At 36.9% G+C, this 72,089-nt stretch overlaps 1 protein-coding gene across 1 annotated transcript; it reads right to left on the bottom strand.

The window, feature by feature from the left end:
- Positions 1 to 27,851: 27,851 nt before the first annotated feature.
- Positions 27,852 to 38,614, bottom strand: tbx18 (T-box transcription factor 18). The gene is made up of 9 exons (XM_053481990.1): positions 38,583 to 38,614; positions 38,257 to 38,462; positions 36,591 to 36,774; positions 36,237 to 36,338; positions 35,758 to 35,929; positions 35,100 to 35,267; positions 34,220 to 34,284; positions 30,950 to 31,044; positions 27,852 to 29,947 (listed from the first exon to the last, which is right to left on the bottom strand). Exons 2-9 carry the CDS (start codon positions 38,459 to 38,461, stop codon positions 29,286 to 29,288), a joined length of 1,653 nt encoding a protein of 550 aa, XP_053337965.1. The 5' UTR covers position 38,462; positions 38,583 to 38,614; the 3' UTR covers positions 27,852 to 29,285.
- Between the last annotated feature and the right edge of the window lie 33,475 nt (positions 38,615 to 72,089).

Genomic DNA, 72,089 nt, shown 5'->3' on the forward strand with positions numbered 1-72,089 from the left:
AAAACCCGAAGGTAAACAGAGCTGATATTATAAAATGTAATAAGTGGAAATATAAAGAGGTTTACAGGACTGTCCACCACCTCCGTGGTTTATTCTCTTCACCTTTTGGCTACACAGTACCCGTACAATTTACTACTACTTTTACCCCTGTTATTTAAAATAACTGTTGGTCACTAACTGTCAGTCGCCAGTTCCGCCAGTCCTGAAAGGATTAGTGGAGCAAAATAACTGGATAAATAAAGAAACAAATCATAATCGATCAATAATAAATGTTTTCGTGGATCTGGTGTATGAAAGCAATATCACACTTGAGATTTTGCTGTAATTTATTACTTTATTACACTCTTTGAAATTGTTTCAATTATTATAATTAAAGTAATCATAATAATAATCATAATAATAATACTTTTCTGGAGAAAGTGAGGAGTAGGGGCATAATGTTTTGCCACTTTTCCTGTGCAAAACACTGGAAACGGACTCATTTCTAGCCCATACAGTTTAAAGATGTAAATGTTTATTCTGCCCATGATTTCAGAGAGTGTTTGTGTTTGTTGAGAGGGCGTGGCCTGGGCCACTCTGCTGCACCCGCCCCTCCCCACTATACACAAAACTGAGAAGAAAAGAAATGACCCAAAACATCAGCATGGCTATGATATCTTTAGTGGTCATGGCTACGACCACATCACAGCAGTGCTGATATTCATCACAACAGCACTTTGTCTCGAATGATATGGCTTAAAAGAGGATGGGTTCCTTTTTGAGTCTGGTTCTTCTCAAGGTTGTCCTACCTCAAGTTGTCTCAGAGAGCTTTTCCACCATCTTTGTCGCCGTCTTGCTTACAACATTAAGGAGAAGCTGTTAAATCTATAATTAAGATTTTTTTTTTATTATAAAATTTATATTGCTCAAAAAATCATGGGAAAACTTGTATATATAAGGGGTGTTCAGGTCAAACTAAGACTAAGGGGACCTTTTATTTATTTATTTATTTTTTGAACAGTGTTTACACACACACACACACACACACACACACACACGTTTTTCTTTTACATTCCTTTGTGGCAATAAATATTCAGTTAGAAACTGTAATTATTATTATTATTATTATTATTATTATTATTATTATCACTAACTGATCATCCATACTGCTTTATCCTGTTATCCAAGGTAGCTAGGAGACTAGGTGGGGTACACTCTGTGTGGGGTGCCAATCTATCGCAGGGCACACACAGAATCACATGCGCATTCACACACTACAATTTGGGAATGGCAATTAGTGTGATCTGCAATCCTTTTGAGTGTGGGAGAAAAAACCAAAGTACCTGGAGGAAACCCACCAAGCTCGGGGAGAACCCGACCCGCACACAGACCAGAGGCGGTAATCGCCCTGGACCCTGGAGGTGCAAGACGACAGTGCTAACCACTAAGCCACCTATTATTATTATTGTTATTATTATTATTATTATTATTATTATTATTATTAATATTATTGTTATTATTATTATTATTATTATTATTATTATTGCTTGGAAGTGAAATATTAATTTAAATTAATTAAACTTAAATAAAAATTTGTTGAAACACATACACTAAAAGTCAATGTTTATTTGTTTAATTTTATAAATTGTCTTTATTTTTGCACACAGTCTTATTACTGTAAGAAGTACAGTGCACACTTGTGTTATTGCCTATAAATGACAATAAAAAGACACTGATACTGTATGAAAAACATCCAACACCAACAACAGCGCAAATAATTTATCCAGTCTTTCAGGGTAATCCACTGTCAGAAGGAGGTTAGCAGATAGAAATACACGACGTTATCTGTGTTAAGATACACCCAGTGAGTCGTGCAACTGCACCGGATACTCCCTACTGCCCAAAAGATAAAAAACACACACATACACAGACTGTGTTTTACTGTGTTGAACTCGACCCAGTCCTCCTTGCCTAACTGAACAACATAACACTGTTCACAGATTTCTGTATGTGTGTGTGTGTGTGTGTGTGTGTATTTACAAGACACCAACCATTTCTCATGCAAAGATGTCAGCAGGTTCAGCTGATGTGTGAACAGGAGTCACGTTAACACGCAATCCATAAACGTAAAAATAGACGCATGTGCAGACAGAGTAAATACGCAGAATATTACCGCTATTCGCTACGTGCTATTAAGACAGCGTTGCTAAGAGACCGACAAAATAAAGCTGAGTTACTTAAGGTATGTCATGGTGTCTATTTCTTTCATTTGGTGGGTACTGTAATTTAAGAACGTTAATCAGTGTGTGTGTGTGTGTGTGTGTGTGTGTGTGTGTGTGTGTGCGCGCATGTTTAGAGTGCTATAACCAAATCCTAATCTTTCAGTAGTCGATTCGAGCCTGAAGAAGGTGTGACCATGCCTTCAATGGGTTACTAAGGGGCATTTTATGTGTTATATCTAGCTGACTGGCCCAGACATCAATTCTTTAATGTATTATACTGTTATACTCCTAAATAAGTTAAAGAGGTTCTCAAAACTCCCCTAAAGTGTGTGTATTAACCCTCCAGATAAAGGATACATCCAGATACATATTTTTTTCATGAAATGAAACTACTCTGTTTCACTCTACCGCTAAACATGATGTGTCTATATACGAGGGGTGTTCAAGTGAAACCGGGACTTTTGCTTGTGCAGAATGACAGAACACACTTATGAGAGTAAAAACTTCCTTTATTTCTCTTTATAATCCCCTGATATACTAACACACTTATCCCAGCGTTTAGTGCTTGGACACCATCAATGTGAAAAGTTTCCTCAGTACATCAGATTGCCTGCTTCATGTCTGAAACCCTGGCCTCCCAGGAACTCCTTTAATGGTCCAAACATGTGGAGATTGGAGTAAGGTCAAGAGTGCCAATATTTCCCATCTGAGTTCCTGTAATGTGCAAGTAGTCTTTGTGAATGAGTGTACATACAGATGCGTCTCCACCGAGATCGCCATTCACAGACATATGGCCTTCTTTAAAACGTTTGCACCATTCAGAGGCTAAGAGTCTCATCACTGTAAATGTCAACCATTTTTGCGCCTTCATTCTCAAGAAATTTTATCACACGTCCAGGTTTGACATTTACACCCCTCATAAATGATCTAGCGCCATTCATGTTTAAATATCAGGATCTGATCCTATATTATGTCTTGTTTTGCTGAAAAGAAAACAACAATGTCTTAGCAGTACAGAAAACTTTAAACTGATGAAGCATATGTTTATTTATTTTATTCTGTAAACATATTTTCTGGTAACTTGCTATTGCATAAAAGAAATAAAACACTTCAGGTTGTGCAATAGAAAATAAACAGTATCTCTGCTTCGTCATGCTGTCATGGATGATTTTCTTGTGACGGCTACATCCAAGTGTTTTATCACAGTGCACACTTATCTTTAGATAGAGACAGCAGACACAGTACTTTTGTTTAAATACCTGTGGCATAATTATGACAATGGAATTATCACTGCATTGTACCAGAACAGTGGATAAGATCTAGTTTGTTTGTTTTCTCAGAGATGAGAATGGATTCATGCAAACAGACAAAAGCTGTAGCCCTTAAATGCCACAGATTGTACATTATAGAGTGACGCTACATATCCTTTTTTCAGTACAGCCCAGATGATATGATGAATTGAATTTTATTTCACTTTAACCAACTATACAAACATGACTAAGCAAAAAAATAAATAAATAAATAAATAAATCAGACGAATGGCAAAGAAATAACACAGATACATATGGCAATGTATTTTTAGGGTTAGTTTTGTTTTTTTCTATGACCAAAAATGCACAGTTTCATGCCCGAAGCCTCCCACATCAACACACACACCAGCAGGTTTCCTGTAAAATCAGTCACTGACTAATGCTGCGGTGCCGGCATGGATCTGTGCCGCTTGAGTTTAAAGGGTTAATACCAAAAAGAAGCACATGAAGCAAAACTCAAAAACCTTAAACAACCAAAAGTATGATCAGACAATTAGGAAACATTAACAGGTTCAGGGAACAATATCAAAAATGGAAAAGCAATCAGAACAACATGACTTGGTATTGACTGGATAAACACAGGGCGTATACTGTGCAGTGTGAAAGTGACAGTGGAAGTCCTTATACAACAGGCCTGAGGGTGTGAGTGATAGAGTTCAGGTGGACGGTCAGGACTGTATGGAATCAGCTGAACCTGATCATGAATACTTATGCTATATGAATACATATGGATACAGATACTGCTTTCAACATGGACCTGACCTGTTTTAATAAATTTGTATATGGCAGCAGTGTCACTTCTAAACTGTTATGATGAACAACTGAAAAATGTGAGGCCATATTTCTTAACAGATAATTAGAGAAGAATCACATATATTCTGAGCGAACATCTTTACAAAATCATACCAGTTTACGATCTACTGTTGTATAAAGAATTAGAAGGCAAGAAGTGTTCACATTGATATTTGTTTACTATTTTCGTGAGCACTTGTAATGGTGGGTCAATAAAAAAAAATACAAAAACAAACAAACAAACAAACAAACAAACAAACAATAACAACAATAATAACTAGACAGGTAGAATTTCTGGAGAAAATGTAAGTTGTCTGGGCCTTTTATAATGAGAGTCTATGGGATGGGTAGCTACTGTAAGGTGCTCTTAGTGGTTGCTAGGTCGTGGCTTGATAGGTTTACAATGTTCCTGAGAGACTGATTGGTTGAGCCCACCTTCATGTCTCTATGACAATGGGATCCACAATTAGGTTTAGTTTCAGTATGGAATACCGTCACCATAATATGTCAGTGGGGCAAATTTGGGCATCTCTCACACCCCAGTGGTACATTTTTTACTCTTTTTTGGAGTATGGTCTGACACAGCTCAAAAGCCTCTTCAAATGTGGTAAATTTTATATTTCTAAAAAATTATTGCTCTGCACTAAAATCCATCAAAGTTGGTCTCAATGTGAAGTCTAATGGATCTTTTGGCCGATAAATCGCCCCCGGGGGCAATTTACCCCTCTTGTCTTAGAACAGTCATAGCATCCCATTCCTGAATAAGCCGCATGAATTGACACCTCTTTCATGGGTCTACGACAAATGGTACAAGACTTGTTATGCACCAAAGTTAATGGAATAATAATAATAATAATAATAATAATAATAATAATAATAATAAGCCTACAAGATAATATAAGTATTTCTTTGCTTTGCAAATACCACTAATATAATAATAATAATAATAATAATAATAATAATAATAATAATAAAAGAACAGAATATGCACACAATATATACACACACAATTGCATACCAAAACAATATTAATGAATTATACATAAAAACACGCAATCTTAAGTGGTATACAGAAAACATGACACAGAAAACTTGATATCATGCAGCCTTCCTCTCAGCGTTTAACAACAAATATGAGGTCATAATGTCACTGCGTCACCCAATGGGAGCAGCGGGTATGCCCGGTTTATCCTTTTAGATGTCTATGTTCTATGATCCTTCTAAATTTTTTTATATAAGCATACATTATTAACCATCATGCGTTCACTTTTGCCTTTCAGCAGCATCCATCATAAATGCATATACAGTAAGCTAAAGAATAGGAATATTTTCACTTTATCATTCAAGACAAAGCAAAATGAGCGAAATTGCTGCACTACACAATAATACACTAAAAAATAATATTCAATTATTTGTCAAATGTACATTACAGCACAGTGAAATGATTTCTTTCACATGTCCCGGTTAGGTAGTTGAGGTCAGAGGACCGGGTCAGCCAGGAGACATCATTCCTGGTGCAGATGGGGTTAAGGGGCTCGCTCAAGGGCTCAACAGTGGCAGCTTGGTAGTGCTGGGTCTCGAACCCCCCAACTTCTGATCAGTAACCCACAGCCCTAACCGTTACACTACACTCTGGTATGCTACGCTATGCTATATATTCATAAATGCATCCCTATCTCGCTTGGGAAGTTTGCTTGATATTTTAAATCCGTTCGGAGAAAAACTAAACAAACCCTTGAAGAATTTCCCGTTTCCTCTGCTTGTGGTCAGTGCAGTCATAATACAACTATTAGTATGTGATAAGGCCGGCAAACCGGCTCTGAAACACACACAGAGGAATTAAAGTATAATCCCTGCATTTGTTTGACCTCTAAAGGTCACCGCCACATCCGGCTCTCCAGACTAATGAAGCAATTGCTCTCTCTTTCTCTCTCTCTCTCTCTCTCACACACACACACAAACACACACTCTTATACCCGCTTATAAAACACCATTGTATTAGCTATAAGGAAACAGCTTTGTGGTGTTCCTGGTCACTAAGCCTAATGGGACCAACACGGATTGATTGTCATTAAGGACAGGTATTGATCCTCCTGTACAGTGGAGTGAATCTGTACTGTAAACACATACACACACTGTAATGAGTGTGTGTAGCGTGTGTGTGTGTGTGTGTGTGTGTGGGTGTCTTGATAAAGCATTGTCCTATGGGAGTCCCCTTATCCGCTCTCATGTCTTCCTCTTAGTGTGTGCTTTTAGAACAAACTCTTGGATTACAGCTGATTTATATTCAAGCGGTTCTCTCACTCTCACCATCCTGTTTCACACGACAGCTATTACTGTGCAAAAAAGGGAAAAAAAAGCGAAACTTGTAGGAAACTTGCAGTATCACCAGTCGGTCCTTCGTTACAGGATCGGGAATGTTTCTGTGAAGGTTAAATGTATTTCTGTTCTTTCTGTTCCTTATGTGTGTGTTTTTGTATGTGTTTGTATTGTGTGTGTGTGTGTGTGTGTGTGTGTGTGTGTGTCATTCCGGGCACAGTGTGTGATTCTCTGTAAATCTGTCTGTCTTAACAGTCATCCAAGTAATAATAAACACACACACACACACACACACACACACACACACTGTAAGCTATGACACCCTGCATTTATTTTCTTCTCTCCACTAACACAAGTTGTGCAAAGTCATGAAACCTTTTTTGTGTGCCATTGTGCACTGTTTAGAAATATGACTCTGTTTTTGTACTTTTGTGGTCTCCGTGTCTCCTAGTCGTGTCTCCTTATACTCTGTCCTGAATGTTACACTGGGTCATGAATTGTATTTGTTATTTTTGTTATATCGCATACAGTATATAAGCATATGATTACTTTATAGATTCATTTAAGCGCTGTCTCGGCTCGAGTGCGGTTATACCGAAGACATAAAGGCACGGTGGTGATTCTGCCTTTATACCACAGTTTCATGATGAAAAAAATTATATACTGTAGAGGAACAAAAATTTCAGACACAATAAGACCAAATGATTTATTTATATTTGCTCAATAAATGAAAATAGATCCCGAATATGCTAAAAGTAACATTAAGTAAGACAACATATGCCAGGTACTATAGTTCTCCCTGTCCAAAAAAAAAAAATAAAAAAAGAGATGGCGAAGAAGGAGGTAGCAATCAAAAAAACCTCTTCAGGAACAAAATCAAGCAGGCATGGATTGAGCGAGTGACACCAGAGTACTGCAGACATCTTTTCCCATCCAATGCCAGCTGGATCCAACAGGGTTTAAAGAATAAATGACTTCATTTATGGGATTTCTTTGCAGAAAATAACAAATTATATCTTTATTTTCATTATGTAAAAAAACATGAAGAAGATCAAAGCATTGAATTTCATTTTGTCTCAACACGTTTGGCTACCACTTTTGGGACCTTCCAATTAGTTATCCAATGCCTGAGCTACTCAATTGTTGCATTCTAATTGATTTAATTTATTTATAGCACTTTTAACAATGGTCATTGTCACAAAGCAGCTTTACAGAAGCAAATCAATTATAGAAATGAGTTAAATATAAGAAACTATGTAGAACTTAAAATTTTCAGTTTGTCCCTGATGAGCAAGCCAAGGGTGACAAGAAAAAAACTCCCTTGGATGACTATAGGAAGAAAGCTTGAGAGGATCCAGGCTCAACTGGGAACCCATCCTCATTTGGGTGACACCAGATAGCTATAGTAGGGATTGACTTGCAATTATACTGTGTGCTCTGAGACTGAATGTTCAGTCATTTAGTATACAATATCTACAGAGGTTTTATATTTTAAGTCATGTTTATGTTGCGAACAAATTTTAAATCAAATACAGGAAGCATTGCAGTGCGGTTGTAGTAATTATTAAGCACTGACACAGGAGGCTCCTTCCAAAAAAGCAAATGCTGTATCTCTTAAACAAGCTTCATTATATAACCAATTATACTTATTATACTTATCTAATTATACCAATTATAACTTATAAACATGCCATACTGTATATATGGAAGAAACTTGGGGATGATGTCAAAATAGAATTATTTAAGTACTGTTTGGGGGCATTAATATTTGTGTATCATTAAAAATTAATAGGTTTTTATTTAGTTAACTGCATTAAAAAAAAATTTAATCTTGTGTTTTTACTTAGAACTTTAAAGGTCCCATATTTAACAATTTCTTTAACAAGTTAACACAGGTCTCAGAGCTCCCCCCAAAAAACACTTTTGGTCAGATCTAATATCTTAAACACCCTTTATTTCACTTCTCCACCAAATGTACAGTACCTTTTTTTGTAATGTCAGCTGACCTGGGCAACAAGCTGGGGGTGGGGATCTTCTTATATGAGGTCACAAGTAAAGACAAATCTATTTGGCTTGCTTAAGCCCCTATAAAAGGAACAAAACTACTTTTTTGTTGGTTCCCATACACTCATCCGAATGTCTAAACATGACTAAGAAGTAAAGTTTGCACAATTGCTCCCCTGTAAAGTACAGTACTTGCTGCTCAAATAACTCAAAAGGTCTTCTCTTTTCCCATCTGACCAAGGACTATGCCATATACTTGGGATATTTAAAGTGTGGTCTGAGAAACACCAGGGGTCTGTGAAGCATAAACACTGTGTTCATAATGATAAAGAATTATTATATGCCATTACAATCCACAATTCTTGAAATTATTACATTTAGGGGAGACCGGGTATGGTTGTAACATAGGGAGAGTTTTAACACCCCCAATTCCACCAATTAGGGATAGGATAAGAGTCATATTATCATTTCAGTGTTTACCCACTTTCTCCCTAAACCCACATGGTGGATATCAAGGCTGGGAACAAATACATGCAGATTCTATTATTAAAAAACTGATTTTGAGTTAAGAAAGTACTTTTTTTGACCAAGACTATATTTTGTTTAGTATTTATACTATTGCAGATAAAATCATATAACTTATATTTGATTAAATTGTAGTTTCTTAGGTAAAATGTGATTCATTTATCCCTTGCTAATTTCAAACCACTCTCCTACTACAGCTAGCTAAACAATGGCTAAGAGGAGTGGGGTGGGTTGTAACATGTCTTTAAAAAGTGTTACAACCATCCCCTTACATACAACTAAGGACAGTTTCCAGATTTTAATAATTTTACAGAATGCCTAGACAATGGAAAAGAATGACTGAAAGAGGTGTGCCTGCCAGTGTTTTAAAAACAGCATCTGATGAAGTCACAAAGAAGGGCAAGTCAGTCAGGTCAGTTGCGAAGGCACATGGGATCTGCCATGTAACATTGAGCAGATACTGCAAATCACTTCAGAAGCTGAGAGACCAGGGGTCCAGTGATCTTCCAAGTGTAGGTTACCCCAGTAGCAACAAAGTTTTCTCTGAGGTGCAGGAGAAGGTGCTGGCTGGCTATTTGACTCAGGCAGCATACCTGTATTATGGACTGACTCCACGTGAGGTAAGCATATGACAGGTTAGCCATTGGAGGCCAGAGTAGAACTGAATACTAGCGTAAGTGTCAGACAATTGGAAACATTTTTTGTGTCTATGTACTCAGGTTTTCTATTCCAAATTCTGTTAGGTCAAAAAGTTTGCATATCAACTGGCAGTAATATATAACATAAAACATCCTCAATCATGGGATAAGAATCAGATGGCAGGGCCTGACTGGCTCACATTCTTCATGAAGCGGAACCTCAGCCTGTCAGTGAGGATCTTCACTTCACTTCAGTCATATCTTCTGGTTTTAGTGAGGCCTCTCGCTGCTGCATTCTGGACTAGCTGAAGCTTATTAATGCACCTAGTTGAACAACCAGACAGTAAGGCATTACAATAGTCCAACCTAGAGGTGATAAAAGCATGAACTAGTTTTTCTGCATCATTTAGCGACAATAAATTTCTCATCCTGGCAATATTTCTGAGGTGAAAGAATGCTATCCTGGTAATATTATCTACATGAGCTTCAAATGAAAGGCTGGAATCAATAATCACACCAAGGTCTTTTACTGTTGCACTTGATGGAACAGAAAGGCCATCTAAAGTTACGGTGTGATCTAAAATTTTACTCCTAGCTGTATGCGGTCCTATGACTAGAACTTCTGTCTTATCCGGATTAAGCAGAAGGAAGTTAATTAGCATCCAATTTATTATGTCCTGCACACATTGCTCAATTTTAGTAAGCTGTTTTTTCTCATCAGGTTTTGCTGAGACATATTACTGTGTATCGTCAGCATAACAATGAAAACCAATACCATGCTTACAGATTATGTTGCCCAGAGGAAGCATGTAAAGGGAGTGGACCTAAAACTGAACCCTGTGGAACGCCAAACTCCACTAGAGAACATGCAGAATAATCACCATTTAAGTCTACATACTGATAACGATTGGTCAGATAGGATCTGAGCCAGGAGAGGGCTGTACCCTTAATTCCTACTACATTTTCTAATCTGAAAAACTGCCAAAAAAAAGGTTGAAAGCTGTTGCTGAGGATTCTGAGACCAGTGATGATGAAAACGTTTGTGTTGTCTGTATGGAGTCCTTTGGCAAAGTATGGGTAAAATGTGCCCTATATGCAGTCTCTGGGCCCACCAAGCCTGTATGTTTTTTGTTACACAGATTCATTGTAGTAGAGTGTGGTTTAAGCATACATACCATTAAGGAAGTTTGTTCTAGCAGACTCATACACAGCACCTGAGTCAAACTTAAAGTGGATTTGAGTTATGGTCTGTCACAGAGAGAAAGACATTGTTCTGTGGTCTTGTTTTTTATTTCAATAAAACCTCTTTTTGAAGCATACAGCATGGTGTGGTCAATGTTTTTGCTTCTTTTGTCTAACTGTTACAACCCACCCCAGCATGTGTTACAACCTACCCCGGTGGTGGGGTAGGTTGTAACAAAGGAACACCATGTATTTGTCATGAACTCACAAGGTCTGTGATATTCTTGCAGAGATTTGATTTAGTGCCGTTTGTAGCAAACAAATGTGGGTATTTTGTATAAAAGTTTAAAAACCCTAGCTTAAAAATTTTGTGAGTTATAGGTGGTAAAGCAAAAAGTGTTACAACCATTCCCGGTCTCCCCTACTATTTGTTAGTATGTTTAATTTGTATATTTATTTATTCTGCTTTCCAGGAATTTTGAATGGACGGAGTTTCATCCAAACCTCAATAACGCAAGAACATGTACAGCTTTAAATGATTCATAACACTTTCAACGACAGACATTGTCACAAAGCAGCTTTTAATTAATATATAGAAATTCAGATATAAATTTTACATTTTAAAATTGAAAATAATATCAAGTTGAGCCTAGCGCGTTCCGTCAATAAAAATTTCATCGATGTTTCATTGATTTCAACCTGGACACTATTTAGTTCCTTCAAACCTTGCTCTATCCATCAGCTTTATCAATGTACAACACTTACAATAAGAGACGTCTCCAATATAGCTGCAAAAGATCCCCCAGTCTTAAATGCCCCCGAACCACACCCTCTCATTCCTGCACGTGAAAATGTCCTTTGTCCTGATTGGCAGAGATGTGATGACGTGTCTGACAGTGTCTTCTTGTTTCTATTACAAGCTAGGGGCTTGTGATTGGCCTTTCCCTTCTCAGCAGTGTCGGCAAAGCCGTGATTGATTGACAGCTCTGTGGGCTGCAAGGGCTACTTGGGTGGCCATGTTGATTCTGTCCTGTCAGATGTAAACACTGCTCGTTAACCGAGCAGATCACACATATACACACACACACACACACAACTTCTGAGATAGTGTGTGACACAAATATCAGTGCATATCTCAATATATAATACACACAAACTGACATCCCTAATGTGGAATTTGACAGTTTATATTAATGTGAGTGCTGTGGCGCTGAAAAATTTTGGCTTGTATTAGGAATGTGTGTGTGTGTGTGTGTGTGTGTGTGTGTGTGTAAGTCTGCGGCTCGTTGATGTAGCTGTCATGGGAGAGTGGTCTTTAGTCCTGCAACCTTCCGGATGGAACCAGGGGGTGTTGAGCTTTGCTCAAAAAGCTAAATAAACCCAGATTTCCTCACCTACCAGACAGACAGTAAAGAATTCGGCCAGCTTTGGCACAAAAACTGTCATTTGTTAAAAAACGATTTCTGCTGAAATGTTATTATAAAATATGAAATATTTCTTGTAAAGCATGCATGCTTTTATAGAGCTATGACATACACAAATATTAATGAAGTGGAAAATTTGGCCCTTTTTGTTAAGTTAAGGATAAAAGACAGTGAATAAAAGAGATCCATTAGTGCTGCACAGCTTTATTAGTTCAGCTGCTGTGCTCAGTGTGTGTTAGTTTGTGTATGTATGTGTGAGGTGTGGGAGTGACCTTGAGCAAGCTTTAATCTTCCTTCCTTCCTGTGTTTGTGTGTTTATATATATATATATATATATATATATATATATATATATATATATACACATATAAATAATGCCATTGCTGAAGGCATCCAAAATATGCATTTAATATTGAGATGTATCTGCTACTTATGGTCTGTAAATCCTTCATAACGGCTCTAATCGGAGGTCCTGTTTGGTAATTGGTGATTTTTGAGGCTGGTGACTTTAAATGAACCTCTCCTCTGCAGCAGAGGTAAGTTTTGGTCTTGCTTTTCTGGGAAGGTCTTTATGAGAGTCAGTGTTATCATGGTGTTTAATGGGTTTTGCTCAAAAAGTGCACTGGGTAATACTGTTCTAATTCTATACATGTTCTTTCTTTTTTTTTTTTCTTCAATACAGTAGTGTTTTAGAATGTAGAAAATGGATCCAAACTTGTGTCCAAACTTTTCACTGGTACTATATGGAGGACAGAGCGTTGCTAATCGAGACCTGACCAACTGAAGAAACCCCAAATCACAACACTGCCTCCAGTGGCTCATTGGGTTTATTCGCTTTCCTCTTTACCAATCACTCTGTAATAGGGTCAATCTCATCTCATCAGACCACATGACATGGCCTCCAAAGTCCAATCTTCATGCTCCCTTGCAAACTGGAGACTTTTTTGATGATTCTCACTAACAAGTGGTTTTCTTATGCACACGTAGTTGTTTAATCCCAGTTCTTGTCACTTTTTGCATGTAGAAATGCGTGTACTTTCACTATTCAACATGCCCTGATTTTTACTGTCCATTTCTCCAATGCAACTTCACCCAGAGTTTGAGTGATCTCTGGTCATGCTCGTTCATGACTTTTTTTCTTCCAACCACATTTCTTCGGTGAAGTTGACAGTTCAACACTTTACTTCCAGGTTTTAAAAATGTGTTGGACAGTACTTACGCCAATTCCAGTCATTTCAGCAACTTCTTAGTCTTTTTTTTTCTTCGCTTTACACAGGCCAATAACTTGATCCATCTGAAACACAATAACATATTTTCAAGAGCATAGGATATATCTTTCAACATGGTTGTTTTAAGAAATGAGAAGCTACAGTACTCACTGCATCAGTTAGGGTTGGGAGTTGTTGAGAAGAGTTAAGAACTGTTGCCAGCCGAAACATTAATCACTGCAGTCATAATTCTATTAAACACTTATGTTAAACTAATGGAATGGATTTTAAATCCAGTTTGACACTTTTTGGCCGGGCAGTGTACTGTAGGTAGGGGCTCTTTAATAATTAGGCACAAATGTCAGAAGTGTGTTGATTAAAGAAAATGGTTGAATCAGTCATAAGAGCTTTTGGGAAATAGTTATTGAAATCTGTACATTAAAAAGCATTTCAACTTCATCTTTAGACTGAAAAGTTATCAAGGTAAGACACTCGATTCTTTAACTGCCTTGACTTTGGCCCTTTGTTTTGCTCTCTGGTGGTTCGCAGAAGGATTTCACATGGTGCCTGTGACAGCTCAATCGCTCATTACGATCTTGTGGATAATTTTAGTAGTGTTAAATCCCAGCTGGTCAAACGCTCACACACCGACACATGCTTGTGTCGAAACACAGACTGTGAACTGCTGCTCTAGTAATACGAGTCATATAGCAAATGTGAACACTTGATCAACAAACAGGTGTGCGCGCGCACACACACACACACACACACACATATTCTTGTAATTAGGGCACTATGTGGACAGTAGTCCCACCCATCGGTTTTGGGGACACACCTTTCCAGCGATCCTTTGGGTATTATAAAAAAAAATCAGGCATGTACTGTACAATTAAAGTCTCTAAACACAAATATCACTTTTTATACACAAAAATTACAGTTTTATAGTAAAAAAAAAAGTCATGTTAATGATAATGTGGGGACATTACTAAATAGCTAACTTGCATACTTACAACTTTTATAATTTATGCAAAATTACAAACTAAGCATGTCAAACATTTTTAAAAACTGTGTAAAGCACATGGCTCTTATTGGTTTAAGCTCCTCATGACTAAAGTATCGTTGCTTAATTCCAGGTATACAAATGACTAATAGCCAAACTTACATTCATAGCTTTATTTTCATTATTTTCACATATTTTTTTGATTGCATTTTAAGAATGCAATCAAAACCCCCCAAGTAAACTGAAATGTTTATGTCCATTTTGTCGTAGCTTTTTATTACTTTTATAATAGCCATTTAAGAAACCCAAGAACTTTAAATAGAAAAGAAAAGAGTATAAAATATATAAACCATTGATACTCTTTCTACTGTAGTTAAAAATACACAGCAGGCAGTACAGCAGGGTGTCTAAGATGACAATACATGTAAACTAGACAATGTTAGAGAAACTTTTAAGATAATTATACGCTAAATAAAATTTAAGGCAAAACTGCAACAACTTACCAAACAAAGCCTGCACAAAGCCACCTCAAAAATATCGAGAAGATATATTTCTAGGGGAAAGAAAATAATCATTTCTTGAAAGCGATGATTCGGCTGTAGAAATATAATTTTACACTTCCCTGAAATGCAACATGGCATAATGAAGGTCTTCATGTGTCTGTCCATGGCATGGACCTCATTCAAGTCCACCTTTTTTGATTTCATGTCAGGTGCAGAACAAACTTTTAATAACAATTTGTCCAATCAGCTCCGTCATTACTTTCTAGAAGTCAGGAGACCTTTCCATTATGACAGAGGTTAGAGTGGTGTGTGCAAAAATAAAGGGGGGCCACGTATGGGGGGCAATTTAGTGGAACCGTAAGTGCGTTGAATAGGTGGGCGGAGACATCCGGGTCAGATGGGAAATGTAGCTAATTTTTATTTCCTACACGATGTTTCCAAACCAGGTTGTTGGCTTAAGGATTTTATTCCACTGTTTAAAAATAAAACATAATTTAACACAAAATACTCAATTTAAAGACTAATGTTTGAATTTCCATAAAAAATAACTACATAAAACATAATAATTAGCTGTTTTAACTTATCACTCTTTAACTTAATTTAATAATGATTTAATTATCTTTTTTGACAACTTTACTGAACTGTTAAGTGACTTTTTCTGCACATCTACAGTTTCTGTTTATTTTTAACTTAACCTTAAAAATGTTAATATCTAACTAAGCCCACCTTTAATATTAATAGACTTACCACATAAGTAAACGCCCGTAATGTGCATGCACAGTGTCGTAATTTGCATAAATTAGACTTGCAGAGTGTGTGAAGCGTGTTTGTACCCCCACAAAAAAAAAAAAAAAAAAAAAACAGTTCAAGACTAAAGGGGGCGACATGGAGCAAACGTTCACACAAAACACCCATCCAGAGGGTCACTTATATGCCAAAGCTACAAATTGGTGAGGCACTTATTTACACCCCAACACGTTACAATGCTTCACCATTGTGGGGACGTGTTTTTTTGTCCCCATAATAGTTTCGATCCCCATAATGTTGGTGTGAATCCAGACTGATGTCCCCACAATGTGATGACACACACACACACACACACACACACACACACTTCATCTTACAGAACTGTGTGGCATGAAGCTTTCTCTACTTCCGACATCTGATCCAACTGCTGTGATAATTAGCTGATGTTAGCCAGCAGCAGAGACATTTCAAGCTCCCGAACACCATTCTCACCAGGAATGTCGTCTTAAAGGGCACCAAATTATGTTAAAGATCTAACATCATCTCCATGATGTTCATGAGCATCACCTTCTGCCATCTCCTGCAAGTCTTCCCTGCCTTCTATAGACAACTGAAAGCAACATAGATTTACTGCACAACATGCAAGCTCCATGCACACAGACCCAAAGAGTAGGAACCCAGAACCCGGAGGTGCGAGGCGACAGTGCTAACCACTACACCACTGTGCTGCTGCACAACAAATTCATATCATGATATAGACAATCACACATCCTTATTCTCAGCTTGGGACAGTTTAGCATAGCCAGTTCACCTGTAGTCTTGTTTTTGAAGAAGCCTGTGGAAACCCGCATAGAAACTCGAGAACCATTAAGTAACATTAAACCAAAATCAGGATGGAACTGGCAGGCTTGGATGTTTGAGGAAGTAATGCTACCTGCACTTGAAGCTGAGCTACTACTACTACGACTACTACTACTACTAATAATAATAATAATAATAAAAAAAAGTTATAAACTTTAAAAAAAAAATAAAAAAAAGTTTTAAGATTCATCCAGTTTTTCTTGTGAGTTGCATCTGTGTCATGTTGCTTTAGTTGTCAGTACTATATACTAAGCAGATACTGTCCTTTTTCCTACTCCTGTGAGTCTGTTTTAAAGGACTTTTAAAATCTTTATTTTTTTTTTTTACCTCTGCTCTTTTGCGAAAAATACATTTTGGCTACAAAACAAGAGTGAATTGTGAGCATGTGTTTGCATGTGAGTCATTTCTTTCTCTACTTTTATACTCTTTCTCTTTCTCATCTCGTAGACCTATCTGCTAGTCCTAACATAAAACTCTAAAAAGTCGACTAGCACCAACATGGCTATGAGGCACATAAAAAATAATTAAATTTAAAAAAGCCAATGTCTGCTCTTGGGTTATGTTTCCAGACTTTTTTTCATTTGTTCCTGACTCCCACTGAAGGTCTTCTCCCCCTTTCTCAGCTGACATAGTGATCATGGCGGGTGTTTCATCGGCTCTCTGCACTTCTCACTTCTTCCTAGATTGATGTTGTGCTGTGCTATAAATGACAGCGCTAAGTCTGGCCGTAGCATGGGAGGTGGTGGTGGTGGTGGTGGTGGGGAGAGTGGTCGGGTGTCAGGGGGTTCACCCATCTTCTGCCTCATGCTACTAATGGGACTATTGGAGTGTGTGTGTGAGTGTGAGAGAGGACAGGAGTGAAGGCTTGGGGGGCGGGTGAAAAAAGGTGTCACTATTTATGATGCGTGCGAAACACAAATTGCTCTTACTGTCACCTCCCTTCTCCTCCTCTCCCTGTGTGGAAGAACTGCTTCTGAAAGTTAACCGAATGACCACACTGGATAATACTAGTGTGTGTGTGTGTGTGTGTGTGTGTGTGTAAATAAGCGTCTGGGCAGTTGGAATGGGCTGAGCTGGCTCTTACTTAGATTTGTAATCCAGTTTTAATTCAAGATCGTTTAGCAGCCTGGCAGTCATCAGGCAGGACATTTATAGAAGATATCGCTTTCAGCATGAGACACACATTTATGGACAGAGATGGGCTTTGCAACTGCTTGACCATGATTCGTTTTTGTTAACTGTTTATTTATTTATTTATTTATTTATTTCATGCTTCAATTAAACTTATTTAATTCATCTTGCTTTAGGTTGGTAATATAAAAAAATACATTTATTTATTTATTTATTTATTTATTTATTTATTTGTTTGCTTTTAAATAAGGCTCTACTGAAAACTCTAATCTGATTATACAGAAAGTGTTCAGTAGTAGTTATCAACATTATGCATTCAAGTCAAGCCAGAACTTGTGATGAAATTTCTCTTGAATGAAGACATAAAACTGATTGACATTTACAGAAGACTTGTAGAACAGTACGGCGGATGAGACTCTTAGTCGCAGTAAAACATTTGAATGGTCCAAACACTTTAAAAAGGAGGCTGTTCATCCGTGAATGGCATTCCTGGCTGACATGACTTGGAGCTCAATGCAATCGTTCCGATGAACATTCAGCGAATGAAACACCAGATCCCTGGAAATAGACGGATAACTTGTTGCCAACTTTGTGAAAGAGACACTTCTGTCAGAGACAGTACACACAATTATTGTACACACAATCATTCACCAATACCAATTTCATGTTACAGGAACTCAGCTGAGAGTTATTGCCACCCACCGCCCCCATACAGGTTTGATCTCACTCGAAGCCATCAGCACATGTTTGGGCTATTAAAGGAGTTCCTGGGAGGCCAGCGTTTCAGAGATGAAGCAGGCAATCCAATCATGGCTCAGGTGTACTAAGAAAACCTTCTACCTTGATGGTATCCAAGCACTAATAAAACACTGTGCTGAGTGCATTAGTGTTTTAGAAGATTATATTCTGAAATAAAGGTACAGTAATTTATATTCTGTTATTCTACAACACCAAAGTCCCAGTTTGACTTGAACTGAGCTGTAAGATTCTTATTAGTGCTATGTTTTCTATTCCATTGTAAAAACTCATGCTCAGGAACCTGAAGCAATTCATGAAATTGCATTTGTTGACCTTGTGATGTGTTTTTGCTTGTTTGTGAGATGTTTAGTGTTTTCGAACGAAAACTCAACTCAAGAAAGTCTCAACTTTTTCTTTAGGTTTCCTAATAAGGAAAGTCATCAGTACAGGAGAGTTTATGCTTTTTCCATTTTCTCTGTAACATGAAAAGCCCCCACCCCTCCACCCCACACACACATTTTTTTTTAACTTATTATTTTGAAGAAACAGAAAAAAACACTGGTGATGGAATGACAATTTCTAACCAATACAACACTGATAACAGAAACTAACATTTCATGGACGTTACCATTTTTTCTTTGTAAAATGTTCTTACTAAATTAAAACTGCCCATATGACCAGAGCCTTGAACATTTTGCTGCCTTTTGAGGAAGAAAAATGTTTAAATATTCTTTAATCTAGGCAAATCTATGTATAACTTCTAGTCAAATTTTACTACAATTGCAAGTAAAATGTCTTTCTATTGCCAGGTAATTTTGCCCTTTTCAAACAAACAAACAAACAAACAAACAAACAAACAAACAAACAAACAAACAATCAAACAAACAAAAATCTTTAAAAAACAAACCTTGTCTGCCAATAGAATAAGACATTTTTACCTTCAATTTTAGTAAAATTTGACTAGAAATAAGTTTAATAATCTTAAAATTGATTTTTTTCAACTGTTATTTTAACAACATGAAACTTTGAAAAAAAAAAACCATGAAACTTATTTTAAGAAAATCACCATTAATTTAACTAGATTCAAGATTTTTTCACTTGCTTTAAAGTAAAAATAGTGCAGATTTAATTGTAACATTTGGTATTATATTATACCATATATTATTACAGAGCGTAAACCATCTTCATGTAACTCTTTGTGGAAAAACATTTGGAACAGGATTATTCATAAGAACCTGCTTTTTCATGGTATTTTACTTGTTGTTACATAAAGAAAATGAACATAAATTCAACAAATGTATGAATTTATTATGTAATTCATCAGAAGCCATCTGATGCTGGATAATTCAACTGAAGCTGTTTTTGCTCTGTGCTTTTCCTATCAATCAAAATTACAGCCAAGAATAAAACTTACAGTATATTTACACAAAGTTTTCCTAAGTAATTTCTGTCATGGGGATAACCAGAGCATATAATTCATTCTCGAACAGCCGGGAAATTCTTCGGCCTTAGACAGATTAAACCTCAAACAGGAGACCTGTCTGGGAAATGTTTTGTTTGAAACACACACTATAGCCATTGCTAAAAATATATGGCACAATATTGTCTGTTTCTTAAAATTGTAACTCAATGCTCATTAGACACAGGAGGAGAAGCAGAAGAAATGGAGAATTGTACTAGTGAGGAAACAGGAAAGAAAATGAGGATGATGGAGTTATGACGCTCTGTGTTTTTGGTTTATAGAATAGTGTTAGCAGAATGATGGTTTGTAAAAGCCAGGCCACAGATCAGCATTTAGAATGACCAAACAGCTCCATTAATCACTGCAGTGAAAGGGTTTGATGACAAAGATTAAAAGGGTGTAAGAGACACCGGGGAGCCTCAGATTACTGCAACTGTCATCAAATACCCAGCAGGACACACACACACACACTCTGAGTACCCACGCCCAGCACTGCCGACATCAGCCTGGCTCAGTGAAACACAGGTGCTCTGCATGGACACACTCTCACACACACACTGTCCATTTTTCCTTTCACACTGCCATGAATTATTTTTTTGTCAGTGTTAATATGCTTTACAATGCACCTCTGTAATTGCTTTGTAAGACAGTTAAGCTTTACAAAATGTAACACTATTAATCCTTTAGCTTCTGATGGAACTATTGCCAAAGACACATAAATAGCATCATTTTAATGTGTTATCATTGATTATGGTGATGTTTATGACATCCATGGAGTGAAGTCTTTGCTAATGATCCAGTGCGACTCCACTATACCTGGGTGAAGTCAATGTGATAAAGAGAACTTAGTTGTCCCCTGGCTGGGGTGCCAATCTATTCCAGGGCACATGCACTCATTCACACACTACAGGCAATTTGGAAACGCCAAATCAGTCAAATCTGCAGGTCTTTGAACATTGGAAGGAAACTCACCAAGCACAGGGAGAGCGTACAAACTCAAATGGACACAGACCCGACCCTGGAGATACAAGGCAACCGTGCTAACCACTAAATGTGTTTAATGTGTTCTAGAGTGTTGTGTGGCTTAGGGATTAGGATGAAGGTTTAGGCTTATAAAGGGAGTTGGATCAGATTGGGGTTCACCATTTGCCCATAGCAATCTTCTGGCATCATGAAAGATCATTTCCAAACTTTAAAAAGTGTGGTTTCATTGCAAATGTGGGTTATAATGTTTTAATGTCTTTCTAGGCTCTGTTTTCTTCATTTCAGGGTTCACCTCTAGCCAGAATAGAATGGTTCAGATATATATATTTTTCTTTAAGGAGGTAGGTGTCAGTTAAAGATCTTGTGGGGATTAAATTCTTGTCTGTGTTTTCATTGCTTCTGAAATTCACATAGGCCCAGAGCTGAAAAAAAAGCTTCTTTTCAATATAGTGCAATGTATTTTTAACACTGACCATAGTGTGTGGCTCCCAGCATTTCAAACAAAACATTTGTATAAGAATAGTCACATTTTCTGCTAATCTGCCTAAAATTGAATTGACCTAGTTTTTTTCAATGATCAGTGTCCTGTGTAGAGTAAAGCAAACGTAAACCCCAAATTGCTCACCACATGTGCTTGAGCTGTCGGACTTTCAGCACCTCAGTGTGCTTAGTAGAGAATGCTAAGCATTCAGCTCTGCCAAACATGATCAACTGGTTAGAAGTCGACCATCTGGCTCTTACGTCATATAGGGGGTCATAAAGAAGAAGCAAAAACTGCAGCACTTTTTATCTACTAGCTTTTAAATGAAGCAATCAATATGGGATTTTCACCTGTTTAAGTATTACATCTATGTTTTACAGGATAAAGAAATAATTGGCCTATTGATAAGCAGTATGATGGACAGTTGTGGCCAGTTTCTTAGTTATATAAAGACAAATAAATGAGATCAAATGATTACAAGTGATGGATTTGCATTGAGTAGCTGTTTTTGGAAACTTTCAATATATATAGTCCAAAGAGGAGCTATTAGAAACTTTAGAAGTGACAAATTAACAATTTGGTACAGTATATTCTTAGAAAGAAGAAACCCATTGCCGAGCTTTGCAAGACCAAAATGCCCCGAAGGCAACTGAAGCTGATGATCACAAATTTATTTTTCCTGGTGAAAAAAATCTCTTCTTAATGTCTAACCAAGTCATGGTCACTCTGGATGAAGGGGGTGTATTATTGGTAAAGTCAACAATCAAGAGATGCCTTCATGAATTTAAATACACAAGGTGTACATCATACACTCAAGAACAGAAAGGCAAGATTTACTTGAACCAGAATGATTGGAAGAGAAGAATATGGAAAGGGAAAAGAAGTGTCTATGAAACAAAAAAATGCTATTTTGTCCTTTAACCATGGTGCAGGCATCAAGTATGGCTATCAGTGGAACTGGGACACTGGTGTTTATTGATGTGACTGCAGAAAGAAGTAGCAGGATGAATTCTGTAGTGCACAGAGTGAAACTTTTTGTTCAGTTCAGGCAAATGCTGTAAAACTGATCAGCATTTGTCTGTGTACAGATGGACATACCATAAATGGCAAGGAAAGGGAATGTCGTCAAGGGGCTTAACCCAATTGAGCTACTTTCCACTTACAGAAGAACAAACTAAAGACAAAAAGACTCAGAAACAAGTAGTTGTTGAAGCCAGTTGCAGTAAACGTTGGCAAAGAAGCTCAAGAGGGAAAAGTTTTCCATCCAAGTAGTAAAATTAATGAGAATATTTATAAATAAATGAGTTTGTCCAATTAATTTTGAGTGGTCAATTACAGCCGTTGCAAAATATGGCTTTGAGTAAACGCTGAAAGTTTGTAGTTCATTTTAAATCTGTTGAGACAAATTTATGAAAATCGTGTCTGGACTGGACTTTATGTCAACTTACAGTAGCATCTTATCATTAGATTTTTGTTTCTCATTCATCTTGCATCTAAAGGATGTCAAGCTCAACAATACAAACTGTGTGTACTACTCGGTTGAACTATATAGTATTACTGTAGATCCATCCACATTTCTAAAGAAAATATAAATAAAACACACTTAAATTGTTGATGAGAAAACCCCTAAATTTCCCTAAATTGCTTTCCTCAATTTGTTTTCCACAAAATTCATGAAATTACTCCATCACTCCTGGATAGCCAGTGCTCAGGACTTTATGCTCAGTCATGAGTGATTACGCCACAAAATGTAACTACAGGAAGCGTGTAGCAGAAAACACAGGCTTCACTGTAGTATGTTTGTATTAGTCATATGTTAAAGTAGGGGGAAGCAGACGAGCTGCCGGCGCGGACTCCAGCCATGCTCTTTGAGGGCACTTGTGGCTAAATTGTTGATCATTTGCATTATGTAACGTATGAGTGGATACACGGATGAATATTTCTGAATAGACAAGACTATATGATGTGGTTTGTTGTTAATGTTGATGGTAATATGGTATGATTGATATGTGAGGCCCTATTATGGTAAATTATGAATTATTTATTATGAACTGATTTGAACCTTGTATAAAAGGCTGTTATTTCGGCAATACAGCAAACACACACGCCATATAATCTGCAGATGAATAATGAAAAATATTGTACATGGGCTTGAGTTTGTGTCTGGGGTGGACTATATGTAAGAAGGATTATGGTATTGTATGATTAAGGTTTAAATTCCAGAAGTGCAAAGTATTATTTTATTATAGCGCATGTCATAGCAGGTACAGTATAAGCAGTTGCTCCTTTGCCAGGCCTTTAATTTTTCTCTCTCTTGAATAAGACAAACATTGCACTGAAAGACAACCTACTGACTATTACAGATTTCAGACACAGACTCCTTTCACATTGTAGGTTTTTAATGTAAAAAGGTTTGCATTGACCCCCTTATCCAGAGCAACTAGCAATTTTATCTTATTATTCATTTGAGCAGTTGGTGGTTAAGGGTCTTATTTAAGGGCCCAATAGGGGATCTTTGTGGTGGGGTTTGAACCTGGGACCTTCTGAACCGCAGCCCAATGTTTAACTGAGCTACTCCTGCCACTTTCTGACCAGTCAAAATTCAGCATTTGGAGCTGTAGAATAATTGATACTTATATGTTCTATGAAAATGTTTCATATACATAAACACATCTGCATGCATATTGTGAGCTCTGCAGTGCACCTGCTAACCTTACAGTGTTAATGTTCTCAAATGGACTGATAATGAGTTAGACATTGAGACTGTATGTGTGTGCGTGTGTGTGTGCGTGTGTGTGTGTATGTGTGGTCAGGCTGTCACCTGTTATTCAGATTCATACGAGCCGATCATTCCTCTGTTCTAAAATAAAATACCCTCCTCGTCCTGTTGAAACCCTTTTCACCTTCAAGAAGCACCTCGCTAGCTGTCAGGAGTCCGACTCTTCCTCACATTGCAAACTGACAAACCTGACTCGTGCAAGTTTAGATATCGCATTATTATACAGTATATTTACACCAGACATTTTAATCTAACAGCTAAATGACTTTATAGTTCAGCATTTACTTCTTATTTAATGTTTTAACAATCTCTTTAGTAATGTCTCTCACACACAAAGACACACATACTGTATACATACACACACACAAACCACTTAAAAAGCATTTTCATGACTCATGTAATTACACTGGTTTACCATTTTCACCCAATCACTGGCACGCTAATGACAGCTACTTACAGGTTTATTAGGGAACGAGTTTAAAAGTGTGAAGTGCTGCGTAGTGGAACAACTTAAAAAAAAAACATCTAATAAAATAAAATAAAATAAAAAATAATTGAATTTATCTCCCAGTCCTTTTTGAACAGCATCAAATAAAGAGCACATTAACCATCATTTTAGTTGCAGATATTTATTGTAGGTCTGGTGATTGTCTAAATGTTTTTTTGTTTGTTTGTTTGTTTGTTTATTTGTTTGTTTTAATAAATCCATGCATGAAATACACCAATATACCAATACACCAGCTTGATCCGATTTATGGTATAGATTAATTAAGCAATATCACAAGAGGAGGGCTCATGTACTGAATATCAGAATGGCTGTAATGCTATTGTTAATAAACAAGTGTGTTATTGCTTACAAACACCATTCCTGATCAACTGGCTCCATAATCATATACATTTAGGCATTTGGCAAACGCTCTTATCCAGAGCGACTTACATTTTTATCTCATTACACATCTGAGCAGTTGAGGGTTAAGGGCCTGGCTCAAGGGCCCAACAGTGGCAACTTGGTGGTTGTGGGGTTTGAACCTGGGATCTTCTGAAATGTAGTCTAATGCCTTAACCACTGAGCTACCCCTGGTCCTATATACACTCTTGTAGCTGGTATACCTAGCTTTGTGTTGGCGATTTGTAGTTAATGACCGACAGTTAGTGTAATTAATGATTGAAATAATGAATGAAATGAGATCAAAGGACAACAAGCTAACCTTAACAGTAAAATAAAAAGAAGGGGGTGTCCATGTGCATCATTTAGACTTCAGATCAAAATAATACACCTTTTGCTTAATTATTCTATTAATAAGCTTAATTAAATCACCTACTAGAAAAATAATAAAAAAATTGACATTTGACACGTGCCCTTGCAACTTGATACTCGTTACATATATTTAAAGGTCCCAGTGCTGTTGTACCCTATATCTCAGAGACATACTACTCATGGAATGTCTTTTGTCCAATCAAAATCGTTAACTGTTTTCTGTAACTTCAGTCTGTCTAATTAATGATGTCTTTATTTATAATACATTATCAATTTAATTGTAAACAAAATTAGACTGGGATTTCTATGCTGGATCAACTGATTTCATTAAAGAATGTCTCTGTTTTTTATATGGAGTTTGTAAATGTATTCCTTTATTCATTCACTTTCATTAAGTATCCTGGTCATCATGGACCTGGAGTGTATATTCTGGAGGCGTAACGTGTGAAGTTGGAATTTGTTCTTGATGTACATGTTTGTTGGAGAAACTTGGAGAAAAGTTGAGAACCCAAAGGAAAGCCAAAAAGATTTCAGAATATGTGAAACTCCCCCAATTGCTAAAAATTACATGTTTGTTTCATCTATGCTGGATGATGCTTTTAAAGTTTGGGCTAGAAAGGGTTTGGTCTCATTGTCTGAACTTTATGGAAATTTTGCATTGTTCGAACAGTTGGTACAGAAATACGACATACCCAAATCACAGCCTCGGAATTTTGTGGCATTAAATTCTAATAATTTCCCATCATGCCCTCCACTTTCTTTATTAGATTCAATATTTAAATGTAAATCAGTCCAAAAACAAACTATACGTAGGATCTATGAATTACTCAACATGTATAATTCAACACCCCTAGATTTACTCAGAAATAAATAGGAGACAGATTTAGATGAACCAATTTCAGAGGAAATCTGGCACAAAATAATACAGGGAATTTCCTCATCATCCATTTGCTTTAGACATGCTGTAATACAATTTAAGATTGTGCATCGTCTACACTGATCAAAAGTCAGACTTTCCAAGATTAAAGCTGATATAGACACCACATGTGACAGATGAAGACTGGCTCCTGCAACTCTGCCTCATATGTTCTGGACTTGTCCAAGACTCTACATGTTCTGGACCAATATTTTTGAGATGTTTTCTAGAATATTTGGAGAAAAAGTAGAGCCAACTCCATTTATTGCATTGTTTAGTGTGCCGTTAGAAAACACCAGTTTTAACCCTAGTTTTGGCTAGTAGATTAATTTTGACTAAATGAAAAGACCCTGATCCACCAACATTTACCCGCTGGATAAGGGAAGTGATGTACTGCCTTAAACTGGAGAAAATCAGGTATACAGTTAGAGAATCTACTGACACATTCTATAATATTTGGCAGCCTTTCTTAACTTTTGCTGAGGGCATGAACGCAGAAAATATTGTACTGTAAAGGTACAGTAGGTAAAGTGTGTGGGGAAGATTACTTATTATAATTTTATTTTAAAAAATTTTTTTATGGACATCTGATTGTTTTGGCATCCTTGTGTTTGTCTGGTGTTGGGGGGGTGGTTTGGTTTTGTGTTCTCTTCTGTTGTGTTTTCTTGTGTTTTTTCGGTATACTTTAAAAATAAATTTAAAACTTTGATCAAAAAAAGAATATGTGAAACTCCACACAGACAATAACCTGAGCTTAGGATATGGCAATGCTCCAAACTGCTGATTTCATATTAATTAATTTAAAGTGAAATAACATAATATTAATTTTGTTAAGTTAAAGAGAAAGTTAAAGAGAGATTTACTTCATTACCTTCACATGAACGTACACACACACGTACACAGGGAAAGAGGGGTACACTACCAGTCAAAGGTTTGGACACATCTAATTTCATGGTCTTTTGTGATTTTTATCTTTTTCTACATTGTAAAACAATGCTGAAGGCATCCAAAATATGCAATAATCTCCTCTGAGATGGGTCTGCTACTTATGCTCTGTAACGCCTTGCTCTAATCTGAGGTGCTGTTTGTTAATTGGTGATTTCTGAGGCTGGTGACTCTAAATGAACTTCCCCTCTGCAGCAGAGGTAGGTTTTGGTCTTGCTTTCCTGGGATGGTCTTCATGAGAGCCAGTTTCATTATGGTGCTTGATGGATTTTGCAAATGCACTCGACACAAATGTTATTTCATAGTTTAGAAAAAATCCAATATTGTCCTAAAATGTGGAAAATAAATGCAAACTTGTGTCTGAATTTTTGACTGGTACTGTACTGTACATACCGCATGTTGTCAGTTACATACATTTATTAACACCTCTTAGTCTTGTTGCATTGTACAATATGCATATATTTTATTTGGCTCAATAGGGTTTGTTTGTAATTCCCAGGCCAAAAATATGTCCAAAGTGTCAGTTTTGGCCACTTAACAAACATCAAAGATAAAAAAAAAAATGCCATAAGTGCACGAGTGAAATTGTCCAAGAATAACATTAATATCAATCTTTTTCATTATTTATACATAACTGCTTTAAAAAACAGACATATTAATGCTTATATATTATGTCTGCTAGAGGAAATAATAAACTGTGTTTGAATAACTGAAGCTTTAACTTTTCAGCTTCAGTTCACTGGTACTAAAAGCTGACCCAGGGTGAGCCAAGAAACCTCATGGAGGTTGCCAGAGCATGCATTTGTAACTGTATGTTTGTTGAACAATGTCATGGCCTTTATTTCTACATCAACTCGGTAAAGAAGTGCAGATCAAATTTCCACATTGCAGCTCGGTAAACAAGAGCCAGAGTTTTATTTATTTATTTTTTTTCACTCACTGTTGCTTTACCTTTCCAATTTCAACTTAAGCACCATAAACTATGATGCTAGCTGGAAGTCATTCAGGCCATAAGCAGTGGAGTCGCTAAATCTGGGCATCCGACTCTAAACCCCATACAGACTGCTGCTGATTTCCTGCTTGAAAGCTCTGCTTATACCAAAAAAGTACCAAATACATTGGGAGCCAAAACTCAATGCTCGGTTGCAGTGGGACTATACATTTTAATTTGTTTCCTAACTAAAAGCCCGGTTATGCCATGACGTTGGCCACGTCCTCTTTCTGGTCTCGCAGGCTCCCAGCTGCTCAGTTGGTAAGAAACTAAATCGAATTCTGGGTCAGCTCATACCAGGAGTCTCTCTCGGAAACTCGCTCAGATAAATAGGCACTGTTCACTGTACTAACAGTAAGGAGAAGTCCAATTTTTTTTTTTTTTGCATTTAGTTGTGGGAGTGTATGACTGAAAAGTAAGTGTGTGCAGTAAAGAGAGCGAGAAGTGCTCTCCAAACTTTTAAAGTACTTTTTAAGGCAGATGTGGTGTCCAGTCTTGCTGTGCCTGTGTCCAGGTCTGTCCTAGACGATGGAGGAATTTTTATTTCGCTGTGTAGAAGCCCATGCTTTACCATTTAAAGTACAATCTCATGGCCAGCAATGCATGAGCTCTTAACCATATGCAGAACCTAGTAGGAGTTTTTTAACCACAGGCAACACTCAAGGTCTCACTATAACCTCCGATACCAATAATACTAGACATAACCAATACTCTCCTCCTTTGGTGCTCTCGATCCATAATACAATAATATATGTTACGTTATTCCTTACCTTTGTCAAAAAAAATCTCATTGAACTGTCCAGTAAAGAGAGCTTAAAGGGACCTCCATATCATTTTGTCCACCTGCCTATGTCCATGTCATGGTGGGGGGGTCAAAGTTCATAGTTCAAGCCATGTGGGCTGTGACCTGAGAGGTTGGAGTTGTCAGTCCCAATGTCCGTGAGTCAAACAGAGATTGTTGACTCCCACTGAGCATGTGCAGACCATCCACAGGGGACAGAACCTGCCTGTCTGTCAAAGTACCGCTTGGGGACGAGCCCAGGACCGAACTCTGTGTGGCAGCCATCTTGTCAGGACTAGCAGCCAATCGTGGTGAGGTGGAAAAGTTGTATCCATAAAGGCCATACGGACTATGGAGCCTGAAGCCATTGTACGAGCTCTGTGCACTCTGATTGGTGGAGAAGGCATTGTGAGCATGGCTGGGCATAAAATACTGGAGCTGGGGGGCGTGACCAGGCATACCGGGGAGCTGGATTGGAAGGCCAGTCTGTGTGCAGGAAAACGCCTCTCCGTCTGATCCGCCCACATAAGCAGAGTTTCTGGTTGAGGAAAAGGCATCGGCTGCAGGGCTGGCCAATCGGCTATACGAGTCTGCAGTGAGAGGTGTTGCAAATCGGTGAAGAGCATGGCCGGTTCGACTGCAGGCAGTGTAGTCACACACAGACCCCGCCCCTGCAGCCAGGTGAAATGCTGGTGAGGAGCATGATGATGGAGAGAGTAAGTGAGAGTGCGCTGAAGACCCGACCACTCCATGAGAGCCTGCTGCACCTGCAGGACAAGCAAACACACACATGCACACAACATTATTACTTGTTTTGGAAAGTAATAATAAAATGATACAGAGCAGAAACAGTAGATATTTTTAAATATTGTTTCTACATTTAAACATGATAGAACTGACAAATGACAAGTAATGTGTTCTTCCTGAATCGCGTCACTAAACTGCTTGTCTACTGTCTTGGGGTTTATGCTTTTGGCAGCAAGTTCCACACCAATAAAGACGGAAGGGTTGCGTGGTTCCCATGATCAAATACTATTTACAAAGCTCTTGGCAGCGTTGACCAGGATTGCATCATTTTAAAATTTGCAACACCCGCGCACCAATTTGAATCCACCATAAACAGTGCAACTGTGGGTCGCTCAAATCCACACCGCAAACAAATACTTATAAATTCTTATAAATATTTATTAACCTTTATTAACCCTAACTTCTATGACTTTAGGGATGCACATCCAAAATAATAATAATAATAATGATAATAATAATAATAATAATAATAATAATAATAAAAAACATTTATAAAACTATTTGTTATACATAGCTATTCAAAGTTGATTCAGAACAATACGCGTTAGGAAGACAGGCTATGGTGCTAGAAAGCGGTTTATGATTGTTCGCTATAAAATAGTTTATTTTGACATGATGAAGTCTTGGCTGGTTTCTGGGCAGTGAATGATATGTTAAGATTATAAAAAAATCTAGGAACTTTAACTTTAAAAAAATAAATAAAATAGTGTTTTAGTACTTTTCCCCCACCCAAGAAAAGCAAGCAGCATGTAAAAATGTCAAAATATACACTGTGCATATTTGGAAAATGTCTTGAGCTGTATTTCACCAAGCCCTAATTAGAACAAAGTATTTCCATCCGTACTCTTTTCATTTTATTTTTTTCCAATACACACAAATACAAATGCGCAAACACACATAGATATACATCCGAGCATTTAAAAACAAATCTAAGTAAATTAGCATAATAATCCTTAATGTACCTTGCTTAGTCATTCCTGGTATATCCTCAAACGTCAGGGTTCTGAGTGAAGGCCTCCAGAAAGCGTACGACTCCACCAGAGCCTCCAGTCCCATCCTGCAAAATTACAACTATTAGATTGCATGGTGAAGCGAGTAAGATTTTATTTTATTTTTTATCTGGAATAAACTAGGAATCTAATTTATTAATCTTTAAACTTCATCCTGTAAAAACTGAAAGGGTTTCTTTGAAAACGTTATTTTCATGGAACTGGTATAAAGTTTAAAAATGGCAGAAATGCAAAAATTTAAATACAACAGTAGAAAATAAAGTATGATTCTCAAGAGTACCATTGCTGCTTTATGTTTTACATGATGCTATGATCATAGTTAAACATTAATCTGTAATGACCTATAATTTCGAAAATCGATTAGTCTACTATTCTTTTATTTATATGTTATTGTTTCTATGGCAACAACTTACTTACTTGGCAGATGCTCAACATTGTCTACAGCTAATAATGAATGTATTTATGTTTGGCCGATAACATAATGAGCTTGTTTTATGTCTTATTAATTTCAAAAGTTTATACCCGTCATAATATGAGCTAAAACAGAAACTTGTTTAACTGATGTTCCGAAACATTAAAACTAATGTACCAAAGGTTATATTTCCAATTCTTTGTTTTATGAATAGTATATGAAGCATTTTATAATAATAGTAGTTATAGGACAATTACACTATGTAACAATAGTTTTACTTTAGCTTGTTCCTAGTCAAAAATGATTATTTTCCAATTGCTTATGCCTAAATTTGGTTTTGAGATCAGGGTAGGTAAATATACCCAATTTCCAGAACATTCCCAGTAGAACTTATAAGACTTTTAAAGAATTTTCTACAATGTTGTTGACCCTTTTGGAATTTTCTAGAACTTTCCTGGTCAAAAAAGTTGCACCCAATTTCTCTTAAATAGGCTCAGTTTAAACTCATCGGACCACATAACCTTTTTCCATTGCCCCAGCACCCAATCTTTATGCTCCCTAGCAAAATATTGTTTTTCTTCTAATTAGTCTCATCAACAAGTGGTTTTCTTATAGCTACACAGCTGTTTAGTCCCAATCCTGTGAGACTGGAAATGCTCTTACTTTGACTATGAAACATAGCTGATCTTTTTTCGATGATGCAACCTCACCAAGCATCTAAGTGACCTTCATTCATTATTTTTCTGACCACATTTCTTCCACAAAATTGACAGTTCAGCACTATCCCTCCATGTTTTAATAATAATTTAAAGGGTTCTAGCTGCCTAAGTGAACATAATTATCCCATCTGAATTTATAAGAGATGGCATCAAATAGCTGCAAGCATTCTCCAGTCACATTTCGCTGTATATATGGCCAATTTATTATGACAATGGTAAAATGTACTCTGTGCCCAAATCTGCTAAAAAGTACGAGTTTATTTAGAAGGCATTTATTTATTTATTCATTTATTTATTTATATTTGGATGCTAAAACATGAAAGTAATTAATGTTAAAGTCACAAATAAAAAAACTTTCTTTTAAGCATTTTTGAATAATATTATTTATATTAATGTCATACAAAAATACTTTGTTTTTTATATTTGTAACTATAAATACATGCACATCTTGATTCATACGTTGTTGTTTTTTTAGACCTTATGTAAATTAAATATAGAAAATTGATTTTAAAGTACATAGAAATATAGAAAATAGATTTTAATAACAGACATTTTTTTTTATACTTTTACAACATAAGCAACGACATACTATCCAGGAACAAAATTTGTGTTATGAAGTGTAATCAACTTTGGTAACTTAGCTGCACATTGGGCCGTGTCACAACACCCTTTTGTTGTTTATATTCTCTTGACACTGGGCAACACAATTTCAATGAGATCAATATATAACAAAGATTTTTTTATTCGCTTACGATATTGTTTAATGTAACCTTTACTGTAGCATGTTCTCTTTAAAATAGCTATTTTAAAATGTTGCTATTTAAAAATGTTAAAATCAGCTCAAATAGCCGTAAAACATGCAGATTCCAACACAGCATGCTGTTCGCCAAACCTAATTAAATATAAAGAAGCTGATCTCGACACTGCAGTCACTGGCTGCCATTATTGAGTGTCCGACCCTGGCAGCCATCTTACTCCAGGCCCCTTTGCCTATAACCATACTTCTGAATGTAGGCAGGTAATGAGGACCATAAAGTAAGTGTGTGTGTGTGTGTGTGTGTGTGTGTGAGTGAGAGCAGGTATTTCTGCACGGCTGTAATTATTTTCACACGGTAGGATCAGACACAGAGTGCAGGAAGCCACAGTTAAAGCTTTATGAGGAGAGAGAAAGAGATGGAGAGAGGCGAGGTAATGTCGGCTCTCTGCGCTCCTCGTTAGCATGGCCATTCCTCTACCTCAGTGGCACTCAGGCGATAACTCGCACAAGATGTCTCGACTCGTTTCAACCCCGGATTTTATCAGACATGCTGGTCGAGCTACCCGACGGCTCAGTTTGTTTAGCATGCTCCTATAATCCTGAAAATGAGAGGTGAGAGCTGTCAGAAAGAGAGAGAGAGAGAGAGAGAGAGAGAGAGAGAGAGAGAGAGAGAGAAAGAGGGAGAGGAAAAGGAGCGTGGGGGGGTTTACTCAGTCTGGTGTTATTCAGCAGGGTGTTAAAACCGTTCTCGTTTAAAACTAATGAGCAGAGTAAAAACCCCTGCTGAGACGCCATGCCACAATCGCCTTATTACTGGGCAACTTCCATTTCCTGTTTATGCATTTATTCATTTTTTTTTGCTTTTACGCAAAGACAGAGATTATTTTTATTGTCTAATAGATTTATTCTTTTTGCATTTAGACCTGTTTTTTAATGGGTAATGGACTTTTTTGTGACACTGTTTTTATTTTCTTGTTTTATATATTTATATTTATTTTGTCTGGATCTCATCGGAATGTCGGTGAACTGTTCCGTTTGGCTTCGGACAGACTTTTCTCTTGCAAAAATAATTATCCGATAATCCTGAAATACAGCCTGCCGGATCTCAAATGACTTCAAACTGACGTCAGAACGAGAACGCAAGCAACAAAGACTCCTTATAAACCATGTCTGTTTAAAATATTCCAAAACTTTTTTTCTGGAGCTGTTTCTCCAAGATTTTTTGTAATACCAATTTACCCAACATATAATAATAATAATAATAATAATAATAATAGCTGTTAAACATATCAAGGTCTCTGTGTGAACAGTAGCAAGGGTGTAAATGTCTTTACCTGTTTCGCCCCGAATCTCTGAATCCTTTCGCAAATGGATTTCTGTCTATTTTCAGCCTTGTAATCTGAAAATACCCACACACACACACACACACACACACAGAATCACTTAAACGTTTCTTTATTGACCCGCAGCCTGTTATGTCGAGTCCTCTAACCTGCTGAAAGTGACCCGTGTCCCATAATGCAGTGTGGGAGAGTTCTTTTATAAGCCATGCTTGCAAATATTACAAAAGTTCCACGTGTGAGTGTGCTTAGATTTGTGTAAGTGTGCAGATATGGAAGAAAGGACCACTATTCTTAGAAAAATAATATTTTAACCAATTCACCCAAAATTGACTGTGATGAGAAAAACTTTAATTGCAATATAATATGCAGGAAAAAACATGAAAGTCTGTTTTTACCATCTAATCTACAACAACAACAATTATTAAGCAACTTTTATAGTTAATATACAAGCTCGACCCCACTAAGGCTACAAAGTAAAAATGGACACAATTTCAAGTCAATCAACAGAAAGCCGCGCTAAAATAAAAATGTTGAAGGCTACACATGGAAATATCATGTAGCAAAAACCTCACTGTTGAAGAGAGGAAACTCCACAAGAAATGCTAAATAAATGCTTAAAATACCTTAATATTTATTGGCTAGTTTGTGCTTTATTGGGTGTTTTATATTGTTTGCATTGCTGACAGATCCCAGACGTCTTTGATCTTCGGGCTCATGTAATAAAACTATTGCAATGGGAATTGAACCTGGTCTAAATGTTCAACGTATACAAAACTAACAATGGCATAATAAAGCATCCCCACAAGAACACCCGGTAAACATGGTCGTGGCAGGAAATAAGGTTGAGGTTATAACAGTTAATGTTAGGTACCTGTTGGTTCTGGTAGGCCGTGACGGTGGTAAACACTGTTTCGGGAAAGGAGAAGGCCTTCACACCATCACCCGTCGGCACGGCCTTACTGGGTGAGAGCTCGTCTCCGCACTCTTTACGGATGACGTGGACGCGAGGCTGGTACTTGTGCATAGAGTGTAGAATGATCTGGAAAACATTATCCCGCGCATCCATGTTTAGAGTGGGGGAAACGGAGGAATTACCGAAGCAGTTTTCTACTTCAATAAAAACACACGTGCTCACATTTTCAAAGCCGGAGCAGGCCTTCAACCAGCTCGCCGCAGGAATGCTTTCAATTGAGTTTGTTTACAACCTTCCACATTACAACATGTTTAGGCCTTTAAAATAATACAGCAAAACAAAATGCACACCGGGCGACAATCGCTAGCATGTGTCTTTAACAGGTATATAAAAAGAGTAAGCTGCTCTAATTATAACATTTAACCTCATTAAAGATCAGAGTCCAAATGTTTCAAAAAGGTATGGGTTTGTCTCTACAGCAAAAATAAAAGTAAGCCTTTTCATGAGGCCTTTCCTATTTTAAGGTTCTGACTCAATTACTTACATCCAAGCAAAACCAAGTAAAGAAAAATGTTGCGCTAACATTAAAAATATACATTATAAACAATCCGCTTACATGGCCCTGGTCGTCCAGCTCGTTATTGGTCAGTTTGAGTTTGTCGAAGCTAATGACCTGTCGCATCCACGTCTCACCGGAAGCAGGAGAGTCCGGGTGAATATACACACGTGGAGGTACGGGGGAATCTGCATTTCCCGCCACCATCCACTTCGAACTGTGGTACACGTATCTTTAAAATATATAAAAAAAAAAACATCAGTTAAGTGCAAATTGCACATAAAAACACAGACCTCCATTCAACATTTGACATGTTGTGTGCATTTGTTTCAGCTACATTTGTTGCCTGACCTTCAGATCCTAAAGGTTACACACCCAAAAGGGCAGGTCAGCGTCCTCACAAGCTTAAGCGCCATTTGTACAGTACAGTAAACAACTGGCTGTATTTGCATCAAATTTTAAGCAATTATATATAAGCTTTGTATCTAAAGTGCTAATTTTTTTTATAATCATAAAAATTAAAAAAGGTTTGTTTTTACCTGTAACGTTTATTGTCTACGGGTATAATGTCCATAGCGATGTAGTACTGCTGATGAGGGTCCAGTCCTGTAATTTTTACTCGCATTGCAGGGAACATTCGTCTTCAATAGAAAAAATATGAGTCAAATTATGAACTTACATTTTCACAAAAAAATTAGATGAGACTTTTTTTTTTATTGTTAGAAAATCCCTAGACCCCCCCCCCCCCCTTCCTTTTAGGGAATGACAAGGAGTAAAATCTGACATCACTTGTGAAGTTTGAAATATCACAATATCACAAGTGGCACATGGGTTTAGCTAACATCTATAGCTCACTATTAGTGACAGTGTGTTCCTGAGGTGCATGGACCCACCTGCCTGCTTTGGTGATAATCATCTCCGTGCCGATGTCGTGAAAGCGCTTCCACAGGTCCGAGCCCTGCAGCTCCACGCGCATCTCGTCCGCGGCTCGCGCGCTTGGCGGCGGCGGTGACGCGAGCACTTGGGAGCTCCGGGATGCAGGCCGAGGACTGTCCGCGCTAACGTCCTCACAGTCCGCTAATACACACACACACACAGTTCTTATTATTTTCTTCATTATTGAACGATTATTAATATTAATATTAATATTATTTATCGTGTGCTCACAAAATTAATTTCTTTCCGCCACTCATCTATAATAATAATAATAATAATAATAATAATAATAATAATACGTTTTATATTATAAAAATTATAAGTTTTTTCTTTATTTGCTTATTTTATGGACATTTGCAATTTTTATTACAAAAGTTTATTTATTATTAGATTAGTTTCGGCGTATATAATAATAATAATAATAATAATAAACAGACAAAAGGCTTCATTCCTTTGCATGTCAGAAAAAAGATGATGTCTATTAAACATAAGTTTTGGTAAAGAAAAAGAAGAAGAAAAACGCGTATGCACAACTTAAGGGTGTCCCCAAAGTCTATATTCACTGGAAAAAATAAATACAATTTATTATTTTACTTTTTTTATTTAGATTCTTGTTATTTCTTTGTAACCACACACATTACCGTCTCTCCCACTCATGCTGAATTTCTGTTAAGACATCTGCAATTTATTATTGCTGCTATATTTGCCCCCATGAATGAACACCATGTACTGTCGATTAAACCATTGTGGCACGGCGTTTAGCAGGATAGTGTGTTTTAACAGGATTCACATCATGTGCTGATGAAGGATATGTTCTTCAGTTTTGTCGCTTACTTTCCTCTTTTTTTCTTCTTCAGTTTTCTTTTCTTTGGCTAATTTGAGGCTGTGTGTATGTGGGTGAGCTCGTAAACACACATGATCGTGTAATAGCATCCGTATTAACGATCCCTAACTGTATAATAGTTTAATACTTTTTTTTTTATTTTTTCAATATAACACGTGCAATAACCTCCAGTTTCTACATCTACAATACGACCATAACAACAACAATAATAGTAATGATAAAAAAGCATAAATTTTATAGTCATGCCTTTATTTTTACTTTATTATTGCTCTTTATCATAGCCATGCGGAACACAACTAACTCCAAATATGAATAACAACAATAATAATAGTGACTGGTTTTAAACTACAAAATAATTAAATTAAAATTTTCGTCTTGCACTGAAACTCGGTTCCTGGTGCGTTTGGCGGATTACATAAGAAAGAGCTCTTTAGACAACTTATATTAGACAACGATATTACCATTAAATTCAAACTAAAGTTCTTACCTCGCATTAAGAATTCGCAAAGAAGATTTGCTTGAAAAAATCCGAAATCTAATCTCAGAACAATGCTCACACAGGCCTGGAGTCTAATCAGCGGCTACAGAATCAAAACACAAACTATAATAATAATAATAATAATAATAATTCGAGTTATAAGCTCAATCAACTCGGATTTTTTCTCTTTTCTAACATACTCACTCTTTATTTACATCGCAAATAAGTGCATTAGGTTCCTGTCTTCTACCAGAAAAGTAAATTTGCACAGTTGTACAAAGTTTTACTGCAGGAAACTTACGGGAAGCGTCACAGTCCGTGTCACAGTTCCGACCGCCGCCGCACGCACTCCCGGCGAGGCTCGCGACCTCGTTTACCTCCCCGAAACAGCTCTCGCTATCCTCGTCTTCGAGTTTTCTCCGTTTCTCCGCACCGATCAGCGCCTCCACGGAAAATGCGTGCGCCTTCAGGCTCATGGTGCACGGAGATCGCCGCTTCTCGGCCATGCTTTAAGAACAAAAACAAAGCGAAAAACAATAAAGTACCCAGTGCACATCCACTTCTGCTGCTGCGATCAATCCGAGTCGGGATTTATTCACTTTCTAGGAACTGACAAACCAGACTCACGAGCCAAATGAAGCGGTTTCAAAGCGCTCGCATTTGATCTGTCAGTGCGCGCGCGCGGACACCGGTTAAAGCGCCAATAACCAGGGCCTGAAAAGGGCGGGACTGGCACGTGCCAATCACTGGCACTGGCAACCAATAGGAACGCAGAGCGCAGAGGGTCACCGCCCTCCCCTCGAGGCGCGCGTGCCGCCCTTATGTGGTAAACGGAGCAGCCACCGGGTTGCCAGATTGAATTGAAATACAAGAACAAAAGATTACATTTGTCGTATATTAGAAAAGGTTAGAATTAGAACACGCAGTTAAATCATACGTATTTAGGTAATTATTCACGCAATGTGTTTAACATATGATTAGGACAGTTAAAAGTGTAAAATAACAAAAGGAAATAATTGTCATCTGGCAACCTCCATCACTTCTCAGTCACGGCATTGTGATCATTTTCACAGTGCGGCTGCAACATACTCCACATAATTCCGCATCACCTCCTCCGACAGCCCCTAAGAACCAATCATATATTATAATTACCAAATCTACACCCAGATCAGCACGGGGCGCGCGCGGTTACTCCACATGGTAATAAGACGTGTCAAGCTAATACAGCGTGACACAAGAAGATTGCAACTTCTCAGTGGAAATGTCCCCAAGATGCAGTAATTGATTTTTTTTTTTTACATCATAATAAGCAGTAGTTATTGCCTATATATTTATAGATCATCAGGCATTAAAATTTTTTATTTAATTTTAATTTATTGATTTCATGCTTTGGTGCGTGCATGAACACACCGCCGTCTGAAAGGTGCAAATTAGCGCGCGGCCATATGGAGAATTCGTGTCCGTTAGCACACGCGCATGTGAGGAGGACACATGGAGCAAAACCTATATATAAGCGCAACGTCTCAGGTTTCTCAAGTTTCAGCACCAACACAGGTTAACATATAAGAAGTTGCTTGGTATAAATATAAAGTTTTCAACATACAACTAAAGTGGCATGAACAGTATAAATAACCACCTAGAAATGAATTCTTGTGTGCAACATTGATCATGTTTATTACAAACTACACATAACAAAATATAACTTAGCTTTATTTCTCTAAGAGACCTAACACTGCTGCACAATCAGATTTTTATTCATTTTATTTACTGCATCTGCTCATATCTACTATTTAGTTTAATTACCTTTTTAAACTCTTGTTCATACCTGGGGCAGTTTTTACAGCTGAGATCTGTAAGACACCACAATTTTAATCTATTCTGCATATATATCCTTTATTCATTCGCTTTAAATATTCCGATGTAGGTATATTTTATATTTCACAGCTGTAGAGTAGGCGTGCTTGTTTCTGAGCCCTCGCAACAAACATTTAAGTGCACAGTTGTCGCTGCTATTTTGTGCACTTGGCAAATAAACTTGAAAGTAAAATATTTATTTTTCTCATTTCTTAATATGTCTGGGCTCTTTCAAACTCAAAAACTATAACGCGTGTATGAGATTGCACATAGGTACAGTATGTTGACCATCATACATGACTATATACACCATTGTGTTGATTACCAGTGTTTAAGTGTTAATGTGCACACCGTGAGAATTTACCCGACACAAGGCATTTTGCTATGCATTTCTGTGCGTTAAACAACTAACTAACTAAATAAAATATTATTGGAAACTGCAACGTCTTCATGTGAGTAACAACACTGATCACTTATGGTGTGCAAACAGTAAAATACAAGACATTAAATAAAATTCTCTATCTGTTATTGAGATCAGCAGCCGCGTTTTTTATTTCAAGTTGCTCTGTTTCCTTTTTTCTTCAGAATAAATGTATCAGGCAACAGTAAACACATCTACAGTAGAAGCATTAGAATTAAATGCGGATAAATATATAACGGAGTGATCATCTATAAAATTGCCTTTTCTCAATTTTTAAAAAACAATTAACCCAACAACAACAGCAACAACAACAACAACAATAATAATAATAATAATAATAATAATAATAATAATAACAGTAATACGTATTATTTTAGGCCTATTATTATTATTATTATTATTATTATTATTATTATTATTTAGACTTTTCTTCACTACATTAAAGATTTTGCCAGGAAGCGAGTCACCAAAGCACAGTCGACTGATTATACGACACTCTAATCCTACACTTATTTGACCTTCAAATCCACACAGTGTGTATAACCCACTCTCTCCCTCACTGAAGCGTTTACACGGCTAGGAAATTCGTTTCTTCCAATTAATCATCTGCTAAATCAGAACACAAGGCCCGGTGCATGTGCCTGCTCACTCTGTCGGAGTTTCGCACAACTTTCAGATCGTAAGCCATAATTTCACTATTTCTGATATTGCATTTTGTGTTTATATATGGTTTAAGGTAATAGCTAATAATAAAATAAAAATAATAAAAGTCATAATAGAATAAAAGAATAAACAAAACGAAACTAAATTTTCCGCCCTTTGCGTGTTTTCGTTAACATTTTTAAAATTCCTAAAAGCGCTTAAATTGTAGTAAGAAATAATTAGTAATAACTTTTAATTCATTTTGTCACTGCTCATATACTAATACTATTACTACTACTACTACTACTACTACTACAACTTCTTCTTTTGCATCTTCTTCTTATAATGATTATTATTAACAATAATAATAATTATTATTAACAACAACAACAACAACAACAATATTAATAATTATTATTAGTGACACAGTGGCCTCGATTTTACCCTCGGATAGTTGTAGTTGCAAAAACTGTGTACGCCTCATGTTCTCCCCGTGCTTGGTGGGTTTCCTTCGGCTAATCCGGTTTCCTCCCACAGTCCAAAGGCATGCAGAGTAAGCTAATTGGCATTCCCAAAATGCCCGTAGTGAGTGTGTTTGTATGTGTATATGTGTCTGTATGTGTGTATGCATGTGTGGTGCACTGCGATGGACTGGCCCCATCTCCAGGGTATACCCCACTCCTGGGATAGGCCTCCAGCTTCTATAGAAAATGTATTAATTAAATCTATCATGGCGGTTGTTTAAACTGCTTTAATATTGCCTAAATAAAGCACACTGACTTGCAATATAATAACGAACAGATAATAAAATGCTTGTTTCCTATACTGCTTAAACGAAAAGAATGTACGTTCATATTATAGATATTTATGTGTAATATTTATATCATAAAATTAAACACGTGTCTTTTTTTTTGATACATTTATTATTTCTACTTAAATCGTAAATAAGATTTAAAATAGTGTCTTTTTTATTAAAATATATATTTTTATTTAATCGTGTTTATGTTCTCTTAGTGTAGAGAAGTGTGTTTAAGTTATGATTTTAAAAGCGTTTTGTTGGTTTTAGCAAAGACTGGAATTTATTTCCTCGTCTGTATTCCATTTGAGTCACTGTGCGCATTAATAACGCGCGCGCTTCCGGTGGAGTGTGACGTCATCTGTGCTGTTTATTTAGCGCCTGGCAAAACAACTTACCGAAGCTTTTCAGATAGCACCTCGTTTATTTTCCCAATAGAGAGAATCGATGTTTAATTACGTCGAAAGATTAAAGGTTTAAAATAATGTGCATGGACGCACAAGGCCGTTCTGGTTGTTATTCGCCGACTTACTTACAGTGGAACATTTTTAGGAAATGTTTATTCTGAACAAGTTAACACTTTTCCTTGAGGATCAGATGGGAATAGTGTAAGAGTGTGTGCTGATGCGAGGTCTGGCCAGGTCTCTCTCTCTCTCTCTCGTCTGGGCACCACATTGTTAACGGTTATTTCGCGAGTGCTAATGGGTGTGTGGCACTCAGCCAGCGGCTTTTATAGCGGAAGTGGCAGCGCAAGAAAACGCCGGTATGAAGAAAAAACATCTGTGTGTATGTGTGAAAGACACACAGGGCAGAGAAAGAGAGAGAAAGTGTTGCACTCCCTTCTCGACTGTCAAAAAAAAAAAAAATGAGAAACACCTTCACTGAAATCAGCACAAACAAAATCCCATTTTCCCCAAATTAACAGATGGTGAAAATTGTTTTAGACCATCACTGCCCAGACTGCTGCCCCGACTGCAAAATATGTGTGAGAGACTGAGGGACAGTGAGATACAGTGTGCACACACCCTGAACATCCCTAACCCCAACTAATCAGAATTTATTACTATATAGTTTTTGTTGTTTTTGCTGTTCTTATTGATATCATATTTAATATGCTTCTAATGTTTATATAGGTTTTTAAATGCATATTGATGTTATTTATAATGTAATCATCCTTCTATTGCCTTGTCAACAATGTATTTGTTTAAACATTCATGCCAGTAAAGAACTGCTGAACTGAACTGAGAGGGAAAGTATTTGACAGGAGAAATTCTTAAACTGGAATTGCATTTGATCCGCAAACAAAAACAGTTCTGAGACGTTTGGGCTTGTTTGATTGAACTAGTATTGAACTAGTTTTAAAACTAGAAGCACGTCTACGGATTTCAGGTGAAGACTTTCTCCAATCAAATAGACCCATGGGAATCTCTCTCTCTCTCTCTCTCTCTCTCTCACACACACACACACACACACACACACACACAGTATTTATAAATCCAATCTTAAAAACGTGAAATGTGCGTTAGTTCTCCATGTGCTCTGTAGAAGCTGATGCTGACGGCAGTGTTTACGAGGCGGCGCGGATGCAAACCCAGCGCCCTAGCGACCAGGTCCGGCCTATTTACATTAGATTTCCACGCATGAGCGTAGAAACACAGGGGTAGGGGTTGGAGGTGGGGGCAGGGGTCAGCCTCGATGGGGTGTGAACACTAAAAATTATTAGCGCAAGAATTCTTCTGACGTGAGCTTCCGGGAAAAGCCGTCAGGCCCAGGTGAGAAAATATGCCATATACCTGCAGTGCGACAAAACACCGGCCAGATAATAAATATTACAAAGTCAACTTGTCTTTTGAACAATATTTAAAATTCAATTTGAAAAGCCCAGATTTTGGCACTTGACTGACACGTGATTTAAAAATGATAACCTATTGATATGTATAAAATAAAATTATTCAAATCGCATTTCTATACAATAAAAAAAAACACTAAACACAGAAATACAGTATAGATTTTATTTTAATTTTTTCAATAAAGAAAATGCATCTTAAATAAATTTCACCATTTCATTACAATGAATTCTTTGTTTTGTGAGGTAAGTCATGCCTAGTCCAGACAAAATAAAACAAACAAACAAACAAACAAACAAACAAACAAAACCCACAAACGACTGTATCATGAATCATAATTATATTATTATGTCCAAAGACTACTTTATTTGGGCTACCCAAAAACAAAATGAAAACAAAAATACAAACTCATCTTATCTGAATATTTGTTTTTTAATAGTCTATATATAAATAGCTAGAATACAGCTATACCTACTTCAAGACAATTCAAAAGAACTCTTTATGCTGTTTATGTGAATAGTTAATAATAATATGAAAATGTAAAAATTTTATTTCAGGTTACCGGTTTTTGATCATGACCATATTCCTTCATATTAAAAAAATAACTCCTCAGAAATAACAGTTTTATCTTTATTTGTAAAACTTGTGTGTATTTAGAGACCTGCATTAATACAAATTTAAATGATGAAGCTGAGGATGAACTCAATGTGTGTAATCAGAAAATCAGTTTTAGGTTGTCTTTGCAGGATGAGAATATGGTGAGGTGCTGTTGTGAGCCAGATGCTCTCACAAGGTAAAAAATAACATATGCATGTGTGCATATATTTGGGAAGCTGGTGAATGCATATAATTTTTTTCATTATTAATGAATAATTTAGATGAATGAAAATTAATTCTAAAAGGATTTGGGAATGGAGGAAAAGTAATTTACTTTTAATTTCCAAGGTCGTCTATGTACATTTTAGCTGTCTCCTTACTTGGGGGTTGGGAGGTGGGGGGAACCCAGAGTAATTATTGCTCATTATTCTCTGCTCTGAATCTTGGAAGAAAAACAAAACAAACTAACAAACTCACTAGACAGTGTTAGTGATAATAAAATCGAACTGCCCGCAACTGCCCAAACATGATGAAACTTGAGAAATGTCCTCAAAATCACATGACTGTTGCTTTATGCCTACATACATCAGCAATGTCTTTACATTTTACAACAAATGGAGAGATTGTGTAGAACAAGTGTCCAGTCCGTGGAGAGACGGGTGCTGATCTCTTTAAGCCTCCAGTAAACCATGTTGTTAGACGACTGCTTTCTGTTTTAGCTCTCCTTTACTGCTCCCCCAAGCATTTCTTTTCAGTGGATGTGTGAAAGTGAGCCAGTGGACATTGCAGGCTCCAGTTTGAACACTACTCAAAACACTATTGTTCATTATTGTTTTTCAGTTAAAGCCAAGCTTTTGTTTTTGCCAAAAAGAGATCCTGATTGACTGACTGTCTCCACATTGCTGAAGCGTGCATGCATGCATGATAGTTTTACAGGACGCAATCCATGGCTGTGATTAATCGCACAGCACAAAGTAGACCAAAATTTCATCACTGATCAAAAGCATAAATAACTGTCAAAAGGGCCAACCACTTCTTTTCTTTCTAATCACTTAATCACTGATAACGGGTCCTATGAATAGATCACAGCTGAGAATATAAAGTTGCTAGCTTTGTTCAGAGCTGTAGTTTAACATTCAGCTAATCCTGCTGTTGGATGCTACTCATTGAACCTGATGTTTTGTATTTGCTTGATTTTTTTTTGGTATCTTAGTGGTTAAGATTATAAGCTAATGATTGGAAGGTTGAAATCCCAAGAATTCCAGAGAACCCAGCAGAGATTTTAGGCCCTTAAGCAAAACTTTACTGCGCACCTGTATGCTTGGATTGTATCCTGACTCAGTTGCAGATTTCTTTGGGGGTAAAAGCATCTGCTAAATAAATACACATGGTGTAATGTTTTCTTCACTTTTTATGGTTCAAGAATTAAACATGATGTGGCATGCAGTTAGGGGAAAATAGCCAATTATTAAGTGGTGTGAGGATGGGCCTATGTAATTATCATTATTACTATTACTATTATTACATTACTATTATTATTATTATTATTATTATTATTTCTTTTTATATTAAAATATATATATAAAAATTGTGATTTTCATTTTTCTATGACAGCAATTTTCAGATGATTACAATTTTAACTAATTAATGTTAAACAAACATCTCACATATCACAGAACATCCGTTTTCTTGCCAAACAACACGTTTTAAAATCTGTTTATTACATCTCATATCCACCATACAAGTCCCTGTGCTGAGCTATTACCATAGTAACATGTGATAAGGACAAATATATGATGACATAACTGATATAAATATCATATGGGGTTTTCTTTCTATAAGCAAGAGTTGTTTGATAACATTTTGCCTTCTCTTGATTTGGGTTGTGCTGATACCCTGCAGGTCAGACTTTCCCACCAACCTTTATGGGACAGAATGAAGACTGTGGTCATTTGTAGTGCCTCAGAGATGAGGTCATGCACAAGAGGCCCAACTTGAAGACCGACAACGTGATAATGAGAGACGCAGTAAGACAGTGGATAGTAAGTGAACATGATCTCTAGAGGGCATCACTGTGGTCAATGTAAACGTTTAGCTTGGAGCAATTTGGAGATTATATACATGGTGGCTTATACACATAAAAAAGATTAAAAAGGGGTTAAAGAAGGAATGGAACAATTGGAGGTGGTACATAAAATATATAGCACAAATGAAAAAAATGGCTCGTCGTTTCTAAGCTTAAACGAGTTTTTGATTGTAAGCATTCACACACGTAAGCATTTTTCACATGAGACATGGGGAAATGAGGAAAACAGGAGTGTGAAATGAGTGAAAGAGGGAAGAATAGGGAAAGAGGAAATGTGCAGATTCTTTGGCTGACAAATTCGTTTTGGGCCTTGACTGCCCTCTTTTTTGGAGTCCAGGCTCCAAAATGTCACTCTCAGTATAATAATACTCCAACAGCACAAACAGTTTCACATAGTTCTCTCAAGGTAGTTTTGGTAGTCAGATGAAGTGAATGTGGTATAAGTTAAAAAATAAAAAATAAAACCCTAGATACAAAATTGGATATTAAGGTACTTATTGTCCCCATGAGGACTTTTTCTGTGAATGGTTTTTGGATAGTTGAGGAAAGCTTTCTAAAGGGATTATACTCTAAACCCTCTCTGAAAGAGAAAATCATTTTGTTGGGATTTACGTATATTGAAACATTAAGGATACCAAAGAGGAAACCATAAGCGTGCGAGATTAAATTCTTTCTTTCTTTCTTTCTTTTAAAACAACCAATTACAGCTGTACAGGACATTTTCAACATGCCCCCTTTTCTTTTCAGCAACTAACGCAGTAATATGTTATGGAACACCTGAACCCCTGAAAAGTATTGAACTTAAATGTATTTAAACAAAATTTTTCTCCATCTGTTAAGTTGCATTTATCACGCTTAATTGGACAAAGAATCACATTTGGTAACTTATTAGTAGCCCTATCAGTATCTCAAGGAAAAAAAATATTTGTAAAAAAATAGTATTTTTTAAAATGTAATGTTTTGATAAATGTGCATTTACCTTTGTAGATGTTTTTTTGTTTTGTTTTTATATTTCCACTGCTAGACTGGGGAGAAACCATATAGTAACTTTACAGACTTTGATCCACTAATGTTTTTTTATTACAAAAGCAAAAAGGTATTTCAACGCATGCCCTATAAAGGGTAAATCAGGTCAGTGACTTCCATGACTGACAAAAATAACAGTATCCAAATATCATAAAAGATGATTTCTTTTACACTGTAAAGAATATCTAACGCCATTATTTTTAACAATAAAATACAGTCTGTGCTCAAACAAGAATGCCAGTTCAAATATGTTTAGAGTGTTTGCTGTATTATACTGCATGTTTTTCTGTACAATAAAATGCATCATACTGTAACTGTCCTGTATATATTCACCATAACAACATCATTGACTTTTCTGGGAAGCAGTGTGCCAAAACGTTGTATTTATTCAAAGCAGGGCAGAAACAAGTCTTTTTTTTTTTTTTTTTTTTCCCCTTTGGAGTCTTATGTTATTAAATAAAAAATTAAAAGTTTTCATTTTACTTTTTTTTTTTTTTTTTTATAGTTTTTTCTGTTTGTTTAAGTAACATGAATGTACAAAGAAAAATGCACAATTATAAACTCAGGAAAAAACAAAGAAATTAATTTTTTTTGTTTTTAAAGAAAAATAAAAAACATGGAACGAGTATTGAAATTTTGTTATTCCAGGTATTTCAGTGAGTGAGGGTTAAATAATTATTTGATATTTGTATCTTTAATAGCTAGATAGTCTTCTTTTAAAACAAGCCTGGGATGACATGATGCCCCATTTTCTAAATGCTAGCACTCCTGACATTTAGAGCTGACATTTAAAGACAACGCACACACACACACACACACACACACACACACACACACACACACACACACACACACACCAGAGCTATTTTTGATGTTTCGCAGTGTGTAATTGAATGTAATGATACACCACGGCCAGGAGAAAAACTGTTCACATTAAGACCAAAGAGTACTGAATTGCTGAAATGGTACACAGAAACTGCAAACGTCGCACAAACATGCATACAAACAGATGTACACAAGACTAATTTGACATCCAGGGCTGTAGTTGCCCTGTCCCATGCTCCTGAAGAGCTCCGGCTGCCTCTGGCTGGATATGGTTCTAATATTCATATCAGTGTATGGGACTAATAGAATTAAAGTGCGACTGATCTGCTGTCCAAACACATGTGGGCATCCTGCCTGGACACCTGCAATAACACCGCAGGGTCCTACTGAAAATATCCGCACTGTCAGGCCCCCAAGGGCAGCTTATCCCCCCCCAACATCCCCCCACCCCCTACCCCCCCCCCCCCACCCCCGCTTGGGACCCGGCCTGTTTGATATTTTATGAATGGGGGAGAGGATGAGAATGAGAGACATAAAGACACACACACACACACACACACACACACACACACACACACACACACACACACACACACACACACACACAGTGTTTTCTCTTTCTTAAGGTTGTCATCAGATAGTCTCTCACACACTGAGCATACTGAGCACTCAGATATGAAACACTTTTAGGAATCTGACTAATTACATCTCAACCCCGAATGGCCTGGAGGCAGTGTGTGTGTGTGTGTGTGTGTGTGTGTGTGTGTATGTGTGTTCTTCTCTCTCTTTTACTCTTGTTTTGTGTGTATGTGTGTGTGAGTGTTACTACTTGCTTGTCAGACTTTAATAGGCTTTGCTTGCAGTTATTCTTGAATAATGATGTGTTAGTTGTATTTTGAATTAGTGCATGTGTGTGTGTGTGTGTGTGTGTGTGTGTAGGAATAGACCATTGTGTTCTTTATTTCTTTTTTGCACACACACACACACACACACACACACACACACACACACACACACACACACACACACACACACACACACTTCATGGTTTGGGAACCCAATAGAAGCAGGTCTAATTATTCAAAGATGAGAACAGAGGAAGGAACTGTATTTTTTCCCTCACTTTCATTCTTCCTTCTCTTTCTTTGGATATGTGGAGAAAAAGCGGTGTGAGTGTGGGAGCTTGTGTGTGTGTGTGTGTGTGTGTGTGTGTCCTGTTGCTCTCTACAGGACAGAAACACACAGCTTTCATCCTCAGCTGAATAAGATGAGGTCAAATAGCAGCAAGGGAGCGATACGAAAAAAACAAAAAAAGGAAAGTATATATATGAGGGATGAAAAAAGTGCTGCAAGGCATCATATGAAATTAGATTACATCTTTCCCTCTCTCTGTTCCTCTCGGTGTGTGTTTCTCTCTCCTTTTCTGTTTTATATACCCCTTTTATTCCCTTTCCTGCTGCTCGAAGCCAACCGCCATGAAACCACTGCCACATTAGAGCCTTTAACTAGCTAAGCTTGGCACTGCGCTGGCCGAACACTGTCTCTGCCACCTCGGCCCTGTTTCCAACGCGTCCCACTCTGCAACACACCGCTGCCAGGCACGGCGTCCCAATCGATGCTCACACATAATCAAGTCGTAACTGCACTTTGTCAGTCAGGGCATTAAAGTTTTTCAGTTTGTTCCTGCAGAGAAACACTTCAGTGTAAAAGAGGACGCAGTTGTGCTTTATTGACAAATTCAATTTAGGACACAAACTCATAGGCAAAGCTTGATCAGATTTCCAGATTCAAGGATGACAAAAACATTGTAATCCAGAAGAGTAAATAATGCATGGAAACGGATGCGCATGAAAACGGTGCTAACTTCACAAAGATTAAACAATGACGAAGCAGTTCAAACACTCTGGATGTAATGAAGCTAAACAGGAAACAGATGTTGTTAGAAGTCAGGTGATTTAGAGCGATGTTATGTCCGTTGACATAGACATGGCACCTGTATCAGCAATGGATTCCGACATGATGCACACTCCAATGAGTGTCTTTGGACCATCCAACACACTTCGCACATGTTTTACTCTGGATGCCCTTCCTGACGAAACCCTCCCATTTCATCCGGGCTTAGGACCGGCACTGCATCCAGTGGCTGTGGGCGTTAGGTAGGAACAGAACCTGGACCTCCTACTAGGAGAGTTACCTACCACTGAGCCACCAATACCGACATGTCAAATAAAGTAAAAGTACAAAAGAACTTTAAGCTTACTTATGTATTCAAGTACTTAAAGTATGGGCTTCAATTTGAATTTTCATAATAAAAATCTCTCTCTGCAATTACACATAACAGCCAGCAGGTGGCGAAAATACTACACATTAATTTTGTTTGGTGATGCAACTCCGCTTAGAAAACAAGTTAGGTAAAAGTACAGATATTTGCTGTAGGATGTAGTGGAGTAAAAGTAAATGAATAAAAAATATATGCTTTAGTACAGTAAAGAAGTGAATGTACAGTTACCTTGTAAGCCAAGCTGTGTGTGAGGTGATGAGTCTCTGTAAACAATACATGAGTGCATTTGTGCCTGCTAAACACAACGACTGTGAAAGTTTGTATTTAATTCGGCAATGTCAAGTGTTTCCTAATTCCTTTTATTTTATTCATGCATTAAAATATATTTTTTAAGAATGTATGAATTTGAGAAGAAGTGAACAGTATGAAGCTACAGTATGAAGGTTGTGGTACTAGAACTGGCAAGAATTTAAAACTCTTTTCACCTCAAAAAAAAAAAAAAAAGTTGTTCCAAATGACTCCTCTAAAGGACATGTGTTTAAAAAAAACAAAAAAAAACAAAAAAAAAACATCAATTAATCATTCTTTATCCCACTTATCCTCTACATGGTCGCAGGATGCCTGTTTCAGGGGACTTTGGTAGGGTACAACCTGAATGGGGTTCCAAGTCATCACATTTCACACAAGCACACACTCACCCAATATAGAGAATTTAGAAAATGTCACTTAGCCTATAATGCAAGTCTTTGGACTGTGGGAAAAAAAACAACCATGCATAGGTAGAACAAAAAAGAGAAGGTGACATTCTAAGATTTTGTCAGATCCAAGCCGACATTGGCATCAAACTTCCTCAGTGCAACTCAACATACAATTATGGCAGCTGAGGCTTATAACTCCCAACACACTATCACAGTCACCAGAATTCAAATAAGATACATATTAAACTAATCTTACAGGTAGCTCAGTGAGTAAGATGTTGAACTACTGATCAGCTGGTCACATCTTTAAATCTCAGTTCTACCAAGCTGCTGCTGTTGGGCCCTTCAGCCACACCCTTAACCCTCAACTGTACCAGTCAAAATATTGGACACATCAGTCAAAAGCTTGCACAAAAGGTTTGGAATTATTTTCAACAATACTGGATTAAAAACAAACAAACTATAAAATAACACATAGTATTCGGTAATTAAGTAACAGATAATTAAGTCAGTTGTTATATGAAGGTCAGCTGTTCTGAAACTCATCAAGCACCATGATGAACCTGGCTCTCATGAAGACCATCCCAGGAAGACCAAAGTTTAGAAAATGAAACTTTAAATTAAATTTAAATTAGGGAAGGTCATAGAATTAGAAGGTGTGTCCACATTTTTGACTGGTATACGTATAATGAGATAAATGTTAGTTGCTTTGGGTAAGGACATCATTTAATGTCATAAAAATCTCACTTTTACACTTTGCTATAAATTGAACTACAGAAGAATCAACCTTCACAAAGTATACATAGTGAGTAACATCCAGAGCTTTTTTGCTTTTTGCATTTGATCAAGCTAGTTATTGTTTCTGAACTCAGCCGAGTACACTTTACCACGTTGTTGATCGAATGATTCTTGGCTCTTTTGGATTATGACTATGAATACCTGTGTTTGATTTGTTTGCCTTTGAAAAAGTTTTAAATAAATGCCATTTTACCCTCACTTGCATCTCCTTGACAACAGTTCCTGGTTTTAACTGGATAATGATTATGCTTACATACATTTTGATGGAAGTAGCTGAATTGATGTTTATGTAAGAATCCTTGTAGCTGGTTTAAAATGCGGTATGTCATATAATCAAACAAAGTCGTGGGATTAGCAGATTATAAGGTTATAAAGATGAGCAGCAGGAAGAATATTCCAACATTCAAAGATTATTAAATTATCCTCTTATTCAACTCGAAAGTATTTTAAAAATAGATTACAGTTAAAGGACCCTGAAAAGCAATGTTATGATAATCACAACCCTAGACAAGTTTGTGTTCTTTTCTTGCACGATTGTTATTTAACATTTAAAAAACACATTCTTTCGCTTCTTTTCTTCATTGAAGCCACAAAAAATACTAGTTTTGGCTAAAATGTATAAAATCCTCTACTCTAAGAATCTGAGCATGTGCAAAATTCACAGAAATCATTTAAAAGGGGAATAAATGCCATTCCATTCATTGTGTGTATTTGATCATGCTGCATATGTGTGTAACACTGATTATAAAGCCTGCATTCACGATTTTATACTCTAATGTTGGGAACAGCTGGATTAGCAGCTGGAGTCAGGGGTGTGGAGGAGGAGCATCTGTCATGATGAAGTCATCAGCGTGAGACAGCAGTTTACTGCACGGACATTTTAAGTGTTGGGTTTATTTATGATGTGGCATTGTTCTTCACATAATATCTCCCTACACATAAACACAGGCATACACAAGCACACACACACAATCACACACACGGCATGATTCCATATGGTCAGTCCTATAAAAGTTGCTCTGTTCAGTGATGCCATCACTTAATCACCCACAATGCACCAGTTCAAACACATTGTTCTTGACATGTGGTCAAACACAAAGTCTTTTCTTCTTGTTAGCCAAACCTAGCATACCCACTTTTAATGAGTTTGAGAACAACACGAAGACAAGACAAGCACGCTGAGCTGGAAGTGTCAGAAGGAGTGCCATTATTTCGGTGTGTGTGTGGGAGATCAAGCAAGGAAAAGTTTACTAATCTCTTGGGTAAATGTGTAATTTCTTTTGCTCATGGCTTCTTAAACTTTTTGCAGACACTTGAGGTTTTGCTGACACCCTCAGCACATATTTATTTAATGAACTTTTCAAATATTGGTATTGTTATTCAAATGTGTACGATACTGTTGTGAAAATTTACTAGAGCCGTAGAGTGGTTTATTTCTTTACACTTCCCGACTTTTCATTCACAGATCATATTAAGTTGTTTTGAAGATTTTAATTAAACACATTTTATTTCAGCAACCCGTCAAACAGACAAACACAACAATAAATACGTATAATGACACTGATTATTGTGGCTCGTGATTTCCATCATTGTAACAGAGTAAAACCATCCTTTGTTTATTGCACTTGTGCATGTGTGTATTACAGTCATTTTATTTGACCTCATCATTGGAAACAGAAGTAAACAAATGACTCATTTGATTATAAATAATCAATAAACAAACATCAACTACATTATCAAATTCTTGACTTGGAATATAAAAAGGTTAAAAGGCCTTGATGCTTAATATATGAAAGTCAAGTACACAAAAAAGTCTCACAAAGTCAAACTGCATGCATACCGGACCTCAAATCACTAGGTTCCATCTTTCATCAGGGAAAGATCAGGTTACTAATACAGCTATATTATTAGTCTCATAAATGTGAGCTAGCGTCATATCAGGATTAATACTCTGGAGAACATACAAATACAAGCCGTTTCAACAGCTTTAATTAATGATAGGCAGATAAATCCAAAATGGTGTACAAAATTTTGGTGTGGTACACAAAAAACAGATCAGACAAATGGCAATCAATCAACAACCTATGGCTAAACACAAAGTCATAACCAATAGAAAGAAACTTTTAAGAGTAACCATAATACATAAAAACACAATAATAAGGCTTGGTAAAGTCAGGCACAGGATACACAGATAATGAACTTTTAAGTGTTGATCGTTAAGAAAATTGAGAATAGGTGTTATAAAACTTATTTTTCAAGCTCATGCTGCATAATGAATGTTCAGGTGAAGTAGGATGTATGGATTGTAGTCTGGGGTCATTATGTTTGTACTGTAGGTTGCAGTGTACTTGTGAAATACAGTAGTTTTTCACGGACTTAAGTATTTCTCTGCCAGATATCACCTCTGACAATACGAACTAGCTCAATATCTGTAACACACTGAACTAAGGTCTTAGAGAACGCAACTCTATTCAACTGTATGTGGCTAGAATGACAATAACTATCTGTTCAATGATAACATCCTACAGTAATGCTAATACAGTACTGTGTTCAAAACATTTTTTAATGCCATGAGTAGCATGTCAAACATCTTAAATATAGAAAAGAAAAAAGGGAAAAAAGTAGTTTAGTACATGTGGGCACTGATGGTTGGGGGTTCAAATCTCATGTCAGGTCTGTGTGCAAGTGAAGCTTTCTCCTAATGCTTGATGGGTTTCCTTCAGGTAGTCTGGTTTTCTCCCACAGTCCAGAGAAACATGTTGGATGATTGGTGTTTCCAAATTGCCCTTACTGTATAACCAGAAGTGTGCGTTTGTGTGTTTGTTCCATACAGAGAATTGGCACTATAGATAATGGATGAATAATATAATGACTGTAAATCAAATGAGTCTGAAATTACAGTGAAACCTCAGATTGCAAGTAACGCTGTTTGTGCGTGTTCTGCAAGACGAGTTTTTTTTAGTAAAAAAAACCTGGTTTATAAGTACCGAGTATCATGTATCATGCATGTGCTTCTTTTTTTGACTCCGAGCGCCTGTTTTTCCTTCTCTTGTACTGTGGAATTGTGGGTAATCGTCTTCCACTGGTATAATCAACATCCGTGCACGCGTGTACTGTGACCACGTGTGTGCGTAAAACATGTTTTATTTTGTGTCTGTATGTGTGTGTGTACAGCATGCGTGTAAAGCAAAAGCAAGTCTCATTAGAGAGGTTAAAGATCCATTTTCTTGTGTGTGAAAAAAGTGTAAAAAGGGCAGAGGGGAGGGGCTCCTTACTTTAGCTTTACACACATACACACGGAAACACTTATCTGTTAGGTTGTATTTTTCCTTTTTTTTTTTCAAAAGGAAAATTGCAGTTTAATTAGTTTTATTTTTACTTCATATTTTGTGTTAATTATTTTTATGTATTTATTTTTTGGGGCTGTGGAACGAATAATTTAAGTTTCCATTATTTCTTATGGGAAAATCCATTTTGGATTATGAGTGTTATGATATACAAGCCAGCTTCCAGAGCGAATTATCATAATCCAAGGTTCCACTGTATTCTTTACAAATCTGTGTGTGTATGGAGAATAATAGCTATAGGAAAATAATTAAACAACATTGTTGTCATGCGTCATGATGTTATGTATTTTCCAAGAGCATAACCAAAAGAGTTTTATTCATCTTCTTAACAAATTAGTTTTTTTTAGTAGGTATAATTAAAATTAAAAAAGTGGCAAAATATGTTGGGGTACGTCAATGGAAGGTAGTTCTTAATTACATTATAGCAACTTTTAAACACTTTGAGGTTATCTTATCAAGGTAACAACAACAACAACCAAGTACATCTTTTCATGTTACTGAGAAAACAGTTCATAATGTCAACAAGAATTTCCTGTGATGGAAAACTATTTGTATTATACTGTATTGTTGACACCGGAAACTCCGTCCAGAAATATTAAACTTCAGAAAGCTTCACCATATTGACAAGTACCTATTTTATTTTATATGTAATGTTCACCATCAAGGCCAAGGGATTTTTTTTAATTATTGCAAAAAAATATATACTAGCAAATTAGTATCAACCTATGTGTTTGCCTCTGAAACTGCTGTTGTTAAAAGGAAATCACCTTCAAGTCAATATCTTTTGAGTGGTCAGATTCAAGAATTCAACAGCAATGTGGCAAAAAAGGTAATTAATATGTTATTACACATTGAATTTGTGTAACTACAAAGGTATAACATGTATATTAACTTGTACATGCATCAATATTCATGTTAGACATTTATTCTTTATCTCTTTCTGTTTACCTTTCTCTCTATTTATATCTATGCAGTAACTCTCCAACATACGAACAAGTTCCCTTTCGAGAGCTTGTTCATAAGTCCAATTTGTTCATAAGTCCAACAGACATTGTCTAGGTACTAGGATTGGCTTTACATAGTATGAAACTCAAATGTTCCATGATTTTGTCCTTGAACTTTAGAATTGTGCCAATGGCTGATTGATTCATGTTAATGAATCTGCCATCTTTTCACCTTAAAAGCCATTCTTTTAATTATTTAGACTGTTGTCTCTTTTGTTTTTGCCTCGTATGTCTAAGCAGTACCACCTACATCATTGCTGCTTTAACACTTGCTTCCAGACATCCTGGAATGCACACTGTATGCATGTAAATGTACTCCGGACATACAGTATGATCTGACTTAATGCATGCGTTCATGCATGTTCAGTCTGTAACTGAAAAGTTTAGGGATCCATCCATCCATCCATCCATCCATCCATCCATCCATTCATCCATTCAAAATACACTTTTCACAACATTCCACACATTCCCAAATTAAAAAGCTCTGTTTGTAATTTACACACTTGGTGACCAAATGCATCAGCAAACTGATGACAAGGTTTAAGCCCCTAAAAATTCCCCTATGATTAAACAAAGTGATTTTGGCTTGATACTTGTCTAAACCTATGTATATCTGGTGTTAAAAAACACACAGCGAGCTTTTTCCATGGCCATCAACTTTTCATCCAAATCTCAGTATGCTTGAGCTGAAGCTCTTACAAGGGGAAAATAGCCGTCACGTCTCCACCACCGAGGCCAGCGGCTAGCCGCCTGCTCAGGATACTTTAACTTGGACTTGCAGCAAGATGAAATATGATATGACATTAGAAAAATGTTCAGATTTCATTCGTACACACACTGCGGCAGTTCGGAATCTGAAAACGCTGCTTTGAAATATGAATGTTAGCTTTATGGGTTCGAAAAACAGTACCTAAGGTTCAAAATTTGGTTTAAGGTTTCAAATTGTCTGTTTGGAAGTGTCAGGATTAATCAGCGTCTTCTTGTGTCCTTCATTGGTTTTGTGTTACTATGGAAAGCTTGCCAACTTGCATTCTGGACCCACAAATCCAAATCCGGCGTTTTCATCAATCTTTATTTGGAACGTGTTCTTTTTTTTCGACAGCAGCTCCTCAGATACTGTTAAGGTTAAAGGTTAAGAGTAATAATAAAACCATGCACTTTACAGTGTATTAAGCTTATCTTTTATCGTTTGTTAGACATAAACCTGTTTTTTCAAACCCTATAAATTTCCCAGGCTGCTCGTCGCTGCGATTTTGGCTCCGGGTTGTAACTCATTCGGTACAGAACCTGTGGACAGACACACAGCAGGAAGAGGGATATTTATTTGCCTGATTATTTCATAAATCATGCTGTTGGAAAAGCAGAGACGCAGTGTTAAAAAAACTTGCTGTTTCACCATTTGCATGGTTGTGTGGTGAAGAGCTGAGCCTAAGCTATAGTTTTGGAGAAACGCTGCGGTGCGTTACACTCCTCACATTCGTATCAGCCTGTGGTCAAGCCCTAACCAGCTACGGGATGCTTACGGTGGCCATGCAGGGACAAAATAAATCAGTTTTGAAAGGTAATCAGTGAGCATGCGGACATGGGAAAGATTGCATTTGGGGTGATTGGTAAAACAAACGAGCTGAATGACAGTTTGGTTGTTTGCGTGTGTGTTAGTGGATATGGGTGTGTTGCCATATGGGGTTTTAGCTAAGGCGAAGCTCTGCACATTAGCTCGGTGTTGATTCGGGCTGTTTTTGTTGATGTGTCTGTTGTTGTTTAACTCCAGATGCTTTGGGTCAGATCCATGTGTGTCTCCCCATCTGATGCTGGTTTGGTGGGCAGAGTGTTGAGCGAGTGAGAGATGTGTTTGTGCAGTGAGTCATGTTTGAGCAGAGCTGTTGCTTCAGCGAGAGGAAATGATCAGTTTAACATCCAACACCTTCCCCCACCCGTCATTCTTCATCCATATTTTGTCAGAAAGCAAGAGAGAATCATGGCGCCATCATCAGACAAGAGAAAGGAATGACAGCATACATGTAACTCCTAGGGACAGTTTACAAGAGTGTTGCACACATGTCTGGGGAAAAAAAAAAATGCTTCAACATATTTCACATCAGGGCAAAATTTGCACTCATAATATAAGTTGAATAAAATCGTGATAAAAATGAGTATGCTCATGTTATTAACTTGTTAAATAAAATTAATTTAAAAAATGGTAATCAATATGTAAAAGTAATCAATATATAAAAGCTACAGTTTAATTAAAGAGATCACAAAATTACACGAAACAGTCTAAAACACTTTAAAATTCTCTGCAGCAAGGAGCGTTAAAATCAAACAATGACTTTTGCATGTGCAGAATAAAAGAACACAGTTTTGAGAACACAGTTTTTTCTTGTATTTCTCTATATAATCTCTGATACACTAATGCACTTACCCCAGTGTTTCACTAGTGCTAGGACACTATCAAGATACAAAGATTTCCAAGCTTTATACCTGAAACACTGGCCTCCCAAGAACTCCTTTAATGGCTTGGAGCAAGATCAGGACAGGGGATGTAACAATAATTACAAGCTGAATTCCTGTAATGAGCAAGTCCTATTGGTGAATGATTTGTGTGTAAAGCTCCCACAAACAGATGCGCATCTTTCACAAGCTGGCAACAAGTTGTCTATCGGTTTTTAAGATCAGACATTCCACTCACTGAATGTTTGAGGGAATGACTACAGAGACCTTAAATACACTGGAATCGTCATTTATGGACATACAGACTTCTTTAAATTGTTTGCTGCATTTAAATATTTTACTAGGAGTTTCTTCACTGTACTGTGCTTAAAGTCTTCTAAAATGTCAAAGGACTCATACCTTCAGTCACCAGAAAGTCCCAGTTTGAATTGAATACATTTTGTATATACACTGCCTGCCCAAAAACCAAGTCACCACCTGAATTTAACCAAACAAATACAGTAGTTAAGGGCCATTCATTGGATAGTGCGGTGATTAGTGTTCTGCTGGCAGCAAGTTATTCAACCCTAACTGATGCAGTGAGATTCCCAATTCTTAAACAACCATGTCAGAAGATATTTCCTATTGTTGAGGTAAATACGTTAAGATCAAATTACTGTCCTGCATCAAGGAAAAAAAAAAAAAAACAGCCGAGAGACTCTTGAAACTACTAAAATCGAGTAAAAGAACTATAAAACACATTACTAAAACCTTGAAGGATTGTGGTGACCCATCATCTTCAAGGAGAAAATGTAGTCAGAAAAACTTCCTGAATGAGTGTGATTAGAGATCACTTAAACAGTTAGTGAAAATTGTTAAAAACAACAGTATGTAATAGCTAATGTTTAATAGTGAAAGTAAGAGCATCAGTGAGGCAATTTAGAAAAAAAGCTTCAATTTGCTAGGGAGCTTAAAGAATGGACTGAGGAGCAAAAAAAAAAAATGGTCATGCAGTCTGTTGAGTCTAGATTTACCCTTTTCCAGAGTGGTGAGGGCATCAGGGTGAGAAACGTTGTAGATGAAGTGATGCACTCATCATGCCTAGTGTCTACTATACAACCCTGTGTAGGCAGTTTTATGATCTGGGGTTGCTTCAGTTGGTCAGATCTAGGTTCAGCAACATTATGAGCACAAAATACACTGATTACGACCTGAATATACTGAATGACCAGGTTTTTCCATCAATGAAATTTTTCTTCCCTGGTGGCAGAACATAAGCAATGGCAGCTTACTGAAACACTGGCTTACATTGAATATAAAAAAATAAAATAAAATTCAAAGCAGCGTAAAATAACACTAACTCTAATTCTAATAAATTAAAAATTAATCTATGATGCATTAATTCTAATGTAAATCAGAAAAGACACCCTCCTGATGATCAGGGACTAGAGGCAAATTTTTAAATACTTTTTTTAAATATATAAATAAATCTTTAAATACTAAAGTAATTTTAAAATGCTATTGGAATTATTCTGTATGGAAAATAGATTTGATCTTACAAAATTTCATTATTTACTGATATGCATGTCATTCTATAATTACTTATAATAAAGGGAAACTATTGGATGGAAAAAAATATAATAATAATAATAATAATAATAATAATAATAATAATTATTATTATTATTATTATTATTATTATTATTATTATGCAACAACATCATGATAATTACCTGAACAGGGTGAAAGAGTTGACAGATTGCAGAAGTGGATCAAAGGACTAATTTTAAAGAACAACTTGTAAAATAAAATAATAGCAGTATATACAGTAAATACATACCGTACACAAATTTATTTGAAATGATCATCTTCCTGCACAGACAAAAAATACACATACATGCAAGAAATAGGTAGAGACACAGTTTTGTGATAAGAGGTGTGCTCAAAAATATTTTATATTTTTAAGTGAGTAAGCTGTTAAAATGTTACTACAACAACAACTCACATAGAAATAGAACGAGAGGGACATTAATGTCACAATATGAGGACATCTTTCAGAAGGCTCAGGTCAACCAGGTCATGATATCTTACCCATTTCTTTAAACTAAACTATAATTGTGTTCAGAGTAGAAAGAAGGATTTTAGATTCCATTTTTCTTTCGGGTACCATCTGTTTTCCAACTGACCAACAATCTGGCTTCTTCTTTTTTAAAATCTGAAATTACTTTGGAATTAAAATTTTTTGGCCTGCATGAATATGGATTTATTCCAATCAATCTTATGGATAAAAATGTCATATATTGTGCATCGCAATTTTGAGGCCTTGTCCTTAGACGGAAAGCCGATGACGTCAGAGTGTCACAACAAAGGGTGTCCCGTTGTAAAGGCTCCTTTAAATGTGTCTGACAAATATTGACTTCTTTTTCCTGACAATGATGGATGTAATGTTGTGTAGTTTGTGGGCCAACCTCTCCCAAAATTCTTTGCGAGGCGGGAAAGAGACTAGGAAGAGATGAAGCTAGATATTATAAAAATAAAAATAAACAAATGTATAAATGAAAAATATACATTAAAAATCGAGTGGATTTAAATAAAATCTTCTTCCTGAGAAACAGGTTAGGAGCTGTTACATGACAGTACTATGATCTGTGTGACTTTCATTGTATAGGCAAAAGGGTGATGTTTAAGCCAAGGCTCTGTGATCAAAATCTTGTGGTGGGTTTCCTGGATCCACCTGAAAACATTACAAGGATTAGTTTAATAGATTTTTTCTTTCAGTTTTAATTTGAGAATTTTTTTGGACTTAAAAGTTAATATTCATTATTCCAAAAAGTCTGAACACAATGTAATACACACCACACCATTGGTAATTATTTTCTCAAAACATAACAGGAACGGTTTATGACATAAAATGTATGCATTCATTTATTAAGAGAGTTTAATGTCACTATAGCATGGCAGACAGGACATCGACGCCAGGAGCGGTTAAACCATAAAAAAAAAGGCTTTTAATAAAAGACTGCTTATATTATATTTTTGAGTAGAGCACTACCACAATCTTATATACAGCACACATGTCATATATATCCAACAATGAGGACAGGGATAAAAGAGGTGGCTGGGGATAAGGACAGCAACAAAAGCCCAGGCCTGCTTTAATGTTTAACAAAATGAACTCAATATGGAACAAATAAATATAAATCTACATTTTCTTTTTCTTTCTTTCTTTTTTTTCGAAAAGAATAAGCTTTGAAATTACATTTCGCTGAAGTTTCCATCGTAAAACGCCTGTATGGAATTACTTCTGGCCTTCAGCATTGCCCTGCCTTCATCCCCTTTCTTTTTTTGTCAACAGCTTCATGAAAAAAAAAAAGTCAAGCAATAAAACATAAGACGTTTAAGCAGCTCTTGAAGCAGTCGATTCTAATTTGTTCTCCATCGGGATTTCCAGTGCCGGTCCCCTTCAACTTGACCCGGACTTGTTCTGACCACTCATGCATGATGGTTTGAACTTCACAGAAAAAAGAAGGAGGAGTAGCGTGTAGTGTGGTTATGATTGCGTGTGTATGAAGTTTTTTTTTTTTTTTTATATATACTTTTCCTGATGCATGAGAGATCGGTGACAGGATTCAACTATAATAAAATGACCACACAATGTGTGTGTGTGTGTGTGTGTGTGTGAGTGTGTGTGTGTGTGTGTGTGGTCTATACTCTCTGGCCTCTGCACCTGCAGAGTTAAGTCCCTGACCTCTGGGGTTTATTTAGGTAACCATCTCTTTCTGTCTCGCCTCCTGTCTTCCCTCTCTAAAGGAAATCCCAAATTAAAATCAGCCGTATGGAAGAAAAAAAAAAACATTACAGAAGAAAGGCAGGAGACAACACGGAGGCTGCACTTCAAGCAGGCTGAGGGTCAGTGGGGAGGCTCTGATGCTCTTATGCACTCTGGTGGTGAGTGAGACTCTGAACTATAGTCCAGAATGTGCATTTAACTGCGGAGAAGTATGGATTGAAAACTTTAATGAGAAATCTTGCATGTTAATATGTGGATTGACAGATTCTACCTGAAGAACACACAGAACTTATGAGTTACCTGAGATTTCTAACAATAACTGAGCCTTTTTGAAAAGTCTCTCAAATACACTTCACACATAAACTTTTTGAAGCATGTGATTAGCATTATTGGAGTTAAAGCTGAAAATAGGGTTTGATACGAGCAGGTTTTCAGGGACAAAGAAATTTACATACAAGGTTCTCTGTGACTATATGCCAAACCGCTTCCCCCCACTTACTGTAAAGTTTCAAATTTGATGAATGAACTGATAGATGTCCACTGTGCTTTGACACGCTTGCTGATCAGGGGACAACATTTCAACACTCCATTTTTTGCATGTATGCGTGATTCTGTCTCTCCTGATCGGCTTAAAAAAAAATAACACCAATATTGAATTGCCAAAACATGCAGTTCCTTGAAGTACACAGCTAGATTTTTCATTCATGAGAACTGTATGGTGGTGAAGTTTATGTAACTCAGCTAACCCTCAACTGCTCAGATGTGTAATGAGATAAAAATGTAAGTCGCTCTCTATAAGAGCGTCTGCCAAATGCCTAAATGTAAAAATTTAAATGTACTATATAATAATAACAATAATAATAAATATTATTATTATTATAAAAACAAAATATATATAAATTTACTCTTATCATTTCTCTATTTTCCTTGTGGCTCCATTTGTCACTAACATGAATCCCTTACAGTCAATAGGAGCCTTTCCTCTACTTGCAGCTCGTCATGTTCTGCTGTCCAGTCCCGTATCTGTTAAATGACTTTTTAAATAAACCTTTTAAATAAAACTAAGTATACATACACATACTGGCCTTGCCCAGGCTTTTCATAGTTGAAACCTTGTAGTGGAAAGGTAAAGAAAACATCATATTAATTTTATATTTGCCTGTGGTTCAGTAGTTAACACCGTCACCTTGCACCTCCAGGTTCTAGGCTCGATGTCCATCTTGGGTCTGTGTGCATCTTTGCATCTTCTCCCTGTGTTTGACAGAAAATGTGTTTGACAGATTCCCTCTGGGTACTATGGTTTTCTCCCACAGTCTAAAGACATGCAGATTAAGCTAATTGGCATCCCCAAATTGTCAGTATATTGTGTGAATGAGCGTGTGAATGTGTGCGCTGCAATGGATTGGCATGCCATCCAGAGTGTACCCTGCCTCATGCAATAAGTCTTTTAGGATTGGCTCAAAGTACCTTGGGATCCTGGATACAGGATAAAGTTGTATAGACAGTGAATGAGTGAATTTTTCATACTTTTTTTTTTTTTTTACTGATTTACAGTTTTTGAAACCCACCCTTGAGCATGCAAAAAGTTAAAAGATTGCTTGTCCACCATCTTGAAAATGTGTGAAGAGTAGGGGAGAAAACCATACCAGTAATTGGACCAGGGGGATAATAAATATATGTGCCAAGTTTGATCCAGATCCCTCAAAGCACAGAGGAGCCTATAAGAAACGTACATACATAGCCACATTAATTGGATCCATGCGCACCATGACACAAAAGCCTTTTAGATTTTATAGGAACAGGTTTTCCAAATTGACAAAGAAGAACAATGGCTTGAAAAGTTTGAGTAAATTGCAATTTTCAATGTACTATAATTTGCCTGAAATTCAATTAATCTGGGGTCTTTGTACAATTTGGGTTTTGACTACCTGATCGAATCACAAAACAATGTGTGTAGCTTTATTATTGGCTTATAATTGGCCTCTGATCTTCATAGGCCCTGGTGCTTTATCTTAAGTAAGCCTGTGCAGTAAGGCAGCCTTGAGTATACATAAAATAAATAACTGACTTTAATTTATTTTAAATTTGACAAGCATCAGGACATTACACACTGTCATTTAACACTCAATACTACGTTGAACAATTTCACCTCACCACATAAATATGCCTGTGAAACTGTACACTCTCACTCACTCATCGTCTATAACGCTTTATCCTGTATTCAGGGTCACGGGGGGCCTCGAGCCTATCCCAGAAGGCTTAGGGCACGAGGCGAGGTTCACCCTGGACAGGGTGCCAATCCATCGCAGGTCACACACACACTGTGGGCAATTTGGGAATGCCAATTACACTAACCTGCAAGTCTTTGGATTGTGGGAGAAAACATGCACACAGAGACAGGAATCAAGCCTGGCTGGGAGTAGAACCCGGACCCTGTAGGTGCAAGGCGACAGTGCTAACCACTACATCACCGTGCCACCCTGAAACTGTACAGTACAGTATATATTCACAGTGTTATGAATGATCTGTGGTTTATCCATTGTCATTTCTTAGTGTGTAAGTCTTTTTTAATAACTGATTGCTGTATAAATTTGGATGTGTGCTTTTTTGAATAAAGATTTGGATTCAATACCTCAAGCTGCTGCTAACTGTGGTGATTGCAGATGAGCCAATGTTTGGTACAATGCGTAGCACACATTCCCTCAGCATGACGTGTTAGAGAGACATTCAGCCTGGTCATACTCTTCAAATTTTCCTAAGCTTGCAGCTGTGATGCCCTCCCCAATACATCTGGAGCGACAAAATAACAGATTAACACGTTAACACTCGCATAGTACTTTCAAAATATGGGTGTGACTGAGCTTTTGCTCATGATTTCTTCTTTTTTAGTCTCTTTTATAAAAAGTTCTCAGACCTGGAAAGCAAAGAAATTGAATTTTTAGACACTTTGGAGTGAATTGTCTTAAAAGTATCTATTAAATATACAGACTTTTTCGTTGAAAGGTGACACATTAATGAAATGTATCCTGATGTAAAAGGGGTTTACACACACACACACACACACACGCTCATGATGATGATCAGTATCCAGGTGTCTTCTACAGCATGAAGCCATACTGGACTTCATTTATTCCTGTTCCTGCAGCAAGGAACTACAAAGAAACCAGGTGGAGCTAAAGAGAGAAAAAGAGAGCTAGTGACTGTGTATGTATGTGTGTGTGTGTGTGTGTGTCTGTGTTTTTGAAGCAAGTTATAGCCTGCTAAAAGAGCCACCTCATAGCCTGCACATTGTAAATCAGCAGGAGGCCTCAAAACACAGCAGGCGATTGGTGGAGCTAAGCCACTCCCCCTCGTTACTGACAAAACCCATGCTGAAACTAATGATGGATCATGCAAACTAACTCGACATAACTCGGCTGCGTCCTAAACGTACTTTATTCATCAAAACATACACTACATACTGAAGTGAGCTCTGTTTGTCCTAAACTCACTATAATTGAAATCTTTTTATGCAATCTACGTTTGACGTGTTACATTTTAGGCCTTTTTTAACAAACAGAACATGATTTTTTTTTTTTAATAAACAGATTTTTTCCTCGTCTTTTATTAATTTTCCAAATGTGAGGTTTACTTATTTATTACCATCATAAAAAAACTAATATTTTTCTTAAATAATAAAAGAATAATATTATTTCACTTTTCCCATGTAAACTGTTAAATTTACATGTGATTCATTTATTTTGTAATTTTAACATGATTTTTTTTCTCATCTATCTAATTGGTGTTTACATGCAATTTCCTTAATATTTTATATTAACATTTAGTTTTTCAAGTGATTTACATGTATGGCTCATGCATTTTCACATCTCTTGCAAATGATTTAATTATTTTTACTTGCGTTTATTACAGACATTTTTTTTTTTTTTTTTTTTACATATTTTGCACTGATTCATTTGGAATTGGATGTAAAAATTTTTATACAATTATTATTTTACTCTCTTCTTTTCCTAATTATTATTATTATAAGATATTTTTATATTACGTTTTTAAACAATTAAATTTTTCACATTTAACATTTACAATGTGAGTAATTTATTCTAAAGGTATTTAAAAATAATTCATTCTCATGTATTTTTTACATAAAAAAATAATTATGTCATGATGTATCCCTTTTGCGTCATTTATGCTCTTTTGTGATTTTTGCATTTAACAATTAATTTATTCTAACATCCGATTTTTTTTACAAAATTTTTTTTATTTCCATTATTCTATATAGTTCTCATGGTTACGTGTTATCCTGAGTTCACATGTGTAACTTTAGAACATACTGCATATACTGATCAACGTGGTCATATATGAACATCTTTCATAAAGATCACACGTGAAATTGCCATGATGGTATTTCCAGAAGAACAGCAGAATTTTTTACAAAACAGAAAACCAGTTGTCTAGGCATTATTTTCCAATTCCAATTCACCAAGATCCGTTTTGCATCATAAAAAGCATGAATGCTTCATATGTAGCTCTCAGCTTAAACTTTGTTTGCGAGCACCGTTTGAAAGAACCTTTTTTAATATCCTTGACTTCCTCCCCGTAAACAAAACCATATTATGGCCTGCTATGGTGGAGAAGACATTAAGCCGCTGCATGTGATGTTAAAAAAACAGCGGCCTATATTAAAGTCTCACATCATTAGTGGGGTGCAAATCCCAATCCCATGCACACACACACACACACACAAAGTTCACAAACCCAGGACTGTCTTTGCAGGAGCCGGAGGCAGGGCAGTGAAAAGGAACCCAGTTAAAAACACACATTTTTCATTGCCTAATTCTGTCTGGAAAACGAGGTGTGCCATTATCAACATCACGCAAAAAGAACAAATCGCACACAGACTAATTTGAATGCGGCGAGAAAACAATGGACCTCGTCTGTATTTAAAAGTAAATAAAGATGTCCAACTGAAACAGCTGACTTATTTCCAATACCAATAGGATATATGATGGCATGTCTGACTGTTCTTCCAGTCTATCTGCTTTTAATTCCTGGCAAAAAAATCCCCCAAAATTTTTTTACGGTCATACGGTTAAGATTAGCAAAAATCTTTGAAATTTGCTCCTTAAGTTTTGCACTGACTCTACAGTGTTAATATTAACTTATTGCCGCCATTTTAGGCGGCATGTCCAAATTGTCCTGTCTATCACTTTAAGGATAGATGTCTCCATTATCGTCACAGCCTCCTCCCGCAATCCCAAGCCCAGCAAGGGACACGGACATCTGACGTGGCAAAAACAGACGCCATCTTTAACTAACGAAGCTAAACTGAGAGATAGAGCGAAAATATGGCTGCTTTTTGGATTTTTCATATTGTCTTGTTATGGAGGAATACCAAACATCTAACTAAAACAAATAACCGTTTCCACATTATTGTTCTCTGAAGAATGGGGGTGTGTAGGGGGTGGACGAAGTTTCGCATCATTGATGTCGAACTTGGCAAATAGCTTTAATATCCAAATTAAGGCAGAAAAAAATATAGCTAAATTAATAGCAGATTTTTTTTTTGTTCGCACTGAGATGCCTTAGTGATTTTAACGAACCCTCTCCACGATGCACGTGCTTGACTCTCTGGTGGACTGGGGAGTAAAAAGCATGCACACTTTCTCCCTTGCTCTCGCGGCTCAGCGGGTATCGGTGTGCAGCGAGGAGTCATCAGAAAGCAGGTAGTAATTCATAAGAAAGAATTTGGCCTGAGGAACAGCGAGTGTAGCCTTAACAGGCCCAGCAAAACACGCGCACTGTTCCAGTCTGTTTCCTTTCAATAAAACCCAACACTTAGCACTTCATTTCGGAGCACTTCTGACATGATTATGCAGGTTAGTTAAAGGGAGGGGAAAAAAAAGAAGGTCAGAGTGAGACAGAGTGTTTGTGTGCGAGTGAGAGAGAGAGAGCGCAAGATGAAGAACAGAAGTTAAGCATTCAGCAGAGCATTTTCTTCCCCCTCCCCTCCTCTTTTCAGTAATGAATAAATTCTCCATAAACGCAGGAGTGAGGGTGAGAGAGGCCTTTAAAGGGACGTGCTTGGCATGGTAAAGGGGAATATTTTATTACCAAGCCTTAATGTGCCTTTAAAACAGCCTCTTAATTAAGAGCAAGCTACGGTGCAATATATTACAGCCCATTATCGGCCATTCACACACACACACACACACACACCGGCCCCAAAGTCCAGGGTGAGTAAACCAGAGTTTAGAGGTTATGCGATGGATAAATGCACTAAACTATGCACTAAACAATGCAATAAACGACTAGTAGAAATGCCTGAAAAAAGAGCTACAGATACTTCACCGTCTCTCTGCGAACATGTTCCAATGCAGTTTAAGTTTCTAACAAATTTGATAACCACAGAGGCGTGACATGGCCATGTTCAGCTGCCAGTCAGAATGTTTTCTTCCCCCCATCTACATTTCATGGCAATTGCTTGTCAGATTCCCTCCACACACACTGCTGGAATCAATCCGAGTATTTTGTTTAATACAATAAGATTCAAATACTAATCCCCCCCCCCCCTTTTTTTTAAGCATTCAACTATAAAAAAAAAATAAATGAATTTACCTATAATGAGTACTTTTAGTAGTTGACAGATATACACAGATAATTTAAGGTTTATAGAATAAAGTCTATGATCCCTGTATATTTTATATATTTTTTACTTTATTTATCCTATTTAATGATCAATAAATTGATTTAAAATGAGTGATGCAATCAAATTAGGTCATGTCAATGGCATCATTGTAAAACATTGATGTAAATTTTTATTTCTTTTACATAAAAATACACGTTTCACAGGATTGAACAGTTAATCAATTTTTTTCAGAAAACGTCAACTGTGTTTTATTTTAATGACTTTTTAGCCATTTTAGTTCGACAACCCCTCTAAAGCTAAAATTTATTTGCCATTGAATTCAATTTTGTTTATTACACAAGAAGTGCTTGAATCTGTGCAAGCTCTTAGGGAGAAAGTCACAGTTCATTATTTTAAATTCTCAGTGTTAACCATTTAAATATTATGCATTTAAGCTTTCTAATTCTTTAAAAAACAAAACAGGAAAACTTTATAGGCGTATAGAATTTATTTTCCTGTCATTATTTATTGTGTATAATTTTTATAGGTAATCATCTTACTTACTCAGTACGTTTGCATGCACAGTTAAGTCAAGCTATGGAAGTTGAATAAAATGCATAACAGCAGAATAAGCCACTAACACTGCAGTGTCATCTATTTTTGCATAACACCCTAACCATAAGGGCGCTATTGTTCCAGTATAGCTTGACCAGGCCATTTAACTGGAATACTGCTCCAAGTATGTCCGACTGTTAAGGTTGGTGTTGATGCGTATCTCTCTTTCCCAGAGGTGGAAGTTAAAGTTACTGAAAGTACAGTAAAAAAGAAGTGCATGTACTAAGTACAAATTTCATGTATGTGTACTTTACTTTACCCGAGTAGTAGACTCTTACTCCACTAAAAAGTGCAGCAAATATCTATACATTGCATAACTACATTTCTGCATGGTGTTGCATTACCTTACCACAATGGTGTGTAATATTTGGATCTGGAATTGCGCCACCTGCTGAGTTCTGTGTAATTGCGTGACTTGCCTTTCCTTTGAGACATGTGCAGTAGTGTAACAGGTGTTTGGAATCAGATGTGGAACTGGTTACAGACAGCGACAACAGCATGTTTACAATCTGGGAGAAGAGAAAGAGAACGAGACAGTTTTTTTTACCATAAAAAGGATACTGTGATCTCAGATGAGCCCGGTGCTGTTGATGGTAAGTACTTCTGCACTTTTCCTAAGTACAGAAGTAAAAGGAGGACTCCTACTTATACAGTACATAAGTAATATCTGTCCTAGGAAATCTATACTTTTACTCAAGTACAGGATTTGAGTACTTTGCCCATCTCTGCTGCTTTCGGCTAGTTACCATTGCATTCCCGTTTGACCTATTACATCACGGACCAAGACAAGCGACAAAAGTTAGCTAGGGGGAAACTGGTAGCATATATTATCTTCTTAGCTTTAAAAAAATAGGGGGATTTAGCCGTGCTAGCACATTTATTCGCTTATTGACTGTTGTTGACTGTTACCCATTATCGGTCCTTCCACTTACTGGTCACACTGTCTGTCTCTCTTCATCTGTCTCTCGCTCACTCCCCCACACTCGAAAGAGGAGTATTTCCAAAGCCACCCCTCCATTCAGCTTCAGGAGGAAGCCAAAGGCAGCCATTAGGCCACCGCGCAGTGCTATTAAACTTAATATAACACCCTCTCCATAAAACACATCCATTCTGCCCTGTGATGTTTCTGCTGTTGACTTTGGGTGCACAGACAGCCATGTGAGCAGGAAATCACTGGCACTGTGGTTAAAAGAAGTATGCGTGTTCATAAAGCAGAGAAAAAAAAAAGAATCATATAATTGTATATTTACAGTAATTGTGTCCATGGAGAGAGTTTTTTCCCCCTCTTTCTTGATAATGTTGTTGGAGAAAGTCATTAGGCTGAAGAATGCTTTATACTCAGCTTGCTGCTAATCAAGGACAGAACAGCCATTAAATAAATTAAAAGAACACTCACAAGAATGGAGAGGCTCTGTAATGCTCCAGTACATCAAAACCATGGTGAAGTATGAGACTCCATGACCAATGCACTTTTATTTCTCTCTCTATGTTCTTTTGAAGGAATTTTCTAGGGAGATTCAAAAGGCTACTTAAGGATACTTTGATTTGTTTCTCAAAACATGCAGCTGAAAAGTTAAATGAGGTTCATGTCAATAAAATAACTGGTGTCATAAGTGGAATATCATCTTGAAAGTGCACTTGCCTTTAGTTAACCAGCTAATACAAGTCCAAGACCAGGACTAGCAGAGTTTTATGCAGGTCAGGCCAAGATTAAGAATCCGACCTAGACTGACCAAAATCATGTTTAGTGTGTCAACAGGTTCAAGAAAAGTCAAGTCAATACTAAAAATGTCGAAAGAACAGAATATAGTTCTACCAACAGCACTACCAGCTCAAGTCCTGCATCAGGGGTCATCAATGGCCAGATTGGGACGAGTGTCCGATGCAGCTATTTTTCTTTTTTTTACTGTACTGAACAATGAAAAGCTATTGTAACAAAACTTACAAAACATAAAAAGAAATGATTTGAAAAAGTTATTCGGACATTGTAGGTGACTAAACATGAACCAGCTCTGCTTCTTGGAAGACATTAACAGACCTACAGATTTTTTTCATTTAAATCTAATCTCTGGTTAGATTATTATTGCGCCACTGAAGGCTGTAAAAGGGACACATGGAGGAGCAAAATAACAGAAAAAAAAACACGAAATACAGGCACAGTTTAAAAGACCTGAGATTATATAAACCACTTGGGGTTTTGCAAGATCGCGCAAAAAAAAATTAAATAGATTTCCGCTCACACACAATCAATCTCTCCCATATAAAAGTTAATACCAATTTTTTTTTTAAAAAGGTGAGTTGGGTATTATCCTCAACCTCAAGGTGAAGCAAATGCTTTTCATGTAAATTGTTCAGAAACAATACTCGTCACCAGGCAAGGCAAGAAACAGCTTGAGGCCCCAGACCAGTAGGTCTATACTTACCATCACATGCTTGCTGGCTTATCGACTATATG

The sequence above is a fragment of the Clarias gariepinus genome, chromosome 22, assembly GCF_024256425.1.
Source record: "Clarias gariepinus isolate MV-2021 ecotype Netherlands chromosome 22, CGAR_prim_01v2, whole genome shotgun sequence".
Classification (NCBI taxonomy): Eukaryota; Metazoa; Chordata; class Actinopteri; order Siluriformes; family Clariidae; genus Clarias; species Clarias gariepinus.

Coding starts and splice junctions, on each gene's coding strand:
- tbx18 (XM_053481990.1), bottom strand. CDS start 38,461: ATGGCCGAGAAGCGGCGATCTCCGTGCACCATGAGCCTGAAGGCGCAC. Junction 36,775..38,256: donor CACGGACTGTGACGCTTCCC/GTAAGTTTCCTG, acceptor TGTGTGTATTAG/CGGACTGTGAGGACGTTAGC. Junction 36,339..36,590: donor ATTATCACCAAAGCAGGCAG/GTGGGTCCATGC, acceptor TTTCTATTGAAG/ACGAATGTTCCCTGCAATGC.